General features: G+C 39.1%; 4 protein-coding genes across 17 annotated transcripts in view; 3 read left to right on the forward strand and 1 right to left on the reverse strand.

Moving 5' to 3' along the window:
• The first annotated feature begins 3,996 nt into the window (after window positions 1–3,996).
• fgfr1a (fibroblast growth factor receptor 1a) lies at window positions 3,997–45,820 on the forward strand. 14 transcript variants are annotated; one of them, XM_078952083.1, is made up of 19 exons: window positions 4,043–4,341; window positions 4,540–4,678; window positions 10,611–10,791; window positions 25,442–25,684; window positions 27,210–27,299; window positions 28,404–28,576; window positions 30,335–30,458; window positions 32,443–32,633; window positions 33,723–33,867; window positions 38,847–39,043; window positions 39,329–39,474; window positions 39,689–39,810; window positions 40,592–40,702; window positions 42,854–43,044; window positions 43,141–43,263; window positions 43,364–43,434; window positions 43,536–43,673; window positions 44,462–44,567; window positions 44,643–45,820. In XM_078952083.1, the coding sequence occupies exons 3-19, from the start codon at window positions 10,638–10,640 to the stop codon at window positions 44,817–44,819; spliced, it is 2,502 nt and encodes an 833-aa protein (XP_078808209.1). In that variant the 5' UTR covers window positions 4,043–4,341; window positions 4,540–4,678; window positions 10,611–10,637; the 3' UTR covers window positions 44,820–45,820.
• Window positions 45,821–57,579: 11,759 nt separating this feature from the next.
• On the forward strand, window positions 57,580–63,200 carry lgi3 (leucine-rich repeat LGI family, member 3). Its single transcript, XM_004072539.5, has 9 exons — window positions 57,580–58,038; window positions 58,725–58,796; window positions 59,248–59,319; window positions 60,175–60,246; window positions 60,351–60,422; window positions 60,532–60,701; window positions 60,791–60,955; window positions 61,033–61,123; window positions 61,840–63,200. The coding sequence occupies exons 1-9, from the start codon at window positions 57,836–57,838 to the stop codon at window positions 62,567–62,569; spliced, it is 1,647 nt and encodes a 548-aa protein (XP_004072587.1). The 5' UTR covers window positions 57,580–57,835; the 3' UTR covers window positions 62,570–63,200.
• A 409-nt stretch (window positions 63,201–63,609) lies between these two features.
• chmp7 (charged multivesicular body protein 7) lies at window positions 63,610–66,446 on the forward strand. Its single transcript, XM_011479441.4, has 10 exons — window positions 63,610–64,146; window positions 64,225–64,396; window positions 64,480–64,665; window positions 64,755–64,888; window positions 64,988–65,036; window positions 65,115–65,234; window positions 65,296–65,394; window positions 65,482–65,539; window positions 65,615–65,815; window positions 65,893–66,446. The coding sequence occupies exons 1-9, from the start codon at window positions 63,902–63,904 to the stop codon at window positions 65,812–65,814; spliced, it is 1,263 nt and encodes a 420-aa protein (XP_011477743.1). The 5' UTR covers window positions 63,610–63,901; the 3' UTR covers window position 65,815; window positions 65,893–66,446.
• A 1,260-nt stretch (window positions 66,447–67,706) lies between these two features.
• ccdc92 (coiled-coil domain containing 92) overlaps window positions 67,707–71,147 on the reverse strand; it is a 7,833-nt gene continuing 4,392 nt past the window's right edge. The window contains exons 4-5 of the mRNA XM_020706143.3: window positions 71,069–71,110; window positions 67,707–69,519 (exon numbers count right to left, since the gene is read on the reverse strand). Of these exons, the coding sequence (XP_020561802.1) occupies window positions 68,711–69,519; window positions 71,069–71,110 (851 nt within the window). The 3' untranslated portion in view covers window positions 67,707–68,710. The remainder of the gene's footprint in view (window positions 69,520–71,068; window positions 71,111–71,147) is intronic.

A 71,147-nucleotide genomic window follows, 5' to 3' on the forward strand; every position in this document is an offset into this window, starting at 1 on the left:
GTAAGAGGTTAGCTAAGAAAAGGGTGAGACACTGAGAGGAATGAGGAGAGTAGACAGGAGTACAGGGAGATGCAGCATGAGGTGTAACTAGAGGTGTCAAAAGCCAAACAAGGGCCAATGATGACTTTTATGCTAGGTTGGTTGGTAAAGAGGGAGAAACTGACCTATATAGATTAGCAAGGTAGAGAGACCGAGAAGGGAAGGACATGCAGCAGGTTATGGTAATTAAGGATTGTTGTTGTAATGTATTGACAGGTTTCTGCTGTGTAATGGAAAGATGGAGAAAATACTTTGAGGAGTTGACAAAAGAAGCAAATGATGGAGAACAAAGGATAAAAGAGGTAACTGTTGTGGAGAAGGGAGTAACAAACCTTAGAAAGGGTGAAGTGAGGGGGGCATTGAAGAGGATGAAGAGTGCACTTGTGGAGGTATGGAAGTGTCTAGGAGAGATGGCAGTGGACTTTTTGACTGGGTTGTTGAGAAATGGAGTTGAATGATGATTTGTCATTTTATAAGAATAAGGGAGATGTGCAGAGTATAGAGGAATAAAGCTGATGAGCCATACAATGAAGTTATAGGAAAGAGTTGAAGCTAGACTAAGAGCAGAAGCGAACATTTGTGAGCAGCAGTGTGGTTTCATGCCAAGAAAGAGCACTACTAATGCAATATTTGCTTTGGGGATGTTGATAGACGAGTACAGAGAAGATCAGAGAGAGATACACTGTGTCTTTGTAGATCTGGAGAAAGCCTATGATAGAGAAGAGAAGAACTTTGGTTAATGTAATTGTATGAGGAAGTCTGGAGTGACAGAGAAGTATGTTCGAGCAGTGCATGTATAAGGGCTGTAAGACAGTGGTGAGGGCTGCTTTAGAGGTGACAGAGAATTTAAGTGGAGGTGGGATTACATCAGGGATCAGCTCTGAGCCCCGTCCTATTTGCGGTAGTGACGGACAGGCTGACAGATGAGGTTAGACAGGAATCACCATGATGTTTGCAGATGATATTGTAGCAAGAGAAGGGAACAGGTGGAGGAGAATCTGGAGAGGTGGAGGTTTGGCCTGAAAAGGAGAGGGAGGATGTCAGCTGCAGTAAGATGGAGTACATGTGTGTGAATGAGAGGGACCCAAGTTGAAGAGTGAAGCTACAGGGAAGAGAGATAAAGAAGGTGGAGGATTTGAAGTATCTACGGTCAACAATGCAGAGTAATGGAGGCTGATGTTTTGGAGTGACTGGGATGGAGAGGATCAGGAATGAGTACATTAGAGGGACAGCACATGTTAGAAGTTTTGAAGAAAAAGTCAGACAAGCCAGAGTGAGATGGTTTGGACATGTCCAGAGGAGAGACAGTGAATATAGTGGTAGAAGAATGCTGAGTCTAGAGCTGCCAGGCAAGAGGTCTAGAAAAAGACCAAAGATGAGGTTTATGGATGCAGTGAACAAAGACACAAAGGAACCTCTTGTTAGAGTAGAGCAGTGCTTCTTAAATATTTTTTGCCTTTTTCCCTAGGAAAAAGAAAATGTGTCGCGCCCCCTCTAACACAGATTTTTTTCCAAGCACTGAGCTGCTGTCACCCCCGCCCCCCGTTAAATTTGCGACCCGGACAATTGCCCGTATTACCTGTGCCTAAAACCGCCACTACTGCGCGCCCCCCCTGGCATCGCATCCCCACTATTTGAGGAGCACTGGAGTAGAAGATGCAGAAGACAGGGTTAGATGGAGAAAGCTGATTTGTTGTAGCGACCCCAAGGGAAAAGCCGAAAGGAAAGGAAGATGCGTCTTTGCACCGGTGCATGGTTCAGTTCTGTTTATATTATTGCTGGGCTGCACCAGACTTCATTTGCAACAAAAGCAAAACCCTCAAATACAGGCAGATAAAAGTTTTCCAGCTTGGTTTTTCAGAATTCAAGTGAAAAATGTCTATTCTGCTGTGATAGTGATGTTGTTTATCAGTACAAAACCCTTGATAATTATATGATTGCCACAAAAACAAAAAGGAAAGCATGTAATTCAGCACCATGTGCTTTCGGATATACCTGCTTAGATTTATAATTCAGATATGCTACAACTTAATAAATTGCAGAATACATATATCATGATAACACCACATTTCTTTTTTTCTAAACTAGAGCTGAATTCTTGACTTGCCTCACATGTTGCTCTGGAGACACTTCATCAAACTGTACACAGCTCCTGAGCCACCAAAGGCTCTAAACAACTGCAACCCATATGGATTAGCAATCCCAGACTTCTAGCAGACAGTGATGCAGAAAGCCAGTGCAGTGTTCCTATTTTGAAAAAGAAATAAAACATCTAAAAAACATCATCTCTTGAGAGTAAAACAGCAGAACAATTAGCAATTTAATGTGTATGTCAAAAACTAATGTGTTTGTAAGTATTTTGGAATACAGAAAAGTTGACAATTTAAATGTGTTTTATTTTCCTTTTCTACACTTTGTCAGGAACCTCTGCTATAAACCTGATTTGCGCTTAGTAAAACAAATTACAAACCAGTGTTTGCTATTAATCTATCAGCGAATGCAGCTTCTTAGAACTAAAAATAAACTATTTAAGAAATGTGAAATTCAAATAAGAGTAAAGACTAAAGCAAGTTCAAGTTTGTGACTGCTGGTAACACAATCCAGCCTTATCACTGCATGCAGGATGAAAGGCTGACACATGCCATGACATAAATCAGTCTGTCAATCAATCCATTCTTTCATCTAACTGTGAGGCTGAGCTTCATGTGTCCCTGCAGCTTCAGTTGTCACTCATTTGTCAACTGTGACAGGAAATCAAAGGAAATATGAGCTCATCACATGAGTTATGCGTTTGATGAGGCAGAGCAAATTTTGCGTTTGTGCTGACCTTGCAGGCACATTTGAATTTCCACTGCTCTTTGTAACTGTTCCAATTCTGTACACCAAACAATTGAACTCATTTATGTATGCTTTGAATGGAAAGCTGATGAAAGTGGTTGCTTTCTTTGGGAACATGGTTGTTTTTCTCATTTGATAATGCATACATCCAAGAATCAATTATGGTGGCATTTGTTCTGCTTTTGCGAGAGGGTCTTATTGATTCAAAAAAGAAGGAAAATATAATAGTTGAGTCATGAAAAGTCTCCCTTAGGTAAAATAAATTAACGTTTATCTCATATGCTCCACTCAAACAATCTATTTATATTTAAATTGTATTTGTATTACCGGTAATTGCAATGTCAACAAGATTTGATGTGAAGCAGTTTTTCTGCTTAAAAATTCCCTATTGTTTTTTAAGAAGAAGGCAGTTATTTTGTTTTTCTGACAGTTTTCCTGCATAGATCTCCATTCTGTGGAGTTTGGTGAGGTGCTGTGGATGGAAGGGGTGCCAGGTTTCCAAAAGGCTGCATGTCCCACGTCATGCTAAAAAGAACCAAGGAAATTCAGGAGTTCTCATTACAAAATAAAACACAATGTTTGTTCTTTTGTCAACTCAACAGCTGGATGTGTTAAATGCAATGAGCATAATCTTTAGTACATTCATACTAGCACCCCTGAAGATTATATAATATTTTTTAAATAATTTCTAACGTTAGATTTTTTTCAAGTTAAACTTTATATCAAATAAATTGGTTTCTACCAGATGTAAATAACCCTTAGCAAAAAATAAGTCTAAGTGAACTACATGTACTTAATCTATATGTTTACTCATATACTATCTAATGTAAATTTAAAATGTTGAAATTCAGTCTGAAGAAGACTTTAGCTGGTATACTTTATGCACTGCACGTGGAGGTATTGTTTTCAAACATTAAAAATGGTAAGGACTTTTAAGTACAGTGGAATGAAAGCCAACTTCTGCTTACTGTTTAATTATATGTTTAAATTGTGTGTTGTTTTCATTTGTAAAGTGTTCTTGGGAGCCTGGAAAGGCCCCTTAAAATTAATGGATTATTGATTTTATTACCATCAAACATTTTTATCCTGACTTTTATTTTGAAATTTTGAAGCGGAAGTGGTGCGTGCACTGGTTTTGACTTTGCAGCGGTGAGAAGAATGCAATACTCTATATAGAGGGAGGCACGGATTGACTTGGTCTCTCGTTATCGTAACAGCATTTCGCCATTAGTAATGTTCAAAAATACTTTCCATGAACGGATATAATTTTTTCTTTCTTTTTTGTAAAAGCCGCAAGACCGAACAAAGTCGCTTCCGGTGGGTTTTGTTAGACTGAGTAAGTTAAAGAACTTTAGGACGCAGTTTCCAGAAACGCGGATTTCATCCTAGCGTGCGAAACGTGTTGGGGATAAAGGAATCATCAACACCAGCCCGGAGGCTGCTCTCGTTTTTCTTATTTGTTAGGTAAGATAATTAAAGCGGTCGCAGAAAACAAATGTAAGATCATATATTTAGTGCAGACTAACGCAAAACTACTAACTTTTAGCTGCTAGCTAATATTGATTTCCCTCGCGGCTTAGTAGTTTGGAATTTGTAGATTATGAGTGGGGTGAAATTCCTTCTCTCGCACGAGTTTGTCAGAAATATAATTTGACCTGTAAGCTGAACGCAGATAACTCGACTTCGTCAGCGGTGTGGATATACAGCTTTGGGGGACGTTTTCTCGAACCGAATCTCAGCTCAGGCAGGACTCGCTCTCATCTGACCAACACTGGCTGTTTCACTGCTCCCCGCCAGGAAGGTGAGCTCTCTCTGTTTTGTTCTTTCGCTCTTTGATTTAACTTTAGTTTACTGTTTGTGTAAGGGGATAGTTATGGTTTCTAAAAAAAAAAATCCACGTTCTGAAATAAAAATAAATAAACCTAAAGCGGTTTGGGGGGAGGGGGTAAAAATTAAATTCTGGAAATCCAGTCCTTTTTCCTAAATTAAGGCCATCACGAAGTGCATGTTCGGTCACATCAGATCATCAGATCAGGAAAATGAGAACATGATAAATTATGTGAGCTGAAAGCATACATTTTTTTAACTGTACAAATTGGCTTTTTATTTTATTTTAAATTGGTTTATCAACCTTCTTTTTGTTTGCCCTTTTGCCTAAAACGCATTCAAAATTGTTTTGAAAGTCAATATCTAATCCTCTAGCTGTTCCTCTTCTTTCCTTGCTTCTGACTAGCAGAAGAAAATACTTTAAAAATTATTATATGCATATATTTTTTAAAAACGTTATTATTTAAAGTGTCAGTTGGAGTCGACAAATATGCATCTGTCCTCAAGGCTCAATCTTAATGGGCAGGACTGATGTTTTGTAAAGCTGTAAATGCTATGTTATTAAAGAAAATGAAGAAGAATGCTGGTTTGAAGAAGCAGTATGTCTGCAGGGAGTTTACCAAAGGGAGAAAGGTTTTACCTGAGGCATATAATGAGAAGTGAAGGAAGAGTTTTGCCCTTTAATTTACCAGGCTGCTTCTTTGGCTTAGTTATTGTCACTTAAACTGTGTCTCTGGAAGTGTGGTGTCAAAAATGGATTTTCTTAAAGTTTCTTAAGGTTTAATTTCACTTATTTTCCGTGTGATAGATGTATTTTTCTCTGGTTGACAGTTGCACAGTTGATGATGCTTGGTAGAATCCCAACAGTTGGTGATCCCTGTTTTATGGGGAACAAACAAACACTGCGAGTGGTACTAAAAACACTCAGGGTTTAAGTGTCAAACAAATGGCGAAGTGTCAAATGGTTTGAAATTGATTGTCTTTACATTTTAGTGTAATCTCATGATATCCGATACCACATCATGACATGCTGTTGGCCAACTAATGCTTCAAGGTCTATGGTTGTGAAGAAAGAAAGGTGAAAGAAAAAAAGATGTTTTTTGCAGTCGCCTTGGGGAAATGGTCTGATGCCCCGCGGCCACTGAACTGCATCCATGTGCGGACTGGCCTGTTGCTGGCTGCAAACCCAGACTCAATTGGAAGGGGGTGATTTACAGCATTTGGCTGCTGAGGAATTTTATGCATGGATGGTGGTGAAGACTAATTATGGTGCAAGCCATGTTATGGGTTAGTACTGTAACCTTTGTTCCTGCATAATGAAGGAAGCTTAATGTGTCCCGCACATTGTTATTCGTTTTGTCTAACCTCTTTTTGGTTTGGCAGATCTTTGGAACATGTGTTCCTTTCCCTCCTTCAGACAAGTTGTATTTCACAACTATTTTGTAAAAACCAGAAGCAAAGATATCATATTAATATTTTTAAACCAGCATATTTCTTTTATTGGTCATGCATTATGAGTCAATGATGACTTTGCATAGTGTTTTTTTTATTTTAAAGAAGTTCACTACATTGGATGCATACAGCCATTGGAAATGTATAACTTTGGGTTGTAGATGTGGAAAGAAAATCCAAATTAGCCATCTTTTTAGGTTGCTCTAAATGATTATCTAGTTTAGTCATGCAGACAAGGGAGAAAGGACGATTTAACAAACGTTTGATATCTAAATCTACTCAACACTGTTGTCATTTAAATTGAAACGGCATGATGATTGATTATTAGCTCTGTATTATTTCATAATACAATTACATACACAAAAAACCCAACTACCACAAAATATTATAATTACTTCAAGCAGTAACCCACTTCTTCACTTAAATGTCAAACTGTTTTTCTAACTTTTATTCAAAAGCAAAATGTTATTTATATGAAAAGTTAAAGTACCTTTAAAAAAAAAGTTTAAAACTAGTTTTATTAGTTTTAAAAAACTAATGCAAAAAATGCTTAAACGATAAATTCAATATTCTAATATAAGAGTCATAACATTTTCTAAAGATAAATGTAAATAACATTTCTCGTTTTGTATTTATATTAATATTTTAGATACATTTATGGATCAATTGATTATTGACATGGTGCGTATACAAGGTCTTTCTACAATCTCTCCTGCTTTGATGATTGTGCAATATCTAGATAGTTAATTTGGAAGTAATTACTTCTAATATTATCAGGATGTCGTCAATGCTAAAGTAACTGCTGTGGGTGGACCAATTAATGAGAGAGCTAACAAATCTGCATAAAAACAACAAGGTGGGCTTGCATCAGTTACATCGGGCTCCTCTTATATATCCAGTTAGCTAAGTTAACACCTTGTTGCTTCAGCGGTTTCTTTTTCCTTTTTTTGCCATCACTGCAAATCTGCACGTGTACATCATTTTCATTCTGTGTACAACCTTTGGGTAATGTCTTCAATGTGTCTCAGCTTCCATTTTGACACTTTTTCACACATCATTAGAATTTATGAGAAACACATATTTCATGCAGAAAACGTGTTTAAAAATGAAGAAAAAAATGATTCAACATATTTTTGGCATTTTGAAATTCTCCCTACTTGTCTGTGGTTTGGGCTTTGGCCATAAGTGAGACATGTGTTCTCTACAAGCTTGACAGTTGACTGTTTATCTGGCGCTCCTCTCTAAGTGGAGTGTGACAAACTGTCCAGTCATACTTTAAAAGAAACTACTTCCTACTTTTTTCAAATATTGATGACGGGACCGGGTTGGATATGCTCTGCAGTTTCTTCTGTCCAACAGCAGAAGCTCTTTCTTGCAGGCTTCCCAAGCTGACTCACAGCTTACTAAACACAGATGACCGTGCTTCTTTATGCCCCTTAAACACCCCCTCTTCCCACCCACTCAGCTCTACTGCTGGAACACTAGACCATTCTTGGAAAGTGAAATTCAATTGGTTTTGAGGAGAACACAGCCACTGTTTTAGAGAGGAACACGCGTCAACAGGATTACCTGTCAAAGAAAACTTCTGCATCCTTTGTACCTGGGTCTTTGAAAAGGCTCATCAAGTGGAGTTTATTGAACTAAAGACAAATCCACTGATGTTTTGCAGATTAACCAATGTATTTTTTTTTCTGTTGATGTATGCAGATATTAGTTTGTGTCTTTGCAAGTAGCGGAACCAAGTGGTTGCTGAAGAATTATTGTGGGTTTGTGAACTAAAACCAACTGTTAGGTGATAGGTCTCTCACAGTGTGGAAATGATGGCCTGGGAGATCTCTACACGAGTGTCATGTAACAGTGTTTTCCTTTTCTGAGGCTATAATAAATCTTTCACCGGGGGTTGGGGTTGTCTCTTACAGCAAGTGTTAAACTTTGCAGCCAGATGCTGCTGAGGTGATGGTTCCAGCAGATGTACTGGTGGGGGCCACCCTTTCCTCAATTGTATTCATAGCAGTAAGCACAGTTGCTAAAGTGAAGCATTTGAACATTATGACAAACTCTTATCAGTATTTTTCTAGTAGATTTAGAGTTTAGTACCACAAAACAAAATCAAAAAGGAACAAGATATGTTCCACTTGCTTCTAATCCGAGCAGGTTTAGTGCCATGAAGTTTCTTATCTGCGTTTTGTGCTAGCAGGCCCCAATGCTGAAGTACTTCCCTTGAAACCCTGTAAACAAACAGAATAGTCTCTTCCTTTTGTCAGTTAAGGCTCAGCTCACATTGTTGTGCCTTGTTAATGTTGTCTAAAGTGTAAATCCTTTTAAACGGAGGAAACTTAGCGTTTTGCATCTAGCAGGGCTGTAGAGTGCGACAAATTTGGTTGTATATGTGACTGAATGGCGCACCTAAAAAAATCCATGGTTGCACTGGTGTCCCCATCTGTTCTGTGAAAAAAAAAACACAAAAAAAACAAACCATCACCAAGTCGCAATCCTATGTGTGTGTGTAGGTGTAACACACTTCAAATAAGAATTTGAGGTGCCTAAGCAAAGGCCTGAGCAGTTCAGCTTGGGCCTGTGCTCACGCGCCAGGTGCTTCTTTCGTCCACCCTAAGTTTTCAACCGTTAACGCAGTTAATGTAATTCCAGCGGACTGTGAAGCAGAGAACCCAGCCTTGTGCTGATGTGTAATGATGTGAAGTGTTTGCATAAACAACGTTTATAAGCTGATTCTGATGTGGAGAAAAGCGGCTTTGTGCCGCAGCACTCAATGTAGGGCTGGACGATTTTTAATATCACAATACAGTTTTATTCATATCAGGTGATAACAATGTATATCACAATATAAAGCAAATGACTATAAACACTGAACACTGTTGCTCATAAGAAAAATATGCAACCATCAGGGGGTTGTTTAGATTTAAAACTTTGTTTCCTATCATACTTTAAACATAAGAGATGCACTAAAGAAACGGCTACGATGTCTTTTTTTCCAGGTAACTAAAGAAATGCATATATATTACAAGCCAAACTGAAAATTAAAGCAAAACCTTTTAAGTTTTGAAAGAGATCATACATAAAACAGAATACTAATCTGCTTTATAAGTTCCATTTAAAAACAAAGCTTTAATTCTGCAAATAAATTCAAATGTTTTCAAGTTTTAGTGAACGAACATAAAATTGACCAACTTTTTTGTCAAAATCCTGTGAATAAGTGAAAAACTAAAAGCAAATTCTCAAAATGTCTTCTGAACATTTAGGCTGTTGCTGCAGCTCAGGTTATACCTTTGTGGTTTTTGCTGGAGAATTATCCTTTATTTCAGTCTGAGATTGAGCATGCTTGGTGGCTCTGCCTCAAGTGATAAAAAGGGTTTTGGAAGGAACATGCCTTCTGCACAATTTGCAATGCACGTCACTTTGTTTTTTGTTGGAAATATGTAATACCTTCACATAGAGGCCGAAGTTAAATTTTTGAGTCACGGGCCAACTTGGCCGGTAGATTACAAAGAATCTACCAGCTAAATATATTTTTTACCGGCCAAATTATAACACTATTTTACACAGGAATACCTTGAGCGTTTTACTTTTTGAACTTTTTTCTGAATTTTTTAAGGGAATGAAATGGCATAAAAGTCATTTATGAATGGTATGAACACTTCTTTGTGGTCGTCAAACTGTAAACTTGCATTCAAACATGCTGAAAAAACAAAGACAGACTTATGATGGATTTCCTCATTCTTCTTCCAAGTGATTACATTTTATAAAAACAAAAAACAGCCTGAAAACAGTAATTTTCTTTTCATTATTGTTATTTTGTATCACTGACATTAAAGGGAAGGGGGCTGGAGCATCCAGCACAACATCTGACAGGTCACAGTTTTGGGTGTAATGTTACAAAGACCCTGCTAAAACACAGTGGATTCAACTCAGATATTCTATTTATAAAATGGAACACACTGTCCAGGATTACATGTAGGTGCGGAGGGAAAAACTCGTTAAGCATTGCATCATAGCATTAGCGTCTGACAACAGTGCTGTCTCCAAATCAACACTTTTTATGAATCTGTGTGTTGCTGCTGTAGGTCTAGCAGCTTTATCCTACAGTTCTGACTGGATGCTTCGCAGGTGAGGTGACCGTGGGGTCATAACAAACATCAAGGTCACAACAACCATGAAAAAAGAAGTTTTAGATATCAAAACAAATTTCCACAAACTAAAACAATTAAATAAAACAGTGGGTGCACCAAAGTGTCATGCCTGTTCACCTAAGAGAAGAAAAAAAACCTAGGTGCACCAGTGCAACCAATACAACATTTTGTCTTGACCCCTGTCTAAAAGTTTTCTCCAAAAAGGGAAAAAAAGAGGTTAAAACTTGGTTTTAGTCATATCATTAGCATCTTAAAACTTGGTTTTAATCTAACTGATAACGTATTCACATTTTTTTTTGTTTACAGTGGTGCACCGTGAATGTTACACAGCTGATGTTCCAAGGATCTGAATGGATTTCCTGTCGTCTAAGAGCCAACAGTTGTAGCTCCCTCAGCAGGATGCTGATGAGGCCAAGAATACTATTGTTTCTGACTTTCTATGCTCAAGTTTTAAACACTCAATGCCGGCCTGCGAACACAAATGAAGGTAAGAAATAACTTTATTTTTGGAGTGAATGCTGTAGGTATCTTATAACAGTTTGTACTTCAGCATTTGTTTTCCTTGTCTTGACTTTAGCTTTTGAAAAAATGTCAATAGATTAGAAAAGCTTTGTTCTTTGTACTGGAATGTAATCCTGACAGACTCCAGACGTTGGTGAAGCCTGCTCTTTGTAGTGTCAGTGTTCACCCACCTCCCCTATTTGCTCAAGTCGAATGTTTTTGAGTGCTCCTCGGTGTGTCACTTGAGGTTTACTGTCCCTACCTTTTATCTACACTCCTGTTTCGTAGGAACTTAGATGAATAGATTTAAAGGATTTTTTTTCTGAAACTGTTTTCTACTGGACAATATTTGTTTGGAAAGAATTTGTCAAGAATTTAGCCTTGGTTGAATGTTACCAAAGTTCAGCTCTGAAAAGGGAATAGAAGCACTGAAATCAAATCCTTAAAAATGCGATTCTTGGATGCCATCCAGCAGTGTAATAGCTGCTCAGGCTTGTGGGTACATCAGCTTGGATGTTTACACTCTACACTGAGTAGTGGAAAACGGCAAAGGAATATAATAAAGTTCAGCATTAAATGAAGTAATTAAGCAAGAAGGTCCCTCTTGCGCTCTGAGCCTTAAAATAAACATAGTGTGGCTTGTGTTTAAGTCAGAATGCTAAACAGGGAGGAGTGAATGACTCACATCTGTAGCCTAAGGGGAGCTTTACTACTACCTAAAAGCCTCTACTCTTTTGTATTGAAAAGATATTTGTTGTCACTGAGAGAGCAGTAAACTATCATGAAGCCAATAATTAGCTTGTTTATTTATTTATTTAAAGAATAAAACGCTCCTTAAAAATATTCCTTGTCCTTGAAGATCTTTTTTTTGGTGTTTGTTTCCTAAGCTGAGCCATAAATTTACACTGGGGTGGGGAAGTCTGGTTTACTTGAAACCCAGTTCTTGATGAACAAATGGCCAGGTACTGTCAGTGTCTGCACTTTTTCTTCTGCTCCCACTCGGACATGTTCTTGGGAATGCTTCACTTTCCCCCTCCTTCCCTGCTGTGTGACGGATGGGTTCAGCTGTTAACAAACAGTCAGAGCAGAAGCTCTCTGTTGCATTCCTTTTGTCTGGGGTAGCGAAACGAAATGCTTATACGGAAAAAGCTCCTGTCTTAAGCCTCCTTCATTGTTTTTCTCCTTTTGTTGTTGTTGCCTTCACATATAAAAAGAATATTCATTTAACAAATTTGGTTTGTTAAATTATTGTTATTGAAATTGCTCCAGCTAGAACTTTTCTGCAGTGAAATTGCTCTTGCAACCTTTTTTAGGTTGAATTTTTTTTATTTTTACTATATTTTCTGTGGATTTCTCTTTAATTCTTGTGAAAATCTTGGAGACCCTTGTTTAACTTCAGTCAGAGCAATTCTTAAAGTGATTGTAATGTAGAAACAACATATTCTGAGCACAGCTCTTCTTCTTTTTTTTTTTTTAAATAAAGGCCCCTGTTTTCTGTTTGAGCAATACTTAACCACTACCTTTATCTTGTCTAGAGAAATCTATGCAACGAAATCTCAAGACCAGGATGAAATATTTCAGTCTCTCACTTTTTTATATCTAAAACAGTGTGTATTGTTTTGGTTAAAAAGACAGTTTTTGTTTATGTCCGTATATAAAAAGCATTCCAGTTAATGACAATAATTATCTTTTAGTTAGATATTTACATTTATGTGCAACTAAGAATAGTTAGTTAGTTTGTGCAAAAATCTATTTTCCGAGACTCATTATTGCAAGAAAGCATTTCTTTATTATTCAGATGTTTTATAATAAAAACCAGGGATATCCCAATCAGGTTTTTCTGGGCCTGATTCGATTATATCTTGCTCGCTTAGCTTAGTTTAGCTGTTTTTGTGCGCGTCCTGCTCAAACTGGGGATAAATTGTGGTGATATGTTCATAATATGCAGACTTGTAGTACTAGAGTATTTATCTGGAATAATAAGCTTGAAATATATAGCATTTTTCATAATAAGAATAAATTAAATGTCGTTGGTACTGATCGAGCAACAACATCCGATTTTCAATCAAGTCATCAACCACGTTTTTGGGCCCAATTACTGATCATGTGATCGATCGGGGCATCCTTAATTAAACTATAAAAAACTATTAACTGTTTGTCAAGTTAGTGGAAAATAGCTCTGCCATCTGCCAGTTTTAAGCGCTACTTGTTTCATGTCTTGTGGAAATTAGTGTTGCTTTCATTTTACAAAATGTTTCAGTGTACAGGCAGCAACAATCTTACCAGACTTGAGCTGCTGTGTGCTCTGCTTTCCTCATAGGCTGCATTGAAATAAGGACTTCCAGTAGACAGTAATACTTATGTCATGTCTGGCATTTTGTTAGCTAAGCGTTTTTGGAGGATTGTATTTATGAAAGCGATTATGTAGCATAAATGAAAAGCAAAGTCAAAACCAGAAATGCTTTTTCATTTTCAAAATGAAAAAGCATTTTTTGACTCAAAAATATAATGAAAAAGCAAACCACCAAAATGCTTTTTCATTTCCTTCCTCAACAAAGCTTATTCTGTCACTTAATTAAAATTAAAATTAAATTGGTATTTGACATTTCATTTTCAAGACGTTCCATGGTAAATGTGTAGCATAATTCATTTAGAAATGTCTAATTTGACAATTAAAATGGATTAAGAGAAATGCTTTTTAATTTTCAAAATGTAGCTGCATTTTTTGACTCAAAATTAAAAAGAAAAAGCATTATTTCAAAATGCTTTTTCCTTTTATACTTCAACACAGCTTTTTCTGTCACTTAATTAAAATGATAAAGAAAATGGTATTTGACATTTCATTTTCAAAAAGGTCCATGGTAAATGTGTAGCATTTGGTCAAGTGTGCCATGGGAAATCACCCTCATTAACTGATTTAACAACATTTCCCATCTCCAGGATTTCAGCTCTGTGTTCATCCAAACAGGCCCTGATAAAACACTGAGGAGTTAGGAATATAAAAGATCGTAAAATACTTTTTCTTTGCGTTTATTTTATTTTATTAAAGACATTTTGAAAAGAATGACGTTACCACGATTCAGCTGCAGCTCCGGCTGTATTTTGGAAAAGTCCCGTCGCTTTAACTGTCTCCACCAATCATTCTTGGGGAGCTTAATCACATGTCATCAGTCTGACCAATCAGAAGTGGTTAAAGTCTTCACTTCCTTGTCCCGATTTAGCTCGTAAAGTCGCTCAGTTCTAACAAAAATACCAGCTAAAGCTCGTCTTTAGCGGTGTAGCTTTCCACAGAGTCCGGTATCAGACCGTGGAACAAGTGAACAAAACAATGAAGCTCCGAAAAGCGATCTCAGTCGGCCGTTTTATGCACTACATCTCCCATGATGCATTGGGTTGTGAGAGTGACAGCGCACAAGGAGATCTGTTGTTAAACGTCTTGAAACCAACGAACACACTTCAAACTGTTTTTAAATCTTCTAACTTAACTTTTATTGCATATTTTAGAAAAAAACAGCTGCAGTTTCCAGCTTTTTCTGCAACAATTATCTCAAAAATGCATGTGAGACTGTGGAGGGAGGGGCTGTAGATCAATACAAACTGAGTTTCTCCTTTTTTTTTAATTTTTGGATGCTGGTGTGCCGCGGGATTTTTTTTAAGGTTAAAGTGTGCCGTGGCTCAGAAAAGGTTGAAAAACACTGCTCTAAATCATCTTCAAATGGACACGCTATGCTCCTTCACCAGTCTGAAACCAAACTAACCTTCAACTAAACCTGCTCCAGACCAGGTTATGTTCAGAGCATGAGTTGCTATATGGCAACTTGACGTATCCTGAAACATACCTCCATTTCTGGAACCGAAAGCTGAGGTTATCAACTTTCTTAGCCTCAAACATACCGTGGGAGCTAGGATAACCTGCTTTCTGGAATACCCCCCAGGATAGGTAATTTTTATTTGTAAATTCTACTAATGAAATGTTTATATAAAATTACTATGTGGACATGGTAGTGTGTACTCATTTCTTTTATTTAGAACCTTTTTTCAAGCAAGACATGTTGGACAAGTTCACATTTGTCATGAAAATAACTTGGCATGTAGCAGTAACCCACTTTATAACAGTGACTGGACACAGTCTGAACTTTTTTGTCAGTGCTTTTGTCATCGATTAGTGCTGCTTTTGCTTGTTCACTTTCTATATTCTTTATCGTTGTTTGAGCGCTGTGTAAGACAACCACCTGTCGTTGTCTTACTGAGATGTTTTAATGAGAACTTGCAGATGTCTGGATCACATGTTAATATGGAAAATAACTTTATTAAGAAAATCAAATGTACACTAGGGCTGCATGATATGAGGAAAACTCGCGATATACGATATTAGTGATCAATATTGCGATGACGATATAACTTGCGATAAATGAACAAATAGCAAAATCAACAAAAACATTTTAATTTCACTGCAAAAGTTTAATTTCAATAATCAAAATACCCTAAAAGTATTCTCCAAATGACCCTCGTCTAATTAGGAGGGCGACATCTTGTTGACCATACGATTGGTCAACATCGTGAAGGGCTCAATTTGATTGGTCAAATGCATAAAGGGATTTATTCAATTCATTAAATAGTTCAAGTTGCCATAAGATTGTTTTAGCACATTTATGGTATACCATTTATCACGATTTTCGCTGATTTTTGCGATATGGATATTGCACAGCTTGAAATAGCGATAACTATAAATTTGCGATGTGCAGGCCTAATGTACACATTTTTATTTATTTTAACTGTACACTCAAAAGTTTAAAAAATGCTAGAAAATAAGGACAGATTTACTAGAGGGGTGAGCCAGAAAAAGTATCTTCTTTTAATTCTGACTCCAAGTAACAAACACACAGTCACCAAATTTACAACATTTATCAATATCTTTCATTTGGGTATGGCTTCAAAAGTAAAAAAAATAAAATAAGGGAGAGTATTTTGGACTCTTGGCTTCTTATTGACGGTAAAGATGCACAGCATCTTAGCATCATAGGCGGTTGTCTGACACAAGCTTCCTAGATGCAGGGTGCTTTTTTATTTTGGCACAAAACCAGGAGCCAAAGTACTAGGGGTGTGCCAAAATATCGATTATGGTGATAGATCGCGATATTTAGTCCCATGATTGATTCTCGATGCGTCTCCATCAAGTATCGACCTTTTATTTACGTTTGGAGACCCTGTAAAACGTTATATTGGTAAGACGATTCTTCGGAGCGTCGATAAGGGGCCCTCGTTGCAAGATTGGCTGTCGCGGATGGACGAAGAAGAGTACACATTTAAACAAAAATGGCGGAGGGGATAAACAAGGAAAATAGCGAGAGCAGCAAATTAAAAGACGCGCTAACAGCATTGAAGCTGTATCACCCGGAGTTGTGTGAGAAAGCCGTGGCTGTTGCTGGCCTAAAGCCGACACAGCCCGGCGTGGATACCTTTTTCCAGGCAAAGCTACCACCGTCTTCTGCAAGAGCAGAGGCAACAACAAACGGGATTGCTGTAAAAATGTACAAGGGGCTGCAGCAAGGTGGAGAACGATGGATTTGTGTTTTTATTGAATGCATCAGAGCCACGACATTGACGTTCCCTCTCGGAAATACTGAAAAAATGATTCCTGCACTGTATGCCCAGACCAGAGCTATGGTTGAAATGACGCTGGAAACAGAAGAAAGAGTGTCATCCCTGCCCAGCCCCTCATTCTTCTCAAAGCAGCGGTAGACGAGCGGCGGTGTCTTGATGCTAAAAAGCCTGTGGTTCTTTAAAAAACATGAACATATAAACATACATCACATGCAGCTTTTCCCCAAACGTTTTGTTCACAAAGATGTTTACTTTTAGATGCACTCTAAGGTAATGTATTTTATCCCTGGTAATTTATTTTGAAAACAATTAATGTCTTAAATAACTTAAAGGAAAGTTTCTAGCTACTTGATTTTTTTTTTTTTCTGGGAGAATTTTATTTTTGTTTACACCACATTTGCACTAAATGGCATCACTTATTTTGAACAAAGACACTATTATTTGTTCATATAATTAATATCTGATTTACAGCTATTTTTAAAAAATAATGCGATGGCTATGGCTTTGTTTTTCAAAAGTTAATACCAATGTGCCTGGCAGCTACTTGACTTGTTCTTTTTTATCCTGTTTACAGCAATTCTGTACTAAATAATGGCTGCTGTTCATGTTCACTATTTTTTTTTAACCAAATTTGAAATATATTTCCAAATGAAAATTGTCATTGTTTGTCAAAGACAGAGTATTACTGATTTCAGCATTGTTACACAAACGTCTGTTATTCATTACACCAAATAGGACACAAGTTATTAATTATCTTTGTGTTTAAAAACTAAAGGATAAATGGGGTAATTTTTTACAAAAAACAGTATTTCAAGTTCTTCTTTCTTAAAGTTTGATTATCGTGAGTTGTTAGAGACGACATGTATCGATTATCACATTATCGCCATATTGTGATGGTATCGTTATCGTGAGCAATGTATCGAAAATCGTATCATATCGTGAGGTACCCAGGGATTCCCAGCCCTACCAATTACTATACAAATAACTTGTCTGGTCACCACATTTGGGAGTTACTCCCCAAATATTTGTGACATCCAAGATTGCTGATTCATGATCTTTATCAATTTAGTTGAGTGTGGTAAAAATGCTCTGAAATTCAGAATAATGTTGGATTTTAGGTTCAGGTTTTAAGTTAATAAACTAAAAAAAAAGCTAAATGTGCAGTTCTACTAAAAAGGCACTCACATATTAACTGTAAAAACATATAAAAGAGTAAGAATTGTGGTTTGAAATGTGAATTGTGAGCTTGATTCGTTAATCAAAATTGCCACCAAAGTATTGGTCCACAACCCTGTGTAAAATGGTGCTGTAAAGCGCCTAACCTTGTCTCCAGCTTCATATATGAATAATGATGGACATTTTCTATCATCTAGATAAAATGCACTACCATAGCACCCAGCCCTACGTTGTATAATGGAGAAATGGTGTGGACACATAAGGAGCATGTAAAAATGGTGCTGTCAGGAGAACTTCAGCTAAAGAAGTGGATAGTTGGTAAGATGGGGTAGGAATAAATTTGAACTAGAATACATTTCCATTCAAGGAAAGACTTTCAAAACAGATCAGCTTTGTCAAGCTGAGACACTTTGTATTTTTTAAATGCCAACCTTTACTGTGACGAAAAATCACATACAGTGTGCGTGCCTCAACGTGTTTCACTCCGCCCACATTGCGGCACGCCTCAGTCTGCACACTGCAGCCATGGGTTTCTCATTTCTCTGCTGACGAGTAACAACAAACACACGCGGATGGCAGAGTGACCACAAGGAAAAAGGTCCTAAGTGTGGCTGTAGTTTTCCAAAGTAGCTGAAGACGGCGCGCTCTGTCTCTCATGTAAAAACAAAACGCGTCTTGTGAAGGCGGTAACACCAGTAACCTGTCCAAGCACCATGTTACCATACGCCATATTCTAGCGAAGAAGTGTGCAGTGTTTGACCGTCCAAGTGAGACGTCTAGCACAGCTATTGTTTTAGCAGGTGTGTATACTAGCGGTACACATGTGGAACACATGACTAAAGTGTTGTTCATGAAAGATGAGAGCGTGAAACTTTAATAAAAAAGGAGGGGAAAATTAATTCAGCCACCAGCACTGTAGAAAACAATGATCATATAATATTAACAGGCTGAAGGTTTATATTGTGCCTCAATAACAATAAAATACCTGACTTACAATTTAAAATTAAATAAAATACAACATTGTCTATTTTAATTTTCCCTGTTAATGCTCTTTTACGCTAGTATTTATTAATATATTTTTTTATTATATAGTCGTAGAGGATGTTAAATTAATATATTGTGTTTTAAATGGTTCTAAATAAAAGATGTTCATTTACAAAGTTTGTCTTCTCCCTCCTTGTTTTCACACAGAAAAGTATTGATAATAATACAGATAAGCATACCGAATTGATGAGCAGTATCGATAACATTAGTAGTATTGATAAAATCTTAACGATACCCATCCCTATTGCCAATTCTTACTGCACATGTTCTAAGTCGGACAGAAGAATAAACCATTCCCAGTGGTCGAGTTTCCTGGTGGAGTCCATAGGCTTACTCGCAACCATAAAGTAAAAAAAAAAACCTGTTTAACCTCAGCTAATGTAGCAAATTCAAATTAAGTCATGCTTATTGGTCCACAACAAGCTATTTAATAGTTGATTATTTAAATAACAAATTTTTAACTTAGCCTAATAAATAATAAGTATTGTTATTTAACAAATAACCAGCCCCTTGTTTTATGTAAACTGGAAGTTTCACTTGAACTGTCACAGCAGACCAGTAGGTATAAAGCTGATGATTACTTTTCAGATGATCAACAGAATATATTCTGAGATCTTTGTTTTCCTGTTGGTAGTTGTGCATTCACTTCTGTGTGTGGGTCCACATTAGAGCAGAAGTCCACTGTGGAATATGCAGAAAGCAAAAAATTGTAAGCATGAAACTACGTTTAACTATTTAAACAACACGCAAAAAAATAAAATATTTTAAGCTTGTGTTGTCATTTATATTTTTCTATTTTCACTTCTTATCAGTGTGTCTTTCCTTTTTGCTTTGGTAAAGCAGTCATCTTCTTATAGAATGAAAGCAGCTAAAGTAACTTGGCAAATTTGTGTTTGTTATGTACCACCACATAATGTCAGCTAGACTGACATTCTTACATACACTGAGGGCAGGAAATCCCAGAAGTCATTCACGTGGTGTATTGCTTCCTAAGTTGTTGTCAAAGAAAGTTCTGTAGACTGGCGCCAACTCTTCCTTTTTAATTGTTGTTCCATCTACAGACCTCCTTTCTTAAACCCCTTCATTTTAAAACCCCTCACTACATTCTGCTTCCAAATTCCTCTCAGTGTTTGTAATTAGGCTGGTTATAAATGATGCCACTCAATTTTTGAAGACGCTTGACTAAAGTTTTGTCAGAGTATTCTGGGTGGACTGATTTGTGATCAAGCCTTTGTTCTTCTTTTATGCAATTATATCTGCAGCAGGATAAAGTAAACATGCTCAACTTCAGGAAATATTTAGCACCTCTTAGGGAAGGATTTAAAATGTGTTTTGTGATTTATCGGACACCCCTGCCCCTCCAAATAATTGGAGGTTAAGGGTGAAGCCAGAGGAGTAGGGAAGGAATTTTGGATTCATTGTCCACTCCTCTCATAAATGAGTAGGTATGTGCTTTTCATCAGAGGCTAATGAAAAAAAAATCAAACTCTACCCTTTTGCCTCCAACTATCTCTTAATATTAGATGAAATATCTTCAATTATCTGGACCACAGTGTTACAAGCCAGGCAAACATTAGCAGACTTCTGCTTCTTAAGACTATTTTCATCACTGAGTCTTTAATAAATTCCCTATTGTTAAAGGTTTGCAGTGCTTCGCCATCAGTGTTGCTACATCATAGCTCGCTTTTGTGGCGTTTTCATTTGTGTTATTGTGAAAAGCACTGCTGTGCCGTTAAAACACTTTCTGGTAGCTTCAATTTTTCACACTGTTCCATCCCAGTTTGTTAAAGCTAGCATGCCTTGCCTGGTAATGCCTCTTAATAATAAACCTTTTAAAAACAGTCACAGTCTCTATTAGGCAGACAGAGTTGTTGGTGTTTTCAAAAAAAACAAAGAGGAATCACAATCAAGCAATTCTACACACAGTTATCAATCCGTTAATTATCAATTATTAGAAAGTGCTGGGGGCTGCAGGTTATTGATTTTATAACATGAGCTCACGGGCTGGTGAAAATTTGGGCTGGACTTTAGACATGCCTGATTTACATCTTCAGTTGTTTAGAGACGAGTTTTGCTTGGCAATGACTTTCTTGGTCTGTTGAAACCATTCTTGCAGCCACTGGTCACTTATATACATTTTTCATGGTTGCATTATAAAATCCCAATTCTGAAATAGTAATATCGTAGGGTAAGGAATTACTTTTAATAGGCCTGCACAATATACCGCAAATTTATCGTTATCGCAATATCCAGCTCTGCAATATGCATATCGCAAAAGACGGCGAATATCGCAATAAATCGCAAACCCAAAATGTGTTAAAACAATCTTCTAGCAGCTTGAAGCATTTAACGAATCAAATAAATCCCTTTATGCTTTGACCAATCAGATGGACGCCTTCCCATTGTTGACCAATCAGATGGAGTCCTATTATGTTAGATGTTTGTCCCCCGTGTCGACGAGGGTCATTTGGAGTATAATTTTTAAACTGTTGCAATGAAATGGGAATGATGTTTTTGTTTATTTTTCTATTTGTTTATTTACTGCAAATTATATCGTTATCGCAATATTGATCACTAATATCGCAAGTTTTCCTCATATCGTGCAGCCCTAGTTAATACTAGGTCACGTTTAAGTTGTGGGCCTCTATCTTTTTTCTTCATTGTTCATTTATGTTTTGGCCACAGCTATAGGTCTTAACTTTTTCTCTTTTTTGAAAAAGACTTGGATTTTAAGTTATGTTGACTTATTTAATAACACTTGGAGTAAAATGGAAATGTAGGAGACACCAACCTATTTTATTCCTGGGCATCTATATACATTTTTTGTAATCATTCATCTTAGTTTTGGCAAGTTTTATGGTAAATATATTTTCTTCTTTTTGAATAAAACTTGCACGTTAATTTAAGTTGTGTTGAATTATTTGAATAAAACTCACACTGAAACCAGCTTTTCTATTTTTCCATTTATCGCAAGTCATACCGTCATCGCAGTTTCAAACACTGATATCGCATATCGCAGATTTTTCTAAAATCGTGCAGGCCTAACTTTTAAATAGAAACACAAGTAATGTGTAATATCAGTAGTTTGGAAGTAACTTGCACAACACTAACAAAATCACCCAATCCCTAAATTTGATAGAAAGGTTGATGTAGGTAATTATATTTTTTAGTAGTCCTTTTGGTTTTTTTCTGCTGTATTTTCCAATTTGTTTTGCAATTTGATTCACAAAATTGTTAACTTTATATTTTTAGATAATGTGTTACATAATCTATATTCCTGTCCCCAGTGGATGTAAGGATGCATGTTGTTTCTGAATGTGCTTCTCATATTTTAAGATACTGCTACTTTCTCCAGCTGTGCTGATGTTTTGTCACAAAAATGGCAGCCTGCTGATATTTGGATTGATATTACATGACATAACGCCAACACACATCATTACATAGCACCTGCACAGTTCAGAGATAATCATTACATCATCATTAAGACCTGCAGTCTATCCAATAAGAGAGCTGGTTACTAAAAAGCAACTGTTTTCTTTTTCTCTCTGTTCATAGACCAAAGTGCTTCGCTAAAACTAAATGGGGTAGCTAAAAGACTTAACAAATCCAGATGTTGAAGGGATTTAAAAAAGCAGCCAGATAAACAGCATTGATAGAGGAAAAGTAATTGCTTTTGTACTTCTATAATATGAGAGTTTTTTCTAATCACATAATTACTTGATTTTTTTTACATAAAAATTCCTATTACAAAATACATTTCATATCAGAACAATTAATAACAGATTACAAAATTCTTCTTTTGAATACAATTTTAATTTGGAATAACAAAATACTTTGCAATATAATTCATTCATGTGTTAATTCGTTTTTATCCTAAACTGCTTATTTACGGTAAAGTTAAAGTACATAACTTCACTTTGTGTATTGGAGCCGCAATTTACAACTATGTGTACTTGTTTTTGAGGTAACACTCATTTTTTTGCTGTTACCACAAATGTTGGCTTAGTTGCAGTTTGGTTTTCAGGTTCTATACGTTAAACTCAAAATGTCTAAATGAGTCTAAATGTCTCTTTTGCCTTCCAGCTTTGGTTTTGTTTTTGAGGAGAAAGTTGATCCTCGCCCCTGGCCCCTTTTCCTGCTAGGATTAAAGGCCTGTCAGACATATGTGATCCAGGAAATACCTTTACTAGGCCCAAGTGGGGTCACCATAGCAACTGGCACTAGAACCTGCCACTGCTGGCCCGCTTCTCACTCGCTCCTGTGCACATGCTCACTGGCTTGTTTTCTTTTTTCTCCCTACCTCTGTATTGTTTGAAGTCCTTTGTTAAGGTGGTAGGGATTAGTCAGGTTTTGCTGATGTTGTCCTGAGGTCATTCTATGTAGTCGTGCACGTGCTTATAATGTTGTGATAAGGAGGAAGTGGATTCATAAATGTTCTTTGAGAATGGTTCAAAAATAAACATGTATCAAAGTGTTGTTCTCCAGGATGGAATCTGATTATCTGAACCTGCTTTTGTTCTCTTGCCGAAGGGGCTATGGTTTTTGTTGAAGTGAAAATAACAAAAAATTAGATTTTACTTTGTAGCACTCTTCAAAGAAGCTACAGGGAATGTTCTTTGAATAAAGCAATAGATGGAGGCAGATGTAGAAATGCAGTGACTTTCAGCCAATAAGAGTTCAAAATGATGAATGAAATATAGGTCTTTTTTTTTCTGTTCCTGTTTAGAGTTTTATGGAGTCAAAATGTTTCTCCAACTGTCGATTGTTGTTGTGTAAAAGAAACCTAAAGGGGGACACACAGAAAGTCATAATTAGTTTACTATTTGATTAATTTTTATAGTAAAACTTTAAAGATGGCTTTTCCAAAAAATGGTGAACCTGAAACAAGAATGACATGCAGAAAGCAGGGATGGTCAGTGAAAATTGTTACCTTTGAAACCCCGCAAACAACACATGATGGACAATGTGTCAACATAATTGGGTTATCCTCTCCTCTTAGCCAACTATGTAGCCATTTAGAATGGGGGCTCAGGTGTCTCTCCTTGTGACACCTCCTCTATTTTCCTTCTTCTAATTTGATTTTTCCTTCCTTTCCCCTAGTAGCTTATTGGTTTTCTGAATATTGAGCACGAACTAATTTTCATGTGGTTTAATTATGTGGAAAATTGTGCAGACGTTGAGTAATAAAAGGAAAGTGATATTTTTGTGAAATTTTGAAATGATAAGGGGGGGTCCATTGTCGAATCTATTTACAATACAGGCATAGCAAATAAAAAAAGGTGATTTGTTGTACTCCTGCACGTTTATTACCTATAGTAGGTAGATCCCCACCTCCATGGACTGCAGAGCAAATTTTATTTTTATATCTGTATAAATTAGTTTATTCAAAAATGTCTCTATTGTATTTCTGTTCAGAAGGTAAATGTTACATAATGGGGAAGAAGTTTAATATTGAAGAGTCATCTTGAAGATGGATGGTGTCACATTCACATTAGATAAATAATTCACATCATTTACTGGTGTTTCCTGATCCTTAAATGGTCTGTTGGTCTAAATCCTTTGGCCACACAATCACAGAGAAATGTTTACACCAAACACAGCTGACCATTATTAAAGAAGCTGGTTATATAGTGCTGTAATCAACAACATGGAAAAGCTGAAGGAAAACTATGGTAGTAAAATCTTCACATGGATCAAACAAATCTGGATTACTGCACAGTAGGGATTTTTTAGTTGAATGTAAATTTAGCCTTTATTTTTTATCCTTACTGTCTTGAGCATTTCTCCCCCAAAAATATTTTAAAAATATAACAGGACATAAAAATCTTCAAATTTCCTTAAGCTGTAACGATTAGCCTAGTGTTGTTCTCACATTCTTTCTTGTTTTTGTTGTCAGACATGCAGGCGTATGCAGGCTGCCTAATAGCTTTCCCCACTTTGTTTTCTCTGCACATGCACCAAGCATGGGGAAAAACTTACAATTTGCCAGCCCTAACTTAGTTTTAGAAACTCATATAGCAGCAGAGACTGTGACCTTCCTCTCTGCGGCAAATCCACTTAGCAAAAAAGGGACAAAAATGCGTTGAACATGGCCCTGACAGAAAACACAAGCACACTGAATGCAGGTAAAAGCTTTGACACTGCTGCTTTAGACCAAAGCTAACACACCTATAACATGCTAAGCACAAATACTTACCACTCCAAGGAAAAGTGTTTTCTGTGATTTTGACTTGTACTTATAGGATTTTTGTCATGATGGAGGACATCTACCCCCAGCCCCACAAACAAACAACCTGGCCCAATAATGCTAAGGTGTGCGAGAAATTATGAGGGTTCAACACCCATGTGTTGTAGCGAATTGCAATTGTCATAAAACAATTACAACTACCAATGTTAGCTTTCATATTTTTTCCCATAGTGTTGGTTTGAGAACAAAATGCATTAATTTTCTTGATCACAGCAACGTTTAAAAACACTCTGGTTTGCAGTCAACACTTAACAGAAGACTGCTTCTCAAATCTTCAGAAGAAAAAAATGTTCTTTGCTAGCAAGTTACTTTTGAAGCCAGATGGAGTACTCCCATCAAGTGAACATCTTTACTGCTAATGCTTGATTGGGGCGGCAAGCTAGCAGCAGGGTGTGCAAACGTTGGTACATGTTCAAGATTTTTACGGCTTGTGACACAATAACTTATTCCCACTTTTGTTTACCTCTATAATTTTGTTATTCCAGGGAGGCAACAAACTGCTGAGAATGTTTTTAGTGATGGACATCATGAGCTGAATAATAGCAGTATCCTCTTTCCTTTATAGGCTCTGTGGATGCTCAACCAGAGCTGTTCACGCTTCATCTTGGGAGTCGTTTGGTTCTCAGTTGCTCTGTAAAGGATTCCCTCCACGCTGTCAACTGGACCAAAGACCAAATTGCTGTTGTGAACGGGGAACACGTCCGGATTAACAATGGCCAGCTGGAAATCGAGACTGTGGAGCTAAGCGACTCTGGCCTGTACACGTGCACCACTTTCGGCAACCACAGCCTCTACTTCAACGTCACAGGTAACCATTGAAAACAACAGTGTCTGCACTGTCACCACTTAAGAGAAAAGCTGTTCTACTATGTTTGTGTCATAGTTATTTCAAGTTTCCATTTTAAGAGTTTGTATAATTGTTAGACTTAATGGTAATGGTGTTCTATTTTTATACAGAGAATTAGTGAACCACAGAAACCACCAAAGTCAGATTCTATTGTCACAAAATTTGACATCTCCAGTGTCATCATGCAGGAATGATTTTCCTGTCTGAAGTCTTTTATGATTTTCTATTTAATTTGCAAGACTTATCTTTTAGAATTATTAGAGCTGGGCGATATGGCCAAAAAATAAAATCTCAGATTGTTTCACATGAAAATAAATTTTTGATTTTAATTGATTTTTTTCTCTCCTTCCTTTTACTTTCTTTAACAAAAATTACAAATGACAGAATATATTTACCAAAAACTATTTTATTTTAACATTCCTTTGGAAATATGCTCCAACACAAAGCTCTATTAAATACAAGGTGTAAAAATGTTTGTAGATGAATGCAGCAGATGTTTTGTGAACTACCGCTAGCTTGAGCCTCATAAAGAGAAATGCTTCTCACTCATTTAACAGTGTCTGTTTCAGTTGCTAAAACAAATGTGTGGTACTCCCACTTTTAGCAGCTACAACCTTTAAACAGATTTTGCTGCGTGTGGACAAATTATTGCATTATAGAAAAACTATAGATGCTATTTAAAAAATTATGTTGAGTGGAAAGAGAGGAAGTCACAACATAACGAAAAAAAAACGATAAAAACGACTCTTTTACGTGACTGATTTCTGATCTCTATCTGTTCTCTGTCACTTGTAGTCCGAATCAGCTGAAGGTAATGGAAATTATTTTCTTAATTTTATTTAAGAAAAGAAATAGCCTTAAAGTACTTTATAAATAGTACGAACACATCATTATCATGTCCCGCTGCCTAAACTAAGCAATACAGAGACGTGTACAGAAGTTACGGGGGGGTGCTGGAGGGATGTTGGGGGGGGGGGGGGTGCTTTACGCGTCACGTACGCTTGTAAATATTATGCAACAAGCTTTTTTTTTCTCTGCCTCACGGACAAAGCTCCTCTTTGCTTGCGGCTGTTTTCATGTTTGCTCGTTGCGAGACACGGACGGGCTGACCTCACTCCGAACAACGGAAGCCCAAGTGAGCAGAGAGCTAGGAAAATAAAATCTCTATTTTTTTTTTTGTTTCGTTTTGTCCCCCCCCCCAAAATAAATAAATAAATAAATAAATAAATCATCTAAACAAAAAACATTTAATTAACTTATGAAATCAATTTATAAACCCAGCCCTAATTGTGACATTTAAAATAACATTGATTTCTAAATTCTGAAATCATTTGTAAAATCTTTGGTTACTTTAACATGTAATATGTAATCCTAATCATTGTGTGATCAAACACTTTTTTAGTTAAACGGTGAGATTATTTTGTTTGTGCATAGTCCTGATCGATTGAGCAAACAGGATTTTTCCGATTTGTCTTCCTCTCAATAGTCTATAACTTGGCCTCCTCTGAAGACGACGATGACGAGGAAGAATCTTCATCAGAGGAAACTAAATTGTTGGGGAGTCAGAAACTGATGCGTAAGTGTTCAAATATGTTTGAGTTACTGCAGCAAATGTTCATTAGTCATTTTTGGGGGTATTTTTAAGGTTGTGTAGTGCAGTTGTTGGCCTGATGTGTCTTGTTTCACTCTGAACCTCCAGGGAGGTTGGGCATGGGGAATATCCCCATGGGGATTTGTCATGAATACACATTTTTATGTATTTTATTTTATTTATTCTATTTTATTCAACTTTATGATACTTTGTGAACACATTTCTATTCTTGTTTGATTTCCGCTAATTAGACTGCCCATAAAGAATCCAGTAGCTGCAATGTATGACTAAATGCTGACACAAATATCTGTCTTAATTTAGTCATGTTCTAATTATTTTAACACTGTATCATCCTTTTTATATCTGTTTAAATATTTAAATGTAAATTTTTACTAATTTTTAAAGGTGGATCCCCAATGCATTGTTTTATGGATTATTGGGGAGCAGCAGGATGTTTTAAAAATGTTCTTATTTTTAAATGCATGTTAACTTAGTACAGTATTAAAAAGAATAAATTGGCTTAAAGAATTACAAGGATTTTTGTTGACAATAAGTAGCCTGATAGGTTTGTCAATAGTGGAAACATTTTAGAAATGTGTCATAAAGCTTTCAGTAAGGGAGCTTTACTGATCTAAATTTTAGAATAACAAGATGAATAAGCTTTTATCTAATTTTTAAATTTTCAATACACCGAAAACTTCCTTTCAAAGGTCTCAAAGGAGTTTTTTGATAAATTAGAAAGATGGGCATGGACAGAATCGTTGGTAACCATATGTTTATTTGGAAAAAAACATAAACTGATTCACAACTGATTGTTTTTTATATCGTAAAAATAAATTAAAACATTTTTAATAACCAACTGATTACTTTAAAGTTGTGGTTTAATGGATTCTTAATAAAACAGACATTTCATTTACTCATTTTTAAACATTAAACATTATTTACTTATTTACAAACATTTAACATTATTTACTATTTACATAAACATTATTTACTCATTAACATAGGGATATTAGGAATGTACCCAAGTGTGAAAGTATAGCTAGTAGTTGCAAATTACTTTTTGATTGTTTTTCCCTGCTTTTTTAGCGATGGCTCCACAATGGATTGATCCAGAAAAAATGGAGAAGAAGCTTCACGCTGTTCCAGCAAGTAAGACAGTGAAGTTTCGATGTCCTGCCAGTGGCAACCCAATCCCCACTCTGAAATGGTACAAGAACGGGAGGGAGTTCAAGAAAGACCATCGCATTGGAGGCTTTAAGGTAAGTAATGGAAATATTTCAAAAACTTCCCTTCAGGGCTTTCTATTGATACCATTCCATCACTTGAAATGTAGTGGCATGCGTCTCTCTTCTTTACCCACCTCACTGTCACTGTTCATTACTTAGGAAATGTCCCATAAAGCTTTTGGTTCCATTTGTGTGGCATACTCACAGCCACCTGTTAATGTTTTCCTGGTTTTTGTCTGTTTGAAATGCTAACAAATTGTAAAGGTTATGACAATGGATTCAATGAAATCCTCTCTCTTTGAATTAAGAGGTGCAATAGGTGAAGTTTTATCACATCTTTACAGATTTTCCCACAAAAAGCAACACTTGTAACTTTTTTTTTAATTCAGACATTGTATGTTTATCAACAAACTTGTCAAACTAAACAAATGTGTAGAGCTACATCCATTGGTGGTTTGACCACAGGTGTGGATATCAATAAAACTATCCCACATCTGCTCTTCTCATAATGTGGGCTTACCCAGTCCTGTACTATGTTCCCTCAGCCATCTGCCTCCCCAGCTGGGACACATTAAAGAGTTTCCTCTCAACTGCCTGCTTCCTTGGCCTCCTAAAGCCACTCACCCAGCCAGGCAGCACACTTTTACCACCTGGCGGCTCTTTTTCAAAAAAAGAATTCCCAGTAAAAATGTAAAGGTCTGCATCAGTGGCAGGGACCCTCTCTCAGTCCTTCCACCCTCTTGCTGTAATAGCATGGATTCTATTGTTCACATTACCGGCATGGAGACAGGCAGGAGGCTGAGGATAATGTGGAACACATGTATATGAAGGCAGGCATCACACATCTGGCAGCAGGCAACTGGACTCTCTTCACATTTTTGACTAAATGAGGAAGACCGTATGGTTCAGTGTGTATACACATGTTTGATGTTGCTGCTGCTGCCTTAGAGGTTGGTTCACTAATCACACACAGCCAGACTTGGCAGATTTATAGAAAAAAAAAATTATAAAATGCGTATGAACAAAGGAAGGAACAAAAAGCCAGACTTAAATCCATGCTAATAAGACAAAGTCAATTGTAGCTATGTGCCTGGAGTTTGCTTTTTAGGCCAGGATATGGTATTTAAGTCCCTGCTCACTGTCACAGCTGCAAAGGATTGATCTCGTATAGTAAAAAGAAAATTACCATTGTGGCTGATCCTCTTAAAATAAGCAAAATTAGGTTAAAGTTTAGCACAGGAACATAAGGCACAGAAGCCAAATTCCTTCTTGGCCAATAAAGCTGATTCCAGTTCTTACTCTGAAGTAAAAGATTAAAGACTTTTTCTGTCCAGTTTTGGGTGCATTGTGATTACCCACCGGTTTTATTCATGCACTAAAACGCAGTACTGAGGTTTATAACGAACTCTAAGACTAGTGAAGGCTAGACGGTGTCCTTCAGTTGGGTGGTACGTTTTGTCTGAAACGCTGATGAATTATTGTTTTCGAGCCTGCTGTTGAGCTAAAACTCCTAAATTTACAACCTTGAATTGTTTTAATAATCTCAAGGAGGTCATCTTACTATAAAGTGGGACAAAGCACACATAAATATGTTGCTCCTATTTTACTAAGTTTCACAACTGCTTCAAAGTTGTTTGTTATTGAGTCTATTTTTCATGAAAATAACCACAGATGATTGTTTTTATTCTTTTACTTACATTTTAAATGAGTATTTGTGCTAATTTTACTATGTGGTTAATTTATTATTTATTATGTTTATTTTTGATTCATGTTCATTCTGTGGACTTTTAGGTTCGTGAACACATGTGGTCCATCATCATGGAGTCTGTAGTCCCGTCTGATAAGGGGAACTACACCTGCGTGGTGGAAAACCAATATGGAAGCATTAATCACACCTATCAGCTGGATGTTGTTGGTAAGAAAAACAGTTTTCCTGCTAGAAGATTAGTAATCCGTTTAAATAGTTAATAAATATGAAGACCTAAGTGTTACTGCAGACCAGTGATCTCGTGAGTGAAAACATCTGTTCTCATAGCAAAGATGTGTACATCTGCAATGAGAAGAATTTTAAAAACTCCATCCGTGGTTATAAGTTGAGACATAGATTCTTGTAAAAGACTGGATAACTTTAGCTTGGTCTGCTTTGTGATTTACTCTTGCTCCGTTGGTCTTATAAATCCGAGTACAACTTCCTCTATTGGCGTCACTCCTTTGGGTTTTACTTGGTGCCAGATGAGCACTTTTCATTCTTATGCTGGGGCGGCTCTTTATCAAGAACCTTAAAGATACTGAGAAGTTTTGAGGATTTGTTCTTTTTGGCATTACAGAAGCACTGTTGGAGACCCACTCCAATCATATTTTGATTTATTTTAAAAGCATTCCCAGTGGTCTTTTAGGCATGGTAATGCCTTTTTTTCTACGTCAAAAAGAAGAAAAAAAAGGTCTTGGGGCGTGGTCAGCAGTAGTGTCCCATCGCTGCTCCACAGACAGACTGAAGATATCTTTTGTCCCTCATGCTATGAGACATAATTTATTGCTCATCATAAATTTGCCTCTGAATTGTGTGCGGTACTGTTGGCGCAACCCGCCTCCCCATTGTTAAGCTAAGCAGGAAGCTTGTGGCCCCGCCCAAAATATTTCTTTTCTTTCTTTTTTTTTTTTATCTCATTAAAGTTTGTATTTATTTTAGTTTTTTTTCCCCCCACAATAACACTGAACACAAAATTACAAAAGTAATAGATCAAAAATGAATAAATAAATGAATAAAACTTACACGACACCTTTCAGAATATGCAGTGAAAGCTTGTTCTTATGATTTTATCAATGACATAAAATGACTCCATGCCTGGCCTGTTTTAACCTGCACATTGTTTATATTAGCAATTAAACTTTCAAATGAAGCAGTCTCTGTCATGAGTTTAATCCAGTCCTTATGTTGAGGCTTGTGGGGACTCTTCCAATCCCTTAGAATAAATCTTGCAGCCACCATAAATCCAGCCACCACAAGGCCAAACAATTCTTTAGGAAATCCAGGGGATTTAGCAGACTGCTCTCCGAATAAACATAGTTGTGGTAATTTAGGAATTGGTAGTCCAATCACATTTTCCATATTAGAAATCACTTCGATCCAAAAAGGAAACACCAATGACATTCTCAGAACGCGTGAAGATAAGTAGTATCGTTTCCACATTTCCAACAGTTACTGTCTTGCAACAGCCCCATCCTAAACCTCTTTGATGGTGTATAGTAATACCAGTGCACAATTTTATTATGGATAAATTTACTTCTGGCATCTCTAGTAGCCCAATTAATGTCTAAGATTATGTTATGCCAAACTTCTTCAGAAATTACTGTTTTTAAATTTCTTTGCCAAACCAATCTCAAGCTGTCAAAACGTTTATTTTGATTACTCAATCGTTTCTTTTCTTTTCTTTTTTATGGAACATCGATGTGTGTAGATTGCCAGTTGAGGAGGCATTCTTGAACCATATTCTCTTTTTGTACTAGTTTTAGACCACAGGCACATTTCAGACTACTACCCAGTTTATTTTCTACATCACAAATAAGCTACCTTTCCAATGTGATTTTTTTTTTTTGTATCTGCTTCTGATTCACAACAATTTGAATAAAGAAATGCAATGTAATTTTAGATTTCTTAAATATGTCCTCCATCATCAAAAAAAAATGCCACAATAACATGTTAAAAACATCAAAAGCACAATTTTCATCTGAGTGGGTCTTTAATAAAAGAACTTTCTATAATTGCTTCCTGTAAAAAAGAAAAAAAAAAAGAAATAAGCGCTAATCAACACTAGTTTGCCTGTAATGTTTCCTGCCTGCTCCTCTGATCTTTTAAATGCCTAAATTAAACATGTCTGTGCATCTCTGTGGTTTTGCAGAGCGCTCCCCCCACAGGCCCATACTGCAGGCCGGGTTGCCAGCCAATCGCTCAGTAGTGGTGGGGAGTGATGTGGAATTTCATTGCAAGGTTTTCAGTGATCCACAGCCTCACATTCAGTGGCTGAAGCATATTGAGGTCAATGGGAGCGGCGTCGGACCTGATGGTTTACCACATGTCAAAATTCTTAAGGTATTCAGTCTTTTTATTTATGCATAACATGTTTCTGAAGCACAGAAATGTCCAATTTTTAATCCATTTTCCAAAATATAATTGACTTAAGTTTATTAAGATCAATACATCTCTCAATTGTAATTGGAATATAAATTGAATATTTTGCCGTCAACTTGCAAGTAAACTTCTCCCAACCATGTTTATTGTGTTACCTGCTGTGTTTGTGTCCTTTGATGGCTTGTTTTCATTTCTAGCATTCAGGGGTCAATAGCTCGGATGCTCAGGTGCTTACCCTCTACAATGTGACTGAGGAGGAAAGCGGAGAGTATATATGTAAAGTGTCCAATTATATAGGGGAGGCCAATCAGTCAGCTTGGTTGACCGTCACCAAATATGACCCTGCAGGTAACCACCACGCAGCAGTGCAAGGACGACACATTGGAGGCGCTTCAGGGCCAGCTGGGAAAACTTGAAGCTTATAGCTGGAGACGACCTCAGCTGTTTCTCTCCTCCCTCCCTCTGTTTTTCAGTTCCTCTCTCTTCAGTTCTCCTGAAAGTAAATGATGCTATGGAAAATTCCCAGCAGAACAGTTGAGTCTTTAGTGTCCAGTTTATGTTGGAGCTCCTCTCATTCCTGCCACATGTCTCTGCTTTGTCCTCTTAATTTTCTCTCCATTCTCTATTACTCGTGCGCTCTTGCCTTTCAAAGTTTTGTGTACTTTCTTCTTCTGTTATCGTCTTTTCCATTCTGTCTGTTTTTGGTCTAATGTTAGTGAGTGAGTTAGGACTCCCTGTTCTGCTGTGGAGTTTTCCATGTGAATCCTTTGCATGTACAAATGAGGCTGAGGTATTTCACATGGTGATGGTGGCGCCCAGTTTAAGGTTAAGCAGCATAGAATTGACTTAACCATCTCTTTCACTAACAGATGCTGGAGGACTCTCCCTGACGGAGTCCTCTGTTGGGGCTCTTGGTGATACTTGTCCTGATGCTATTTCATTATAGAGGAGAACGCTCCTCCGAGCTCATTCTCTTTCAGAGTCTTTTACTTACAGTCCCCTTTCCCTCTTGGGCCTTTTGTTGGGTCTGTTTCCTCTGTTATTTTCTAGACCGCTGGCCTTAACACCACGGACAAGGAAATGGAAGTCCTGCAACTGAGAAATGTGTCTTTTGGTGACGCTGGGCAATATACCTGCTTGGCAGGCAATTCTATCGGGTTCTCTCATCACACTGCATGGTTGACCGTTTTGGAAGGTATCAGTGGTTTTCTCTCTTTCTTACTTTTCCTTATATCCTTTCCGATCTCAAGCCGGGCTCTCCAGATTGACATTTTCCAGAAAGCGTTTGTGTTGCTGCATTTCTGCAGATAAATGTGAGTGGAAGCCTGGGCAACATGGTATACTAAACACCCTCCCCTTACTCCTACTCCATCTGAACTTTAGATGGAGGAGAGCACTAAGCTTGCTCTTCTGTTTCTTTAGTTACTTCTGCAAAATGACAAACAACCCAGGAGTTGCTTGGAGTAATCCTGTCTGAATCAACCAGCAAAACCTCATAATTTCAGGGTTTGTTTGGCTGCTCAGATCAAAATTTCTCTTTGAACTCTCTTCCTTTCCGCTCTAGTAATTTATGTTTGGTTTTCACTCGTCTTTTCTCTTTGACGAGTAGCAGAAATGACATGTATCGTTTGATGTCATTTCCTGCTGTGAGAGCAGTGGTTTGCTTTAATACTGTCTCTCTGTAGTAGATGTCTCATTCCTGTCTCTCTGGAATGAGCATTACTCCAATTTTCAAGCTGCTTGTTTAACAGCTTGTGGTGCTAACATTCATCTAGGGGGTGTACTGGTGCATTTCAGTTGGTGCTTCTTTGAGGAGTATCTATGCTTCCAGAGCAACTCTTTTTTTTTAATCCAAAGCCCTGCATAGAATAATCAATAGTTGGCAAAAATGTGCACTTGCAGCATATGTGACCATGTACGGTAATTGATGCACATCTTTAGGAAGAATGGGCTGTATATGAATAGATTTAATTTTTTTCCCTAGACCTGTTTGTAAATCAACTATATCTGACTGAAGTGCACACTGCCGACTTTTCAAACCTGTGTATTTTCAAAAATCTTTAACTGAAAGAAGCCCATTACACCCTATCTACTGAGATGAATAAATGTTGCTGTTTTCATTGAGTGGGAGGAAAAAAACATAGTTTAAATCTTATTTCACAGTTGTTGTTTTTTAGCTCAAAAACATAAAAAAATATAGAAATAGACTTGCTTTAAAGTGATAATTATGATGAAGATGTATTTACTACAGTAAAGTCATGCTTTGTGGTTTACCGTGTTTTATTCTACTGCTAAATAAAGTTTGGGTAAAGCAAAAATCTCAGATTTGCATTAAAATAAATGTTCTGGACTGCAGCTGGTGAAAACACAAATACCAGGAAAAAAATCCATTCTGACATTTTAAAGTAAGAGTAAAGTAAACTAAACTTCAGTTTTTGTAGTATTTTGGAACTGATGAAAGAGAATTGGGGGTGGGATTTTAAGAGAACCAAGAATGAGGAACTCGAAATACTCTCAAAGGCCAGATTAAGGACCTTGCCATGTTAAAATATTGTGTGCACAAGCCTGATCACTTTGAAAACTGGAGATTAATTCTTTTAGTTTATTCTTTGCAGTAGAGGATAACATCTTTTGAGAATGTCGGTTGGTTTTGTGTAAAGGTACATTTAATAAATTGCCTGCACATGCTTGATTTTATTTATTTTATTCTGTTGTTAGCTTTTTAATTTATATTAATTGTTTTCTTTTAATTTAAATGAGGACAGTGCATATTCATCAATGTTTTGGCAAGTGGTAAATTGTTTTCCTAAGGCATGTAAAAGAGAAAAACATATAAACATTAAACACTTAGAACAATTCATACAACAGTAAACACAAGTGAAAACATATACCGTAATTTCCGGACTAAAAGCCGCTACTTATTTCCTGCGCTTACAGCCCTGCGGTTTATTCAGTGACGCGGCTAATTTATGGATTTAATTGGCGGCCGCCATGTACGTACTTTCGGACTCAGTGTATGGTTTGAATTCTCTATCCAACTCCAAGCAACAAGTCATTTATTTTTCAACACACCTCTTAGCTGCCAAACAGCATGCACCTCACTTCAGGTCTTAGACACTTCAGTCATGGTTCAACAAAAAGAAACACGCATGCCCGGCCGCATCCCAGAATCCTTTGGTGCCATTAGACCCAACGTGCACGTGATCGCCACTACAATATGACGCAGCTTTCAAGTTAAAAGCAATCGTTAAAAGCAGCGTGAAAAAATCCACCATCACCAACGGGTTTGGAAAAGCCGGTCAGCTGCTGACGGAAAAGCTGCAATCTGCAGCTGGGCTGCACGTAAATATGTGGGAATAACATCAGCCTTTATTTTGTCGGGACACGACTGGAAACACAAATTGACGTGGTCATTTTAACTGTTTCTAAGGACTGAGCGGAATTTTGCTTTGAAAAGCTCACAGCCTCCGTGTGAGCTGGAGACATGTTCTCCCTGCTGCTCGTTCACATAGAGCTGCGGGGCCGATGGCAGTCTGATGGCTCCCACACGTAACAACGCATCCGCCCCTCATCCACAAAACGTACAGTATCAAGTCCGATTGCTCTGCACAGACACGATTCGCTCGGTCCACCGGCGCAATGGGGACAAAGCGCTCCTCCTTGGAGCCGCTCTGGCAAGCGGTGTCGGAGAGGATAGGAAGGGGAGACAAGGAGCGCGCAGGGCGAGCGCGGGGCGCAGAGGCGTCCGCGGAGCAACAGTGTTTGTTGTGGAAGGAAACTTCTGACGCACGCGCCGCGGCGCGCGTATCGCGCTGAGGCGCGCTTTTCAGTCGGCGCTGCTTTAATTTACTGGTGTGTTTTTTAACCAGCCCTGTTACTCCCATAACGCTGCCGCGACACAAGCGGAAGGAGAGCTGTTCTTCCGTTCGCCCCTCCATCCACTGCTGTTCCTTGCTCATTCTTAAACACGTACAACAGTGTGGCGAGGCCGGGCGTTGACCCCGCCTTTAGCCCCTAAGACTCATGGGAAATGGGGGATCGCGGATGTAAATTTCCTCATCATAACTGAGGGATGTAATGTTGATTATATGGTTACTGTTTGTAATTTTATGTATGATACCTAGATTGTCAATAAGGAAAAAAAAATAAAAAAAATTAAAATATAAAAACCATAACTGAGGAACTTGTGAACAGAATAGAGGTGCATGCTGTTTGGCAGGTGTTAGTGTTTTCAAATACATGAGCCTGAGGCAAAGCTGTCTCCTCCCACAGTGTGCTAATGAATTGCGCTCAGTTTGGGAGTCAGGATGTGATTTGTCAGGCTGACCATGTTGCGTACTCTGATGCGGCTTGTGTATGAACAAAAGAAGTTAAACACGTGAAAATGAGTGGGTGCGGCTTGTAATCGGGTGCGCTCTGTAGTCCGGAAATTACGGGTAGTTTATACAGAATACTACAGCACAAAGTAGACATGAGCAGAAAAACAAAACAAAAAAAACCTCCATAGTTTAATGGACCGCAGGGATGGTTTTGAGTCCGAGTACAAGTCTAGTTTGTTTTAACCAATGTTTCAAGCTGTTTTGAACCTTGCATAGTTTTCACTCTTTCTGATGGGAACTGGACGTATATTCCAAAATTTGGTGCCTCTGACGGACACCAAATTCGCCAAATTTGGTCCTGCATCTTTGCTCTTCCCAGTCTCCGCAGGTTAAAGGTCTGGTGTGAATCCCTAGATTATTTTTCTTATGAATAGAATTCCTTAAAGGTGGCAGAGCAAGCCCTTAAAAATTAGACCCTAGAAAACAACAGATAATTAAAAAAAAAACGCACATTATATTTATTGAGAATGAAGCAATAGTGATACTGTAAATCTGCACATCAAGTGTTTTTCAACCCATTTTTAAAGATGGATTAAAGTGGCTTTAAAATAGTTGCATTTCTTTGGGACCAAGTAGAGAGACGATAGGTTAAATGACTAAAAACCATTGACTGCAAATATAATATGATACCTTTAGTAGTCAAATAAGATTGAAGAAATTAACTTGTGGCAGTATCAGTGGATGCTTCCTAAAACCAAACTGCATTGGGTGGAAAGGCGTTGACCCGTTGTTTAGATGTGAAATAAGATATGTTGTTACCCATTTTTCAACTACTTTTGAAATACTTGGTAAGATACTTGTTGATTTTTTTAATTTTTTGGTTTTGTTCTGTCGCCCGCTTTATGTATTGGTGTAACTCCAGCAGTTTTCCATGTTTTTGGAACTATATTGTGTCTAAGGGATGAGTTAATTTAATCTGAAATTGGACTTGCAGGGAATCTTAATGGGTTTTAAGAAAATGCGTAGAGAAAAAATGTATTTATGAGGTTTTAAAGGAAGTTGTTATTTTTAACACATTAAATATTTATAGTTCCGGTGTCATCAATGGGGCAGTTTGAGATTTGGGGGCTTTTTGATTGCATTGTCAATTATTCTATCAATTGTAGAAAAAAAATATTAAATATATTTACAATTGTCTCTAATTTATGAATCTGTCATTAATCCTAAAATTAACATTGCGTGTTACTTTTTTTCATGTCCTATAACTTTGAAAAGGCATCCAAAAAAAACTAATTTAAGTGTCACATTGATTAATAAAATACTTAATATTTAAATTTAATATTTAAACTTCTGTGCTTTAGAGCACACCCACTTGAAGAAATGGGTTTGGAAAGACATTATTTTTGACATGTTCATGTCACAAGCCTGATTGAGGATATAAAAAATAATAAAAATAGCTTATATGCTTTCTTTAAAAAAGCTTTAAACATTTCCTAATGTATCTCGAAAACCATGTCTGTTTGGGATTTTTAAGGTATTTCTCATATAATGGGGCAAATTCTGAAAGTTTTGCTTTACTCTGAACCTAAATCTTAGCTTGGATTAATAAAACAAGAAAAAGAAACATGGATAGTCGTAAAATTTTGAGTATACGTTTTTTTGGACTAAAGTCCCAAATGTTTATAGTTGTTCAAACCATCGTCTCCATCCTGATTGAAAAAATTTTTCTAAAACTGACCCAACACTTTTTAGGAGGTTTAGGCTTCAAGTATGCTTTGTGTTTTTGCATGTGAGAGTCTATGATGTTAATTAATCTATCCTAGCTGACTCCGCCCTTGTCCTGTCCCTCCTGTAGCTGTCACTCAATACCCCCCCACCAGTCATACCTACCTGGAAGTAGGCATTTACTGTGCTGGCTTCTTTTTCATCGCTGTCATGGTTGCCATTGCCGTCATCATCAAAATTCGCTCCACATCGAAGAAGAGTGACTTCAACAGTCAGCTGGCAGTTCACAAGCTGGCTAAAAGCATCCCTCTGCGCAGACAGGTAACAGAAAGTAGATAGGGGGTTTGGAAAACTCTTTTCCCCTCTTGTTGTTTATTCAGATTTTTTGAAACTCATAGCTTTTAGTATTTTTGCTTTGTTTGCACATTTCCAATTCTGCTTTTGTGGACGTTTGTAAATAAAAGCATTCAGAACTTGCAGGTGTATTGTAGTTGCTGATGCTCATGTGTAGCAAGTAAGTATTTAAGCTGCTCTGAAACTCCCAAACTGCAGTGCTTTAACACGACCTCTGTTCCAGTATGAGAAGATTAATGTAACTGTTTCTTACATCAGGTGTCAGTGGACTCGAGCTCCTCCAACCATTCTGGAGTAATGCTGGTTCGTCCCTCCCGCCTCTCCTCCAGTGCCTCTCCTATGCTGTCAGGAGTGTCTGAATACGAACTGCCCCAGGATCCACGCTGGGAGGTCCCAAGGGACAAGTATGTTTTTCAGAAAAAACCTTGAGAGTATACCTGAACAGCAGAGGTCTCCTGGGACTGCATTTTTCCCACCTGTAATCTCAATTAAAAATAAAGGAGTTGCGTAGAGACTGAGAAAAATCTAACACAAGCTTTAGATTACAAATAAATCTGTTTTGTTTTGAACTAAAATGTATTTTTTAAGATGAACACATCCATAATTCTCTCCTCACAGACTCGTTCTTGGAAAGCCACTGGGTGAAGGATGCTTTGGTCAGGTGATGATGGGGGAGGTGCTGGGTCTGGACAAAGAAAAGCCAAACCGCGTGACGAATGTTGCAGTGAAAATGTTAAAGTGTAAGTTACTTTCTTCAAATGAAGAACAAGAAAGTTGGACTTGTAGAAAAATTTCTTTCATTGTCCCAAAATGGGTTAGGCTTTAGAGTTAATGGCAGCAAAACGTCAACCTGGGATGCACAGATTTTAGAAAAAACTTTTTTTTTGTTGGATTCCAGCCATCATTTTAACAAGAGAACTGAGTCCAACATCTCATGAAAAGGTTCTAAATCTTTCTTAGAACACATGCGACATGCCTATTGATTCATATTTGTGAATCTTTAATCTATGTTTACAACACCCTAGGCAGCATTCATTCAAGCACCCACTTCCAATGAAAATTCTATTTAAATGCGTTTTTCTGGCTTCCGTGTTCAAAACCCTCACGTTCATGCGTAGCTACGTTAGTTTTTACAACCGTAAAAACCGTAAACTTCGACATATGGGGCGGACAAGGCAGGAATCAAACTTGCAATCTTCCAACCGACCACCCTACCATTGCACCATGGCCGCCCCATGTCACCAAGTCTTATTGGAGTAGAGCTGTGGAAGAAAAAGCTGGACCAAGATTCAAGAGAATCACCGCTTGACATTGCACACCAAGCCTGTTCCAACTGTAGGTTGGAAGAGGCTTGGGATGCGCTAGTAAACAGTAAAAAAAACAAAAAAAAAACTCCATGCTTGTCCAGTGTTAACACCATGGGTTCTTGAACATGCGGCAAATGCACGGTGTGTACATAGCTTTGTAACTGACTGGATGTAGATCAATCAGCCTGTAGTGACTTATTGTCTTCTCTTACAGCTGACGCCACAGAAAAAGACCTTTCAGACCTGATTTCTGAGATGGAGATGATGAAGATCATTGGGAAACACAAGAACATCATCAACCTGCTGGGAGCCTGCACACAGGATGGTAAGACCAGATGGAGGAGGTCCTGCTTCTGACCTTTTCTGCTCTGATTAGACCATCATGTGCAGATCTGTCCCTGAGACAGGAATGTGAAAATGACCTAAAAAGATGTGCTGGACATCATGAACAAATGATTTCAACTCCAGTCTTGACTCTTGACACTCAAATCAGATGCTCATGCTTTCACTCTGATTAAGAAAACCAATCTTCAATGATCCAACAGAGGGTTTCTTCTGCTGCTTTTCCTTCTGTTAAAAGTTCTTTAAAAGAGCTGCTATTGTTTAGCATGTTGGGTTTGCTTTGCAGAGCTTTGATGGTGTGAACAATGTGAATGCAGCAACGCAGAATTCTTAGACGTGTGTGGAGACGAGACACTCGGGACCACAGTTCAAAAATGGAACAAAAAGAGAGTTTATTGCGTTGAGTGATGTTGGCGTCTTTGCTCTGTCAGTTTGTTGGAGCCAGGAGCCTTTGTCAAAAAAACAGAAATACCTCAGGAGTTCATGACACTAAAACACCAGGCTCTGTGAAACCCTCTACAAAACACACAACTAGTAAAATAATAAACACACATGCAATTTAAAACAAAGCAGCTCTGGCAACAAAATAAAATCCGTCCTGGGTTAACTAATAGCAAGATAAAAAAAACAGAGGGGTACTTGGCTCAAAGAGGGGCAGGTCACAACCACACCCCTCTGTGTTCCAATGTCGCTGTCCCCTCTGACCGCTGTCTGGCTCCTGACTCAGCTGCTCCTCTGGTGCCGGCCAGGGCTCGTCTATCCTGACTTCCAAGGCGCCCCTCTCTGATCTGTCCCGGCGGCGCTTTACCCAACGATGAGTGTTCCTCTAATGTCAGTCCAGCGCTTGCTTGTCCTGGAGCACTCCTCCGACCAGTCGCTCCTAGCATTTGGTTGTCTGGTGGCTTTTCCTCCAACTGCTCATCTTCCACTGCTCAGTATAGCTCTTCTCGGGCAACGGCTTGTGAAATAAGAACACGGTTCACCCTGTTACATGAAGTTCAGATACCTCTGTTGAAGAACCGAGTCTGTACAGTGCTGGTCCACCGATATTAATTGCAACCCTTTCGTACACATGCACACTGTCAGAGGGAGATGGTCACGTTGTTCCTTGTCTACCGCCCTCCAAAATGGTTAGGCTGGCTGGCGGCTGCTGCCAGGGCGTCCGTGGGGTTCCTGCGCCCCTAACCTTGCAGCACTTTTTCCGCGAGGCGAGTGAGTCCACAATATCTGAGTTGGGTGGACCATATCCCAGAGAAGATGGGTAAAGCTCCTTTTCTGGGCACACCGGGGCAACGCAATTTTTCCATCACTGCTCACAGCAACTGGAGCCTGATCCTGGCCCTATCTGGAGCCTTTGCTGGCCAACGGTGTCCACCTTCCTCGTTGGGCGGGCAGTTTTTGCCACTTCCCCCAGTTTGTCCACGGTGGGGCTGGCAGGCAAGCTGCTTGGGTGTGCAGTGCAGGCTGGGTATTGGTGGTCATGGCCTGCCTCTGGGTGCAGGGGCCCCCTCAGGACGTCTGGGCGATGGCATGTCTCTCATCTGGGCATCGGCATAGGTCTTGTGTGGTCGGAGGATTGGGTCTAGGTCTGTAGCACCTTGAGGTGGGGCAGGATCTCTACCCTGGCAGGGGCTCTGTGCGCTCTCTTTTCCTCCTACTTCTCTGCCACGGGGCTGCTGAGTACTGTCCTCCTGCTCCTTTTTTGTGGTGGAGTTCTAGTGCGCGTAAGGGTGGTTATGTAAGAACTAAGTCGGACAGTTTACTTATGACACTCTTTGTTATGTCTGTATTATTGACACTCCCCATCTCCCCCATCTTAAACCCCTATGCCCCATCTTTAACAACCCACTCTTCCCTTTTTTTTTTTCCATCCAGCTCAACAAGGAATGCATATCAAAATAATTATTATAAGTAAAGCTTAGCCTCAAATTACAAAAGGGGTTTATACAAATACACACTTTGTGTGTCAGAAGATACAAAAACCCTTATTATAACAGTAAAATCTGTCCAACGCAGGAGGCCGTATGGTTTTATTTGCTTGCTCTGCTGCTAAACAGGACAAGTAAAAAAAAAAAAAAAGTGGTTCAGATCTGGGTCATTGTTTAAGGTTTTCATTTCTTTCATGTTTTTCCAGGTCCTCTATACGTGATAGTGGAATATGCATCCAAGGGAAATTTGAGGGAATACCTGCGTGCTCGCCGCCCCCCTGGTATGGAGTACTGCTACAACCCAGACCAGGTTTCAGTGGAGACCATGTCCATCAAAGACCTGGTGTCTTGTGCTTACCAAGTGGCTCGAGGCATGGAGTACTTGGCCTCTAAAAAGGTAAAAACACCACGACCACTATTTTGCAGCTGTGCAAAGCACTCAAATCAAGTCCATTTAAAATGGGACGTTCGTTCAGACCTTTTTTTCCTCCAGTGCATTCACAGAGATCTTGCTGCTCGCAATGTTTTGGTAACTGAAGACAATGTGATGAAAATAGCTGACTTTGGCCTCGCCAGGGACATCCACCACATTGATTATTACAAGAAAACTACCAATGTGAGTAATTGATCTGATCAATAACATGAATTAAACTAAAAAGGGACTTACAAAAGGAACATGGAAATGTATTTAACAACACGTTTCTTTTTGTTTTTAGGGTCGTTTACCAGTCAAGTGGATGGCGCCTGAGGCACTATTTGATCGAATATACACGCATCAAAGTGATGTGTGAGTATCATGTTCCACTACCCTTTAAAACTGTTATATAACAAGGAAAAATCGATCTCTTCGGCCGCTCATGGTGCTACTCCTCTTCATTATTTGTTCAGATGGTCATTTGGAGTGCTGCTTTGGGAGATCTTCACCCTCGGAGGCTCTCCATACCCGGGTGTGCCAGTAGAGGAGCTGTTCAAGCTGCTGAAGGAAGGTCACCGCATGGACAAGCCTTCAACGTGCACTCATGAACTGTAAGGAGCCTTTGTATTTTCTGAACTCAGAGTTTATAAAACAGAATACTTTATTTATCCCAGAGGGAAGAAGCATTTTTAGCAGAGCTCCGATCACCAAATTTCAACATGCACAAACTAAGAAAAGACAAATGCAGTGTAATACACATTAGCAGTGTGTAAAATGAAATGTATAATGCTGTCAGGTGGTTTTATGAAGTTAGCAGGCTTTCATGAAAGTTATACAATTTTATTATCACAAGAAGGAAAGTCATTCTGTGGCGTTTGATCCTTGTTGAGAAACCTTTTAGTCTAGCTGTCCTTGTGCTCCTGTATTGGTCCAGGAGCTGGTGGAGGGGATGGGTGGAGTTATCCACAATGCTTTGCAGTTTTTAAAGCATTTTTTGCTCCATCACTGCCGTTCAGGAGTCCAACTTCACTCCCGCCACGTCCCCGGCCTTGCAGATTAGTTTATTCAGTCTGTTTGAGTCTGTAACCCTCTGTCTGCTGACCCAGCAAATTACAGAAATCCTTTACCGATCTCTGTTTTTGCCAAATCATAAATTGTCATTTTCATCACTGCTTTTTAGCAGATTTTGCCTGTTGGTTCAGTTTTCAGGATCATTAGTGTGTTAAAAAATGTAAGTAATGTTAAAAACCTAGTCACAAATCTTAGACTTGGTTAACAATATTTAACATTACTGTCTTAAAATGTGCTGCTCTTAATTTTTGAGTTTTGGAAATAACCAAATGATTTTGTTTTTAAAAGTCGAGTTTTTACCTTTCATGAAAAAAATCTTTTTCTGCAGGTACATGATGATGAGGGACTGCTGGCATGCAGTTCCCTCTCAAAGGCCCACCTTCAAACAGCTGGTGGAGGACCTGGATCGTTGTCTAGCTATGACATCCAACCAGGTCAGTCCCCCTCTAGAGTCTGTAAGTGCTGTCTGAAATCAAATGTTTCTGACCCCCCCCCCTGTGTACTTGCAGGAGTATTTAGAGCTCTCTGTTCCTTTGGACCAATATTCTCCCAGCTATCCTGACACCCGGAGCTCCACGTGCTCCTCTGGTGAAGACTCTGTGTTCTCTCACGATGCTGGAGCAGAGGAGCCCTGCCTGCCAAAGTTCCCTCCTCACTCCAATGGGGCAGCAATCAAAAAACGCTGATACCTCATCTTCCTTCAAACATTGACGTTCCCCCTACTCCCTGCCTCATGGGGTTGAATTTCTCCCCACGCTCCTAGAGATGAAGCGAAAGAACACTGGTGCTCTGTGAGAGAGGAACTTTGCGATACTGTGTGGAACTCAAGTCGCAGACTGCAGATGTGGACTATGTTTACGGGGCACTTTGTATTAGCAGGAGTAGATTCACTTTTCTCTATACCTCGATCATTCCAGTGTTTGGTCATGAGAGCTGACCAAATCACGTCCGTTTTTGTAATGTTTGTGTGTATGCATATGATTGTTTTCACCACCTGATGAGATTTGGTCCAATCCCAACACACTCCCAGCAGATGTGCAGCACCATGTTTATGCACATCTTTCTTAGTGTAAATACAGTTTAAAATATATATATAAATATTACTATATATTTCCAATACTCTTATTTTGTATTAACATAATGATTTTTTTGTGTTTTGTACAAGGATGCCATGGTTTCACCCTTTTTCTAATATAATTTTTAGGGGTGGTTGTTACACGAGGGTATTCTGAAGTTGCTGTGGTTGATATGGCCAGTATTTTTTGTCCGTATTGCAGCTGTGACTCTCCAAAATGAATCATATTATCATTAATAATGTATAATGGATTTTATATATATGTATACATATTTTTTCCAACTTTAACAAACCTGAAATTACGGCATAGCATTTCATGCAGGACCAATTTTTGAAAGTGTGGCGCTGTTTGTATGCCCGTGAGTGCAGGCTTCCAGAGAACTGGTGGTATCTTCCCTGATGGTCTCTACTGTAAATACTGCAGGTAATACGAGCTGTAATATGCTTCAGTTAATACCGCCATCTGTGTGACCTTCATAGGACTAAACTTCCACTGTAAATGTTTTGAGGGGAGTAAACGTTTGCTGCCGTGTGACTTCAGATGAAGAGTTGCAGCGCACGTATGTCATTGTAAAAAGGATTACATTCAATAAAATACTGATGATCAAGCAACTTAAGCTTTCTGAATTTGAACTCTATAAATACAAACATTTCCATGCCTGTATTGGAGGTAGGTTTATAGAAATGGCCACTTAAACCTCTTAATACAGTTGCAGGAATCTGATTGGATATGATAATATGCTGCTCACCTCAGAAGAGAAGTTGGCGAGTGCGCCAAGCCTCTACCGGCTGTAAACATGTAATTTATGACCGTATGAACAGCTTGGCAATTGCTGCTACGACACTCGTCCATCAGCTCCACCAACCTTGATGCCAGTCCCCATTCTGGCTTACTGCCACTTGTGGATATATCACCTGGATTGCCGTTTCCACGCAACAGGCGAAAATCAGCTTAAGTCACTCCTGACCCTTTAAATGAGAACCTTCTCTTATCGTCCTGCTGCTTTCAAAGCAGTCACCTGTGTTGCAATAAAAACTTTAGTTTCTAATGGACGACAGATTTATATCAACATCATTTTAAACTGTAAATCAAAATATGTAACGTGGATTTCTTTATCAGTCCCAGTCAGATTGGAGATCTTTAGATGGAGCAGGAATTGGTAATTTTGGGAGAAAATATCATTCACCCTTGGAAACGAGGTGCAATAAAGCATCGTCTGTGTGTTTTGATTGTTCAAGAATAGAAAGGGCATGCGAAGCCACACTTTAAAACCTGCTAATGGTGCACAGGTGCTATTAGTTTGACTTTTATCATTTCTGACAGATGGCACATGAAGAGTTTGACGGAACAAAGTTTATTGTCTGCGCTTTTGAGAGTATAAACCGTTAGCCTGTGCAAAGAGAAAAATGCTCTGTGGCGTTAAGACCACAAATGTTCACAGAATCCATTTCTGAAAGACGAGGAGTGTGCCATCTATGTGTTTTTAAATTCCATAAAGTAATCCAGTGTGCAACTAACAAATTCCTGCTATCACTAGAATTTTTGTTATTTTATCAGTTTAGCTGCAGCTTCAGAAACATTACACTTCAATAAACCTGGTACTCAATGTTTGATTTTTTTTTATAACAATCAAACGTTCTTTTTATTCCAAAAGAAAAGGAACCATAAAATAAGATATTCGTTTACAAGTTTTTGCTTATGATTTGTATGTTGTCAAGTAAAGCGGACAATGCTGTGGTTGGGATTAGATGACCTTTGCTAAGCCAAACTTCGAAAACGAAAACTAAACAGTATTGAAGAGATTGTAAGATGGGGAACTTCCTTGTTTTCAAATGTTTACATTTAAAGCACCAGAGCATCACATGGCTCAGATGTCACTTTTGCTGAAAACATTACAACATTTTCTAATGCTGGTGAAGTTCCTGTAAACATTAACCTGAAACTTTTGGATGATGGGCAAGGGATTGCAGACACTCTGGTGTCTGAGGAAGCCTTATTGCACAAGTCTGTTGTGAATATGCTTGCGTCTGGCAAAGCAAAGACTTTCCAAGAGTTTTCTAAGGGAGTTTTCTTGCCTTACATCATTAATCAGGCTACAGATGTGAATGGGTTGATGTAGTGTGGGACAGATTTCTTGAATGCTGCCTCAATAGGGCAGTAATAAAGAGCGTCTCGAGGCCCAGGTATCCGAAGAAGGGTGCTTCTCAACACTGGCAGACGTGAAAACAAGGTAGAGTTATTCCAGTTTCTTGGCTGAGGAGTTGCTTGTTTGGAGGTGGAAGGTGTTTTGTTTGTTTCAACTTCTGATGTGAATGTTGGATACAACAGGCCAAGTGACATGGCTGCTGCGGGCATTGACCCAAACTGATCATGAAGAAGCTGCATTCAGTGCAAAATCTACCAAGTCCAATAGATGGACTGAAACCAGGAATGGTTTCATCCCAAAGTGGACCACTCTCCCTGAAGCTTCCACAGTATGTCAGTATATAAGAGCTAGTGCACTGTGGTTCCAAGAAGGCTTGTAGAGGCTTGTGCAAATTTGAGCTGCACTTCTTTGTGTTATTGTGGTGGTGCATGCCACCAGGCAGAGGGCTAGCTGGGGTCTTCTCGATCACTTCAATCTATTGATGCATGGATTGCATTGAGGTTATTATGTAATATTTAACATGTCACTTGTGTGCTTTGTGCTTTATAACTTTGTTGAGGATTTTCATTATTGACCTCTAAATGTGATTTGTATTAACATATACCCAAAGTGTTTATATTCAACTTTTGTATCTCTGTAAGCTTGGATATTGTTAAGATTTTGCTATTTGTGACTCTTTTTTAAAAATGTGAAATCTCAAGAACCATTTGTCATACAAATGATCTTGATCTTGGGCTGAAAATGTGCTGTGCAGAAAGAATGTACACGTATGTATTGGTTAACAATTATCGTGCCCCAGAAGGTAGAAGGCTGCCATAATTGGAAGCCATCTTGAATAATGGAAGTACCAAGCAAAATAAAAAGATTAATCTGCATAACTTTTCTAAAAGCCATCCCAGAGGAGGTTTTGTGTGTTTTTCCTTGGAGGCCTGTTAGATGAATTGCTTTGTGTTTTTGTTTACCAGAGATAGTTTGATTTATTTCAGTGAGGGATTATCATATGCAGGTCTGGATAAAAGCACAGTTCTCTCTCAATGAATCTCCACCGTGTCCTGTCAGTTTTGACAGGTGACCTGCCCTTCAACTCTGGAGCACCTATCAGGAATCCTTTCATAGCTCCATGCAGATTGCAGAGACGGTCCTGGGAGGATGACAGCAATGTTGGTGACGGCACTCACTGTGGAGGCGCTGTGACATCAGCATGTGTTTGTGTGTCTCCCAACAAATAAACATGAAATTTATGGGAAGAAAGGAGGAGAAGTTGGAGCAGGGGGTCTTTCAATGCGCACAAAAATGCTGAAAGGTGTTGTCGGCGCACTATTAAACTCATGAATATCCTTCTGGCCAGCGTCCATCTGCAAGGTGAAGGAGACATTCGCCTCTTGTTACTGGTGTGCCAAGTACATAAAAGGAAGCTCAGACAGTTCAAGCATTCATTTTGTGGGAAGCCGCTGCAGACAGGCCAAGATGAAGTGGACCCAGATTGTTGATTTGAGAACAGAGGAGGAATTCTAATTTTCTTTTGTCTGCTCGCTCCAATAGATTCCCCACCCTTTATAACTATAGTTGAGTAATGAAAAGCTGTTTGGGTTTACATTATGTGGTTTTGGTTGTTGTTTGTTGTTTTACTGTAGCACTAAACTTCTAATTCTGTCGAAGATTGGACTATATTGGTTTAGGAATGTTGCGGTCTTAGAGCTAAACCTTTGTTGGCCCCATAAAGAAAAATTGTCAGCAGGAGACAGTTGGAGTTCTGTTTTATCTCTGCTCTTTGGTTATTGATGTCTCCACGGAGGGCCCGGGCTCCTGTTTATGAGAGAACTGCCTGCATGACAGCTCCTTGGTGCCTTCACTGCTCTATGGGACAGGCATGACAGGAGGGGCGAGCCTGGGGCACGCCCTGTCACTCACTCCCTGCCTCCCTTTTCCATTTTCTCTATTTCACCAAGAACAGAAATACGTATGAAAGAAACAAGAAATGTTAACAGCCTGAAGTGATCACAACATGTACAAGCTGTCTTTTAAAGACTTCCAATTAAATTCAAATAATTAGTTCAAATGTAGAAATTTCTAAAAAACAAAACAAAAAAAAAACAAGACAAAGGAATACTTCTGAAAACATGAGCATTTACTGTGAGAATGACACCCAGATAACAAACAAAAAAACTTCTGTCTATATTAATGCTCCCATTAGAAGAAGAACTAACAGAAATGTTGTGTGTGGATTTATACTTTCACACTGTGCTGTTTGGTACACAAGTTTGAAAACGTATGCGAGTTCTGGACTGCCAGACAAAAAGGATCTTAGATTACATGCAAATGAACCCTGGTGTTTTTTACGCATTTACTGGACTAAGTGAGAAAGACGTCACCCTTCCAGAACCAACAAAATAAAGTCAATTCAGTCACCATTTTTTTTAACAATATGTACACCGCCATATTGGAGCCAGATATCAGTTAGCAGTGATTGGTCCAAGTAGGTCTGAGTTAACATTTCTATGACAACCAATCTGGATTGAGTTTATTGGAAAGCCACATCCTTACCACTTGAAAGCGGGCTTGGAAGAATCTGTCAAGCATATGTTTCAAATGTTTAAGACAACATACTTTTATCGAGGCATCTGATTGGCCAGTTGCATGACATTGCATGACAAATAGAATGACTTGGATAATAGCTATTTATTTCTCAATAGAATTCTATGAGATTTTGGCTTCTTGGAGCCAGTGGGCACTTCCTATTTGTGTGTGTACACAAACTATCTAGTGGACAAAAGAAGTAAATTAGGTCAGTGGTGTGAATTTCAAACTGTTAAATAAAAAACATCTGGATCGGCTCAAATGAACCATGTGTGAAACTATCACAAAACGCCTCTGTGTTTCACTGCAAATTCCACACACATTTGAACCCTTTAGCTACCTGCTCAACCAAATGGTAGAATAAACTTTGAAAATCAAATTTTTTAAAATATTGACTGTGAGTGTTAATCACCAAAGTCAATCAGCAAACGGAAAAAAAAGTTTTCATTGATATTTTTCTTGGTTGGGCTGTTAAAGGTTTAAAGACATGCTGGAAGATTTAGTGAAATGAAAAAAACCTTTTTTCATCTATGACTTATGGTGGTTGAAGTGTCATGGTTCAAAGATCTTTTAAAGGGACAATATCATGCTATTCTCAAGCCTTTTATAGTAACCCTTATCCATGTATATAATGATTTATTACCTTTGGCACACAAAATAACACATTTTTTATTAAATATCAGTTATTTTCCTGAGCTTTTTCAAACCCGAAAGTAAGACGACTCGATCTCTAAGGTACTAGAGAAGACCTTGGCTGTGTCTGCATCTCGCCCACAAAAACAAACGACATCCGAACTTTTGCAAAGATGGATGTCCATATTGTGCATTTAACAAAGAAAGCATTTTAGCCGATTACCTCTAGCTCTGCAGAGAAAATGGGTGTGTATGTTAGTCTGGGGGTGGTGCTGGCAGCACAGACTCTTCCTGGAAGGGGCTGTTCTCACTGATCTATGTACACTCGTGAGAAATCGCTCGTTTTCGGGTGTTGGAAGGGGCTGGGGCTCAGAGAGAAGGTTTTTTAGAGGAATACTCAGAAATGCGTGACCGGATCAAAATACCACTTTGGGGTTTCTATTCATGAGGAATGAATATTATGATACATTTAAGAGCTGATTTTGCATGGTCTAGGCCCTTTAAATAGATGACAATTTCGATCCTACCATGGATTCTAGGTTAAAAATTAATAAATGCCATTCATAAAATGAAAGTTATCGATCAAATTTTATTTTGATAACAATATAAAAAATGCAGCAGTTCAAATATGTATAAATTGGGGTTTTGTGGACTCTTGGTCATGTTTTCTTTTGTTGGGATTGTACAGAAGTGCAGTGGAGGGTTGAGGGTTCCTCTGTGTGTTGGAGGTATATGTTTTCACAAACCTCAATTCATCTGTGGAAAGATAATTTATGGCACCGGGAAGTGTGGGTGTGGTTGGATAAACGAGATAGTCCAGGGTGTTTGCTCAGTGTTAAACTAGCTGGGGGAGGTGGTGCGGGTTTGTGGAAATGCTGTCTACCTGACAAGGCTTGTGTTGGCGTCCACACAAAAACAGACGCCTGCAGGCATGACCCCGCCTTTTTCCCACCAGATCGACTTTCTTCAGCACAGGAATGAGACACAAACACCTCCTCCAGGCTGAGACATATAATCTGGGGATGTCAGGGCCTTTATCAAACAGGATCAACTGGTGTGCAGAGTCTTTCTCCAGTGTCTCCAAAGGCAGCAGGATACCTGCACACACATTCCTGTGGCTCATCCCGTCCCAACAGGCGTATCGTTTGTCTTTTATGACAGCTCAGATTGATGGTGGAGGGGTAGCTGGGGTACAGTTGCTCCTCTGCATTGTGTTTGCGGAAATGAAGACACTACCGTGACTACTTTACCGGAAGATGTTGTGGAGTTAGAAGATGTTGGATTTCTTTAGCTTTGTGTTTTCACAACAGCAATGTTGCCTAAAAAGCTGTTTATGCCCCCCAAACCCCCAGGAATCAGTGTCTCAACTAAAGGTGCCTTCCTGTTCCCAGCCAGTGTGCTCATCTAAGAGACACTTTGAATCCAAGCAGCAACATCTACTCACAGATGATTCTAATCATATCATTTCCCTCTAAGCCATATGTCTTTGTACTCTCCTTAATTGAATTGAGCTTGGGATGGGATTGGCGGACATGTCTCCTCCTGAATGAAACACACTTTGGCAATTGAGGCTAGGAATAAGAGCAGTTTGGGATAACAGTTTTTTAATCTTCTGATGTACTGACATCCAAAAAGTCTCTTAATGTCAGGCTATTTCTGTAACCATTTAAATCAAAATGAAAATAAAAATGACTGTGAAAGAAAAACGGATTTTCCTGCTTTGTTAAAGAGATAAAGGCGCGCAGGGAAAAGAGAGTTGTGAGTAAAACTTGATTGAATTGATGGTCCCGCGTGAGTGCGTTAGCTGCCCCTGACTCACCACCAGCTCTGACGTCAGACTTGGCCAATTGACAGCAGGATCAAGTGTGCTCCTAAAAATTGTTGCTGTAGACTCACTGCCTCACAATCATTCGTCCATGTTTTTGATGGCGTTTGACTCTGTTGACTGCTCTGTGAGCAGACAAACTGCTACCACCTCTCTAGTGCTTTAAAAAAAATTATAGACCCAGTTTAACATGTGTGCACATGCCTGACTGAAGTGTCTACACTGTTGCTTGGAAGCACCTGGGAATTTCCCGGACAAGACCTTAAGTACAAGAAACATCATCCCTCTTCTTATTTTACTTTCCTGCATCCTGTGTGGCTAAAAGACCGAGTAGTCCAAAGTTAACAGAAGTGCAAACAGATAAACGAAGGGGTCTTTTCAGGCATCTTAATCCCAATCAAAAAGGGATGTGGGTTTGAAACTGGAGTGGGATTGAGCAGCTGTGGCAAGAAGGGGATATATTCCGTTTTTATACTGTGTCTTCCAGAGAGCAGAACATATTGCAACAAGCTGGCGGGAACACTTGTAATATCTGATGACTAATTTTTGCCAAGCAAAGCGTGGCCTAGTGCCATTTCCAACACTGAGCTCTTAGATTGAGTGGTAACTTGGCTGAAGCTCCCTTTTATTACTTGAAGGAATGTTACAGTGATAAAAAAGAAGAAAAAAAACATGCTTTAGAACCACAGCTCCTAGAGCAGCTCCAAACTGAACTACAGACAAAGTTAACACTTTTGAGAATGTGAGCTTTTGTGCTTTTGACTAAGTTTTCTCTGGTGAGAAATTTCCCTCAAGTTCTGTAACTGAGTTGTTTTGTTCGGGAAATCAACCCTTTTAGTTGATGAATTGGGAAAGGAGTGATAGAACTCAAATGTTGGTATTCTTTTGGCGTGAACTTAAGACCTGTTCTGATAATCTTTTGATCTATTGTAAAAGCGTTCCTAGTCATCTTTTAATTATTATGATTAAGCTGTTTTTAGCCAAAATCAAAAAAGTTGTCGTTTTCTAGGACGTAGTTTCTCCAGGGCAGCAGTAGTTTATTTGAAATTTATCTCTGAGGAGTTGTGGGCGAGACTGTTGGTACAGACTAAGCCCAACGCCCATCTTATCATTCACCTGTTTACACTCTCCCGCTATCTTACAGCCCCTCATATCCAACCTAATATTACCGGTGAGACGAGGAAAACAAAGATATACATGGTTCTAGTTTAGAAGCAGATTTATGAAATTGAGCTGAGCAGGGAACTTTCATCTTGCTGTTGTGGCATCTACGTCACACCTACAAGCTTTTTTCAGCAGCATTTTTTTTCTGCTCCTGATTCACAACTATTTGAATAAAGAAATACTCAGAAATGCAATCTTAAGCTTCATTTTCCACTATATATGTTCTCCGTGATCAGAAAAATGCCACAAGAAGCATCAAAAAAATTTCATCTGAGTGGGTTTTCAATTGGGAAAGTAATAAGATTTCCATATGTTGCTTTTTTCTGCTTTTTTTCAGAAAATAAACATAAACATGATGAGATTGATTTGTTATCCCACCTGAAGACAAAAAAGGTTAAGTTGAACTTAATTTTTTCTAGTGCTGGACAATGAAAGTAGGGGAATTTCTTTCTACACAAGTTCTGAAGCAAAGATCACATTCAGTTTTCATGTGACCTGATTCAATTATTAAAAGATTATTCTTGGACCTGGAAATTGTATTAAATCTAGATATAAGTAACAGTAGGGGCGCTAAATAAACTCTTCATCCTCTCCCTTCCTCTCACTGATGGTGCTGAAAGAATTAAACATAACTGGACAAAATAACTAGACAATACACAGCGAAACAGCTACAACTAAACACATTTGGTCAAAAACCCACACTTAAACCCAAATGTGTCCAGACAGGCAAAGGGAATGGTATCCCACAATTGCTTGCACTGCCAATCTAACAGCAGCACTAAAGTTACACCTATTTAATTGAATTAATTTGAATGAAAGTAAAACAACTGTCTGATAACTACGTGTTATTTTTAAGCTGATTTAACAAAAAAAAAAGATTTATATTAACTGAAGCAAATAATTAAGTTAGATCAATGTAAAAAAGTTTATCTTTCCAACATTCATACGTGGTCTTATCACCTTTTCATGGAAAAAGTACTATCTGATCTTCTTTGCCGCTGGGTATCTCGGTTTGTAAGGTGGAAGGCTGCCATGCAGGAATCCAGGGTTTGATTCTTGGAGGGGAATGGACAATGGTAATGGGGCGATTACCATATCAATGGTGGGCAATTAACAACACCCAGTGAGGGCCCTTGGGCAAGATCCTTAACGCTGCTGCCTCCCGAGCGAGGCACGTCTGCAGCTCACTGCTCCCCCAGGGGATGGGTCATATGCGGAGAACAAATTTCGCACACCTAGGTGTGCGACAGACAGTGGGACTTTTCATCCACGAAATCATCTTCAAATGGACACGCCATGTGGCTTCACCTCTCTGAAAACAACTAACCTTCAACTAAACCTACTCCAGACCAGGTTATGTTCAGAGCATGAGTTGCTATGGCAACTTGACATACCCTGAAACATACCTCCATTTCTGGAACAGAAAGCTGAGGTTATCCACTTCCTTAGCCTCCACTTCCTTTTCCCAAGGAAACTTGGAGTTAATCCGTGTAAAAACCAAAGGTGCTAACAATTATGCAGCTGGATTGTTCTTGAGACTGCATTAACAAATGAGGCCTGTTGTCTAGAATCCTGTTTTTAGAAACAGCAAGCAAGGCTATTTTTAAAAAGCAAGTTATCAGAAGGAATTCACAAAGTATTTACAGTGCAGTGCGCAGGAAACACATCAATCTGCAGTCTCTGAATCTGATGTTTCCTATGGCAGCAGGTGAACCACAAGAAATGGAGCCCAAAGGTGTTGTTTTTGTAGTTTGATTTGCTCTTTTCCTGCTTTCATTTAAATTGTACATTTTAAAAGAACATTTATATTTGTCTAGCAAAAAGATTCACAACTTTAACTGTGAGATACCAACAGGTTGCTGTGGATAGCTTCAAGTTCACATTTCTTAGACTTCTTCCTCATCAGGAAAGCAACTTTAGAGCCGACTCGCTTTGAGGGTTCAGAGCTCCAATCTGCGAATACTTCATCTCACATGACGACATCAGGCATGCTTTGGTGTCAAAACCGTTTTCTGTCACTCAATATTTTCCAAAACAGTGTTTTAAGTGAGATCTGTTATTTGGGAAGCCCAATTGCATGAAGAGAATTTACTGGACTAATCTCAGCTGCATTTCAGATTCCTCAGCTTCTCACGGAGCACGTCCGGTTTCCAGCTGCTGCTTCATGCTCCCCTCTCTCTGTGCCATGCAATTATACTGGTTCCCACTGGTTTGGATTGGGTGGAGCTTTACAAGAGGTACTCAGGAATTAACTGCTCTTCTCTGAGCATAACTTGCATAAATCCTTGCATGCAGTTGGCACAATAAAGAGCTTAGACATGTACAGGCGTGCAATGCCATATCACAAAAGAAAACGTTAAAACAGATTCACGACAGGAAACTGATAGCTAAACGAGACAAAAGGCGAAAGCACCCAAAAACACAGGAACTGGTTTGCATTTTAAACTTTTCTCTGGTAGACTTACAAAAACAAACTTCCCTTTATTTCATTAAAAGCCTGCAACGAACAAGAAACCTTCTCAAACGTAAAGTTTTCTGGCATTCTTTAGAGAATTCGTCCTGCCAAAATGCTTCATATTTAACTTAATACATGTTGTAAATGTACAAATCTAAGAATTTTATGTAGAACATCATAAATTATCTGTTTTTTCCCCCCTGTTGAATGAATGCTAAGTATGCTTCAATTTACACTAAGTCACTATTTACTAAACAGAAAATGGGCTGGAATGCAGAAGCCGTGTTTCCCCTTAACAACCAAACATCTGCAACCCTGTAATTTTGGACAGAAAGAAAAATATAAAGCTGTTTGGACATAACACATAGTGCTATATTTGCAGAAAACCAAAACACTATAAAGTAAGGTGGTGCAGAGAGAGTAATTTGCTGCTGTGACCTGATAGCAAACATAACAAAACTGTTTTGTTTTTTTTAGAATAATCTGAGGTGCCAGTTATCTAAGACCAGATGAAATGATCTTTTGTGCTCTGGTTTGTGTTATGGTTATGCTTTTTTAAATTTTTTTTATTTTGCTTCTGTGTAAAATCTTAGATACACATAAATTCTAAATTTTAATTAGAAATGTTTTTCAAATCATCTATTTACATAAACACACAGTGTGCTCTAATCAGGAAAAATATGCTTTATACGTTTTATTTTTAAATAATCTAATCTGGATCAGATGCTTAAGGCCACATGTTGTGTCTAAGAGCAGCAGAGACACTACATAGTCTCTTTGCTCTTGACAACAGAGCCGTTGTGCAAGAAAACTGGTAATGCCTGGTACTTATTACGCATTTGCTCATTGCGCCACTGAGTGCCAGACAGAGTTCATTTAAGGGACAACAGCGCCCTCTGGTGAGACAGATTGGTATCATTTCTCCCGCCGTTTCGGTTCTTTTTCTGTTTATCTATCAGCTGGCTGGTCTATCGGGAATATTTTTGTCATATTTTTGTCATTTAAATTGTAATGTTTCACCATCACATTTATCTTTAAAAATGTAAAAATATTTCAGCTTTTATGGTAGTAGCCTATAACATATCAAGCAGTGTCATATTCTTTTTTCAAAATTTACAAAAATAATCCTCTCAGAAATATGTAAATACGTAAATAAATGTCATTAATAATAATTTTGAAAAACGCTCACATAATGAGCATTACTTTTTACTTATAAAATTGGTTATTATGACATTTTTGAAACAACATTATTGTACAACTCAAACAATTGGGAATTGAGACAATAAATCAGAGTTTAAATTACTTGTCATAATGTGATGGTTATACGATACATGCCTGTTTGCATATTGCATATGTAAGCTATATTTGATTTTAGTTTTGTGTTCATTTGCACTTCAAAGCACAAATAAAATCTGAGCAGTGAAGACATCAACAGAACATGTGCTCGGTCTTCTGCAGACAATTGTGAGAAATGCTGATGTGAACAACGCCCCCACCTTTCCCTTCCTGCTGCTGCTTTTAGGGTTTCTGCTCGTGTTGGTAAATAATTGATCAAAGCTCCAGGAGCCTCACTGTTCATCGTTCCTGCCGAGTGGATGCTGGCAGGAGTGCCACTCGCAGAACATAGATAAAACCCACTGGAGGGCTGCAGAGCACCCACATCAACTGAGAATACACAGGTCTACCCTGACTCCCCCTCCCTCCTCTTCCTTCCCCTCTCTTGCTGTCTCCATCAGTTTTGCACTCAGTTTTGCTGGCAGGCAGTCGTTCCATCGCACCTCACCGAGGCACTTTCCAGCAGCTTCTTATTTTTTCCACCAGTGACAATGCTGAGACTTGGGGAGAAATGGATGAGGCTGGTCTGCTTTTCCCTTCTGTGTCTGTGGCTCTGCCTGCCAAGGGAATCCTTTGCCAGGAGAGCCTCCAAGGTACCCCGCTGCCCTGCAACCTGCTCCTGCACCAAAGACAGTGCCTTCTGTGTGGACACCAAGACCATCCCCAAAAGCTTTCCTCCTGGGATCATCTCTCTGTGAGTCTGTTCTTCATGCAACCAAAACCGTCTCTCGGTAGGAAGTATTCGCACCATGCAGGCTCTTTATAACACTTATGTCACCCACGATTATGTAATGATGCATGAAATCCCTGCCTCTGCTTTAATTATTCATAGGTGAATTTGGATGTGTTTCATTCTCCTGCTGTGCGGATGCAACACGTCTTCTCTTAAGCAGTGACAGTGACGATCCTTCCTTCACGGCACCACACACTAAATTTAGTTTCCAGAGAATATTCTTGTTTCTGTCAACCCCCAGAGATGAAGACTAACAATAGATTCCTGTTCTGTGCAGGAGATGTGCTTCTCCTCTGAGAGATTACTCCTCGAAGAGCATTGAGAATTACAGTCAATAAATGGCGCACTCAAAATGAAATGGGAACATTGATGGAGGGAAAGCTGACTAGGGGTTGGATTTAATGAAGTGTTAAATCAGAGCAGCAAGTCTGTGACCTATTAATGAAAAAAAAGATCAAAGTTTTCTGCCCTCGTTTTAAAAAAAACAGTTTGTACATCATAAAAACAGGAAGAAGTTTGACATGTGTGCATCTATAAGTCAGAAATGTTTCCATGTTGACATGCATAAAGTGGTACTTCAAAGCCTGGCTGACCTCTGCTGTGATGACAGGACTCTTCTGATGCGTTCTATGTTTCTGTCCAAACAGGACGATGGTGAACGCAGCCTTTCAAACAATCCCAGAGGGGGCTTTCTCGCACCTTCACCTGCTGCAGTTCTTGTGAGTGATGCCCCCAATGACAAGACTTTTAGACATTTAAGACACCATTAACCGTCACTTCATTTTCATTTAACAGCCACTTCACTGCTGCTCCTAAGTAAATATGCAAAACTGCTAAAAGCACAGCTTTATTTTACTGGAACAAATGAATTTCTTGAGTTTGCCTCCTGCAGATAAATGGTTATTGAAAGCAGTGATGACATAGCAGTTATAAGTGGCTCAGTATCAGTCTCATAGCCAATGACTGACTCCCTTCAGTTCAGTGTGGTCACACAAAGGTTTGCTTGTCTCTACTGCAGCCACCGTGAAGGTTTCTGTCTTTGTGTCTGCCCCAGTTTCTGTAAAGTCCTTACACTTATGTCCTTAAAATGCCTTACTGCTCACTTTAATTAATAACACCTTATAATATATTTAACTTTCTTGATGGAATGCTTTCATTTTCCTACTCCAGGCTCCTGAACTCCAACACTTTCACCACTGTTGCTGATGATGCTTTTGCTGGTCTATCCCACCTCCAATACTTGTGAGTGTCCAAAAATCAACTGAGTTCACAGAATGGAAAAGTTTTATTTAGAATTTCAGATGAAATAGGTGATTTTTAATGTTGTAAATTGAGTTCTGTCACACATTCATGGAAGCTGGGTCTGTTTTATAATGGAACACGAGGCTAAGATTTGAAAAAGCAGGAACTCTGCAGTGGAAATTAAGCTGAAAATAAATCCTCATCTGTCAGCAAACACTTTGCTTTAGTAATTGGAAGAAGGCTGAATGCCATCAGCCAAATTGATGTTCACTGAAATGTTTGCTTACTGCACGGTAGAGTGCACACTGTACAAGAGGTAGTCTAAACATATGAAAAGAACAGTCATCTTAAGAAAAAAAATCACTAGAAAGTTGTAAAATGATCTGTCCAGGCAGCAAGTCATTTTCACTTAACAAGAAATTTTATTTCTTCATCCTAGCTCTTAATAAGATGTAAGAAAGTTACGACTGAGCTGATTTTGAGAAAAACTTGGAAATAGATGTTAAAACAAATCATAACCTGGAAAAATAGCTCGAATATCTAAATACAAGGTGTTTTGTATCAAAAATAATGTGCAGTGCAGGTCTGTGTTACAGGGTATTCGCTGCAGCCCTGTTTGTGCACTCCATGTAAATCTAATGACTAAGCAAAGCAAATATAGGGAACGTGATTCACTGCTTTTGGATTGAAAACACAATTCTAACCAAACAACTGGTATTTTATCTCAGCATTTAGAGCAGACTGGCTCTAAACCAGGAATAAAAATAATCCAATTCTGCAAACGTGGCCAGATTTCAGAGGCTGCCATCAACATCTGTCATCGTGTGTGATCAGACTGTTTTAACTTATCCTCAGGTTCATTGAGAATAATGATATCCAGAGTTTGTCCAAGCACACATTCAGAGGGCTCAAATCCTTAACTCATCTGTAAGTATCAACTTGATTGAAAAGAACCAGAACTGAGCAGTAAATTATGAAGAAAAAAAACAACAGATAAGTATTATTTGTCTCGCTTTACTGTTAATTTGCAGGTCTCTGTCAAACAACAACCTGCAGCACCTGCCCAGAGATCTCTTCAAACACTTGGAAATCCTGACAGACCTGTAAGTGTGAAGCCAACACAGCATTTTGACATTTTACCTTCTCTTACGGGGTTCAGTAAACTTGGACTTCAAATCTTTCCAAGTTTAACTTGTGTTTTTGCTCTCCCAGAGACCTGCGAGGGAATTCGTTCCGCTGTGACTGTAAGATCAAGTGGTTGGTGGACTGGATGGAGAAAACCAACACGTCTGTTCCTGCCATCTACTGTGCCAGCCCCTTTGAGTTCCAAGGTCGCAGGATCCATGATCTCACACCCAGAGACTTCAACTGCATCAGCGCAGGTTTCAGCTAAACCATCGCCTTGCATGAGCGCCGCTCAATGAGGTGTTATTCTGAGGGCCATCCATCACTGTGGTTCCTCTTCCTGCAGATTTTGCTGTCTATGAAACGTTCCCCTTCCATTCTGTGTCTGTGGAGTCCTACGAGTTCAGTGAGGATCAGTTTGTTGTTTTTGCTCAGCCCGACTCAGGGTTTTGCACGCTGTATGTTTGGGACCATGTGGAGATGGTCTTCAGGAGCTCCCACAACATTACATGTAAGTGGAGGACTTTGAACAAGTGGCTGTTGTACAGAAGAGAAAGCCTGATGCACTTGATCCTGTGTCTGTTGAAGCTCGCTCTGCCGTGTACTGCAAGCCTGTGGTGATCAACAACACTCTCTACATGGTTGTGGCTCAGCTATTTGGAGGATCTCATATATACAAGTAAGACTTTCTTTAGTAATACATGAAAATGAATTCACTCTGCTCACTGTGCTGAAACAGTGGATCAAACAACACATTTTTGATAAATTCTTCCATTCATTTAGAGTACAAAAATATAAAATTCACACAAGAACTACTGTAACATGGTAACACGCTATAAAAATTAAATGTAAAAGAATTAAAGGCAAATAAATCTGTCGAGATGATCCATCCATCTGTTTTCTAAACCCATTTTGTCCCTTTTGGGGTCATGGGGTTGCTGGAGCCTATCTCTGCCACTCATGGGCAAAGGCAGGGGACATCTTGGACATGTCACCAGTCTGATGGAGGGCCATAAGCACACACCCATACACACTCGCATTCACACCTAGGAAGGATAAGAGTAACCGATAACCTGTGAAGCGTGTTTTTAAACGGTGGGAGGAAGCCAGAGTACCTGGAGAACATGCATGGGGAGAAAATGCAATTCACACTTTAATCACACTTTTTAATTACACGTTAAATTATATTTAAAATAATTTAAATGGTCTAGTCTAGGTTAGATTTAAGTATGCCTTAAATTATTATTTCATTGTACATGAATTTATTATTTTTTTACTCCATTTAAGCCCACCATATGTTTATGGTCCTAAAATTCATTAGTTAATGAAATATTTGGATATTGTTTTATTTCGAAAGGCTTTGAGCTTCCAATGACTGTCTATTTGTAAAATCAGGTGGGAAGAGGATCCCCAGCGCTTCATAAAGATCCAGGACATCGACACAAGCCGTGTGAGGAAGCCCAACTTTGTGGAGACCTTCAAGTTGGATGAAGAGTGGTACTTTGTGGTTGCTGACAGCTCCAAGGCAGGCTCCACCAGCATTTACCGCTGGAACAGCAACGGCTTCTACTCCCATCAGTCCCTCCATCCCTGGCATCGGGACACCCACGTAGAGTTCCTGGACGTGGGGGGAAAGCCTCATCTCATCCTTTCAAGTGCGTCTCAGACACCAGTGGTTTACCAATGGAACCGAAGCCAAAAGCAGTTTGTCTTCCATTCCCAAATAACAGAGGTGGCTGATGTTCAGATGGTCAAGCACTTCTGGGTGAGGAGAGCGCTCTACCTTTGCCTCACCCGCTTCATCGGTGACTCCAAGATCCTCCGCTGGGAAGGCCAGCGTTTTGTAGAGATCCAGACTCTCCCATCTCGGGGTTCGATGGCAGTCTATCCCTTCTCTGTGGGCCTCCGCCAGTACCTCATTCTGGGAAGTGATTTCTCCTTCTCCAGGGTATACTTGTGGGATGATCTCACCCAGCGCTTTCAGCCCTTCCAGGAGCTCAACATGAGAGCCCCAAGAGGGTTCAACCTGGTATCTGTGGATGACAAGGACTTCCTTCTGTCTGCCAGCTTCAAAGGAAATACCCTGGCTTACCAGCACCTGGTGGTGGATCTCAGTGCCAAATGAGAATATGACGTGTTTCGTTATAAATAGAAAATGTACCAAATAAGACTGCAAAGTGTTTAAGCCATGTGACTAAATGTTTGCTGAGACAAATAATGTAACGATTGTTCTATTTTTATGCACTGTTAACATCTGAATGAAATCCCATTTTAACAGGTGTCGCATCACTGTTTGTGCTCAGCCACAGAAAGTGCACTGTCATCTTTGGCTGCTGTTAAATGTACAGAACTGACATGTGTGTGATCAGCATGTATGTATGTTGACAAAATGAGTCCCTGAATCATCAAAGTAACACAGTCTAGATGTTTCTGTTATACAGTGAATGAGGAATTTTGTTGCATGATTCTGTGTAACAAGCTAACAGGATTTAATATTTTCTTTTTGTATGTTAAGAGTTCTATGAGTTTTGGATTGTTATAATTGTTCTGCAAAATTAAAAAAAACAAAACAAAACGGATCAAAAATGGAACGAGCAGAAATAAACATGAATCCACCAAATTAAAAAAAAATGGGGTGTTGCTTAGTTTATATCTCTATTTGTGAGTTGATGAACAAAATGTTTATTTTTTTCATTTAGGCCTAACCATTGGAACAGCTTGTTTTGACCAAAATAAAACATTTAAAAGAAAAGAAATTGGTTGGGGCATGATCATGTAACAAAAAAAATATTAAAGTTTATTAAATTCAGTGTATAATTGTGTGCTTCAAAAAATATATCTAATGGGTTTGAATGGCTATAAAATCAGTCATAAAATGTTATAAAATAATTTTGTTCAGACTTGGACAAGTTTTTACTTTAAATTCTGTTCGCATAAATCTAACAGGAAAAGCAACAAGAGATTAAATTTTAAGCTGCGGTGGCAAAAAAAACCCAACATTTTTTTTTACATCAAGCATTTTTAGACATTTTTAATGCGCAATAGCGCCGCAAATGCAACATTCTTGAGGCTGTGGATGCGCTTGCTTTACTTATTCAAAGCGTCCGTGTGGGCGGAAGTTATACAAAGAAACCAGCACTAGGACATTTATCTCCGCCTCTCTGCGCGGGCATGAACACAAACCCAAACTACCCCCCATTTGTTGTTGCGTTAGTTGATGTTAGCAGGGTTGTTGGTTGAATTCTGTTATTTTTACAGCTGAAATGAGAGCGACAGTCCCGGATTTTCCTCCAGCAGACTATGTCTGAACTTCTGGACTTTTTAATGTGACATTTGCTACTTCTCGAAAGCAGGAAGTGATTGTTGAGCCCACTTTAGCCTGTTGTTTTGGCTAACTCACCACCGACAAAACCGTCTTGTTTCTCGCCTGCTTCACGCACCCGACCCGAGCTCTGAAATGACTCTACCTACTGAATGGGAGGACGACGAGCGCATGAATTTTATGTTTTCCGAATTCAAGGAGAACCGAGAAGTGAACGTCACGGACTGGGACAGCAAGATGGACTTCTGGTCGGCTCTGATCATGAGGAGCTGCAGGCAGCGGGGCTCTGTGTGCATCAACCTGAAGGACCTGAACGAGACCTTCAGGAGGAAGGACAGATCCCCGCTGGGGCTGCCGACCGTCATCCAGTCCATGGCCAGGTAACGGCGGCGGGTCGAGCCTCGACACTCTCCGCTGTCAGCCGCCTCGCTCACCGTGTTTGCTTTGCCTTCCGGCAGAGGTGGGAAGATCCAGAGGGAGTCGGAGTTCGCCGCCAGCGTGGACTGTGGCTGGGTGTCGTGGAGCGTCGGCCTCCTGCTAGTGAAGCCCCTAAAGTGGACCTTCTCCACCCTGCTGGGAGGTGGAGGGGTTCCTCTGCAGGACTCGTTTGTTGTGATTGAAATAGTGAAGGTTTGTCCAGCTCTGATTGTCCTTCAGTGGAGAAAGCTTTCATTCAGATGCAGCCTAATCTTCTTTTCTTCTTCTTCTTTTAGGAGAAAGCAGCAGAACTCCTTCAGCTCTATCGGAACAGTGAATTATCCAGTTGCTCCATCTTCTCTTTTCAGGAGCTCTGTGTGCTCTCCTCTGACATCTGTGCAGATGAGAGCACCCTGTGCATGGCCCTGCTCCAGCTGCAGAAGGATAAGCAAGTGATTGTTAGTTTGCATGAGGGAGAGAAGGTAATTCAGTTAAATAAAGCTCATTATTTTGTTTGGAAGCTTTCTTGTGCCTATAAATGTTTTTTTTTTTCCATTGGTGTTCTTCAAAGATTGTGAAGTTTTGTCAGGCAGGACAGGAGCGCGTGTCTCCCCTGAATGACGTCGACATTGGGATCTATCAGCTGCAGCGCAGTGAGAAACTCCTGGGAGAGCGGGTGGAAAAACTGGGAAGGGAAGCTGACAGGTCGGACTTCAGATGACAGTCATAAGTCCTGTAGATCTTCAAACAAACTAGTTTTCCTAATGTGGTTGTGTGTGGAACCTAATGCCTGTCTGCTCACAGGTGCAAGGAAGAAACAAGAAATCTACTTCGCGAAGGAAAAAAGTCTCAGGTAGTCATCATGCGTGTGTGTGTGTAAACTATCGGGTTTGTTTGCAGTTGGTTCTCTTAGCTTATTTCTCTGTTTTAGGCTCTCAGGTGTTTGAGAAGCCAGAAGAGGATCGAAAAGAGGGCAAACAACTTGTTTGCCAAAATGGAGAGCATCAGAGGAATCCTGGACCGAATAGCTATGTCACAGACTGATAAGATGGTAAGAGGTGCATTTGGTGTTGTGTTGTCTAAACCTCCAAATTGAACATGCTGGTCTTTAGGTGATGCAGGCATATCAGACGGGAGTGGCTGCCTTAAGGCTGTCTCTAAAGGATGTTTCTGTGGAGCGTGCAGAGAGTCTGGTGGATCAAATTCAGGAGGTACATTTTCAGTTCGTTAATTGTGTTTTTCCGTTTAATTTATTTCTAACCTAGTCTCTGTTTTTTTTTGTTTGGTTCTGAAAATAGCTGTGCGACACACAAGATGAAGTCAATCGAACCATTTCCAGTGGTGTGAATCCTGCAGGTATGGCATTTTTCCATCCCTCTGATCTTTAATGACCTCTGTCCACAGAAATCATAGCTTTTTTCCCTTCTGCAGATGAAGACATGGATGGTTTGGAGGAAGAACTGAAGTCTTTGCTAGAGGAGGGAAATCCAGACTCGGCCTCAGTTCCAGCAGACGGTGTCAGTTTCAGCGAGCAGATCCTGAGCGTTCTGCCAGATGTTCCTCGCAGTCCCCTAAATGTTGTCTCTGATGGGTTGGAGGCAAAGCTGGAGCAGTTAAAGCTGTCAGATTAAGGTGTGCAGCTTTAGATGAGTCATTTTTAGAAGTGATTTGACATTTTTCGGGAATGACACGGGTTCTGCTGTGTTCAGACTCTCAACACAATAAATCAGCGTCGGAAGACAAAACATCGGAGCCAATGCAGTGAGACGTCTGTATGCCTTCATCGGATCAGAGTTCTCCTCTGAGCTGTACATTCTGAATAGTCTAAAAATGTACTTAATCTCTGAAAAATGGTCAGGGTTTGACTTAAACACCCAAATAAAATATCTATTTGCAATGTAAAAAAATCTATATATAATTTATTTACTTTGAGGCCTTTTAAAATTAGCGAACCCTCTTTATTTCTTACGCACAGTTTTTCCCCAAAAATGTAATGGCTCTGTTGTCATTTTATTCCTTTGACTTAAGCTTTTCACCCTTTCATCAGTATGGCTATTTTTAAATTCAGCAAAATGGTTATTGTGTCATTGTTTTGAGTGAGGTGTGTTAAAGTGTCATTCTTAGCTGTAAATAGAGTAATCAGAATGCCAAATGATTCGTCACGACCATCTTGAGTCTCATCAAAACTGGCCTGAGGAGCACAGAGGCCTACTTTTCTGAATTAAACCCAGTGTGTTTGGATAATAAAATTTATTTTTCATGACTTTTTTTTGTTTTGTGGTATCTGTATGAGATGTAACAGTCCTCTGTCAAAAGTTTTATTAAATCCATTTTTATTTTCTTTAAAAGCCAGAAAACGCTAAAAACATTATTGGAGCACACAATTCTAGAATGAAGTTTTTTTTTTTTTAATTTTAAATACATCATTTTTATTTTAGTTTTTATTTATTTATTTAAGAAAAAAAGCTATTTTATTTTTGGATTCAAATGGACATAACGCTTACCCACTAACAGTAATGGCTTGACCACAGCAGCAGTGAAAAAGAAAAGATGCCTGACTCAAATGTGTGCTTTGAGGGTGACCCCTAGTGTCCGATCGTGGAATTGCATATGCCCTGTATTTAGCATGTTCTGGTCTTCCCTATTTTTTTTTATCAGCGGCAGGTATTTATTTAGCTTAACCCTTGTGCTATCCTAGGCACTTTAACGTTGGAAGTTGGGTCATCTAGACCCTCTAGACAGTGCGCTGAACCTTTTTTTTTTCATTGATATGTGATCTTCACTGGTGTCCATGGATTACATGAAATCTTCCACCTTTATCCACCTTTGTAATGGTAGGAATAATACGTCAAAGTAAGGGTGGGGTCATCTAAGATACCACAAGGGTCAAGGAAGAGGTGGGGAAGTACAGGTGTGCTGGTGTTCAACTGCACAGCAAACTCAACAGCAGGCTATTCCGACGCAGAAACCCTGCAGACTGAGGCAGCTGCTGTGTTTGGGCAAAGGTATTGATCACCTGTTGTTTGGAGGAATCTACTTTAAAATCACATTTAACCCTTGTGCTATCTTAGATGACCCCACCCTTACATTGATGTGTTCTCCCTACCATGACAAAGGTGGATAAAGGTGGAAAGATTTCATGTAATCCATGGAAACCACTGAAGATCACAAATCATTGAAGAAAAAAGGTTCAGAGCACTGTCTAGTGGGTCTAGATGACCCAACTCCCAATGTTAAAGTGCCAAGGATAGCACAAGGGATAAAGGAGACAAAAGAGCCAGTGACTTGAAGAAAGAACAAACAGATTATCAAGGGTATAAACTCCTAAATAAAATTTACAACAATAATAGCTATGATATTGACATTATCTAAATTACATTATTAGCTTTAAAAACACTTTTGTCCAGCCATAGCTTATATATAGTATGTATTTATAACCCAAGTCTATTTTACAATAGTGTCAAGTGATGGATGGTTTAAAACTGCAGTTTCTCACACATTTTAACAAACAAATAACCAAACCCAAATAGCTTAGCTTTATTATATTAATTTGTATATTTTAATGACAGGTGCTCTTATTGTGAAAAGCAGGCTACTAAAAAAATTGGAAATCGGTGGTGCAGAAACTACAGTGATTATCTGTTCTTTCTTGATATTCAACCATTAATTAAAAAAGAAAGAATCATATAAATTGATAGCATTTATAAAGTACAGTTAATATCACAAAGTCCTATCACAGCAGTGATAGGACTTTAGAAATGCCCTTGTATCACAAAACAATCAATGAAACATCGTGTGAACTGAAAATGATTGTGTGTGGCGGTTGCTGCCCTCTTCCTGTCGTGCTCACACATCTCCTCACGATCAGCTCATACTGCACTGAAATATGTCCACCCTGGTGCTTTGTTCTTTTGGTCACCAAAGAAAAAACCTAATTTCCAAGCTTTTACTTTGTAAACCTGCACATTTCTGCTGCACATCACGATGCTTATGCCTACAGGAACGAGATTATACAAGTATCACAGAGTACGACATTTGGGGAGTAGTAGCTTTCTTACTATTCTATGCAGCTTGTTATATAGCTTGTTGATAAGCACAGCCTGTATTTGAAGAAGATGGATCAGACAAAGGTACTGTGGGTAGATAAACAGTAACCATGATTACATTTCACAGCTTCTGTGACTGAACTGGCTAAACAGGCACTGATGTAGGTATTTGGCTGATAATCTGTTGTATGTAAGAAAGGTTGAAAAAAGGTGCAAGAAAGAAAAATGAGGATGTCCTTGATAAGTCTCTGTGGAAGATAAACAGGAAAATTTGGCATGCTTTACAGAAACTTTTTTTTTTACTGCAAATGTAAAAAGACAACAATTCCTTATGGAATACAAGAAAATAATAATTTTGCATTTGATTATATTGCTGTGAAAAGCAGGCTACACAGTGGGTCAGGCTCCTCCTGTTTGGACAGGGTACTGTGTTTGTGCTCCACCAGAGTGTGGGGCTTGTGTGCACTTCAGCTCTGCAGTGTCAGACTGTCCTGTCGGCTCCGGAGCGCTTCCGCACGACCTTTTCCTCGCTGACCTGATCCACTGCCAGGGTCTCCAGCTCTGTGTGCACTGGGGCCAAGGGAGGAGCTCCATGAGGGATGCGGTGGGCCACCCCCACATGAGCCCTGTGCTGACGGTCCCGGGCCGGGCTGTGACGGGGACTGGGCGAGGCACCAAGTGGGGGGATGGGGGAGCGGTCAGAGGTGATGGGCGGGATGACAGCAGGCCGCTCGCGCACCACCTGCAGTTCAGGAGACTCTCTCCCTGCCTGAAGGAAGGGTGTGGGGTCGGGCATGGCTTCGACCGTCTCCCGAAGCACCACCCGCCTGCCGTCTGAGCCGAGGCGGTAAACTTCAGTCAGCTCTGAGTGGAGGGGCTGGGAAAGGCTCTTCTTCATGCGCCGACGGGGAGTTTCAGGCTGCCTGTCTTTAGAAGGAGGAGGGGTGGGCTTGTATGAGGTGACAGGACTCACATTAGGACTGGCCTCAGAGGAGCTACCTGCTAAAAGCTTTTTCTTGGTGGCGTGAAGCTGGGAGGTGAGGTAAGCAATGGTGCTTGCTCTCTGCTCCAGCTCTCCAGACAGAACAGCCAGCTTGTGGCTCTTCATCTTCAGCTCTTCCAAGTATTTCTTCTCCCTCTCCTTAATGGTGTTTTCTAGGACGGAAATCATGGCATTCTTTTGCTCAAGGTCCCTGAGTAGCTCCGTGTTCTCCTCCTCTTTCTTCTTGAGCTGTGTCTCAAGCTCTTCACATCGCCTTTGCAGTTCCAGGCATTTGATCTCACCGTCGTCTGTGAGGAGTGAAAAACAAAACACAAAGAAGCTGTATAAAACCTTTATTGCAAAACGAAAAACTTAAAGTCCCGCTCCATTCATCTTTTGAGGTATTGTAAAAATGTTCCTAGTGCTCTTTTAATTATTATTGTTGTTTTTATCCCAAATCCAAAAACCTGTGTCGTTTCATAGGACATAGTTTCTGCAGAGTAGCAGTAGTTCATTAGAAATTTACCTTTGAGTTTTGGTTTGGAATAAGCCTAACCTCATTTCCCATCATCCCTTTGTTTACTCTCTAGCTTACAGCCCATCACAATGCCAAGCTAACATTAGCGGTGCAGCAAAAATGGTGAGCAATATTGGAGCTATTCAGCTGTGTAGCTTTGAGCCAGATGCAAGCTTCAATGAAGAAAATGAAGTCGTCCATGGATCTATTTGTCTGCTAGTGGATGCATCCAAATGGAGCAGAGCAGGGCGTTTGTGGCCCACCAACTGTAACATTACAGGCTTTTTTCCCCACAGCATTTTTGCAACTGCTCCTGATTAACACTGATTTGAATGAAGAAATACTTAGAAATGCAATTTTAAACTTAATTTTCTTTATATAGGTCTTTTACCATAAGAAATGCCACAAGAACACGTTAGAAACCATAAAAAACATAATTTTCATTGGAGTAGGTCTTTAAATAAAACATCTGTAGTAAATTAGACAGACAGCATGACGGCTGGCACAGACAACATGAACCTTTAGAGACTCATCTGCAGCGGTCAGATGGCTCCAGACTCAAATTACAGCTCGAGAAGATATAGCCTAGCTGTCGTCTGACCTCCATCACTGTTGTCCTCTCCTCCCACACAGCCCAAAACATGTGCAAGCAGAATGGAATAAATGATTAATAATACAATTAATAATAATAAACTAATAATACATTTTTATTATTATTATTATTACTATTATTATTATCATTATGATTATTATTGAGTGTGTAAATGATTAAAAGATTAGCGTTATATTACTCTCATTCACCAATTCATGCATGAATTCATTTCTTGTCTTTTTCTTTCACAGGGCAGGGCTGGTGCATTTTCAGTGCAGCCAGAGCAGCTGCACTTAGCAGGTTGGAGGCTGCGCATTAGTGCTGTGACTCCTAATCTCATTTCCTGCTCTCCAGTCTCTGAGATGTCCCAGGCTAACATGATGGAGTCCAGACATGAGATATGAGGGTTTAACCAAATCAATCCAGAAAAGCTTTGTTCAACAACAAACACATATCCTAAAACACACATATTTGAAATCTTGGGACATAAACACTCGAGGTGTTTCAAAGCCCAATGCAGGAGGAATAAATGCAGCCAAAAACACAGCATTCGAACAAAAACAAAGCTCTTAGGGTGCAGAAGGAGGTAATGAGGGCCTTGCAACTTGCTGGACAAACCTGATCCAGAATTATTATGAGGCTCTTAGCCTCTCACTTTGGTGTGAGTGCCCTAATTCCCATCAGAAAGCATTCACACATGTACATAAAAGCAGCCAGACAGGTGTGTCATAACATGGTGACAACTTACTCGAGGGATCAGAGCTTCTCACAGTAAGTTCGTAGGTCAGGTCTGAAGAAACAGATAAAAAACAAACAGAATGTTAATG

Source organism: Oryzias latipes, chromosome 9 (genome assembly GCF_053564925.1).
Source record: "Oryzias latipes strain Hd-rR chromosome 9, Olatipes_Hd-rR_3.1".
Lineage (NCBI taxonomy): Eukaryota > Metazoa > Chordata > Actinopteri > Beloniformes > Adrianichthyidae > Oryzias > Oryzias latipes.

Coding starts and splice junctions, on each gene's coding strand:
- fgfr1a (XM_011479074.4), top strand. CDS start 10,638: ATGTTCCAAGGATCTGAATGGATTTCCTGTCGTCTAAGAGCCAACAGT. Junction 27,300..28,403: donor GGGGAGTCAGAAACTGATGC/GTAAGTGTTCAA, acceptor CTGCTTTTTTAG/CGATGGCTCCACAATGGATT. Junction 43,045..43,140: donor AGTACTTGGCCTCTAAAAAG/GTAAAAACACCA, acceptor TTTTTCCTCCAG/TGCATTCACAGAGATCTTGC.
- lgi3 (XM_004072539.5), top strand. CDS start 57,836: ATGCTGAGACTTGGGGAGAAATGGATGAGGCTGGTCTGCTTTTCCCTT. Junction 60,956..61,032: donor GAGCTCCCACAACATTACAT/GTAAGTGGAGGA, acceptor TGTCTGTTGAAG/CTCGCTCTGCCGTGTACTGC. Junction 61,124..61,839: donor GGAGGATCTCATATATACAA/GTAAGACTTTCT, acceptor TTGTAAAATCAG/GTGGGAAGAGGATCCCCAGC.
- chmp7 (XM_011479441.4), top strand. CDS start 63,902: ATGACTCTACCTACTGAATGGGAGGACGACGAGCGCATGAATTTTATG. Junction 64,147..64,224: donor GTCATCCAGTCCATGGCCAG/GTAACGGCGGCG, acceptor GCCTTCCGGCAG/AGGTGGGAAGATCCAGAGGG. Junction 64,666..64,754: donor GTTTGCATGAGGGAGAGAAG/GTAATTCAGTTA, acceptor TGTTCTTCAAAG/ATTGTGAAGTTTTGTCAGGC.